Source organism: Tasmannia lanceolata, unplaced genomic scaffold (assembly GCF_043159265.1).
Source record: "Tasmannia lanceolata isolate RefF3 unplaced genomic scaffold, GAP_Taslan_0.1 ptg000006l, whole genome shotgun sequence".
Classification (NCBI taxonomy): domain Eukaryota; kingdom Viridiplantae; phylum Streptophyta; class Magnoliopsida; order Canellales; family Winteraceae; genus Tasmannia; species Tasmannia lanceolata.
The window spans coordinates 46225898-46295264 of record NW_027518683.1 but is presented as its reverse complement, the minus strand read 5'-3'; the positions used below and the strand labels follow the sequence as shown (position 1 = coordinate 46295264).

Genomic DNA, 69367 nt, shown 5'->3' with positions numbered 1-69367 from the left:
TACATTATATAGAAATTAGGGGAAGCAACATAAGGAAACATAAATCAGCAAAATGTGAAAAGAAAAATAAGGAAACCCTAAATATGGCAATAACCTAAATAGAAGACAATCTAAACTAACAGAATAGGAAAAAAGAAAACTGATTCTAACACTCCCCCAGCCTTAATTTCAACCTTGTCCCCAAGGTTGGAGATTGATCTTGTGCAAGACTTTCCAAATTTCTTTTATCTTCTCCTTTTCTTTTTTCTTTCTCCCTCTTCCTTGTCTTTTCTTTGTCTTGTAATTTGTCATGATTTTGCCTGTTATCATCAAGAGTTGAGGCCACTCCAATTGCAAACTGATCCCACCATGCTGTTCATCGGCATGTCCTGTGTTCAAAACCCAGCAACTCTTTGATATTAAAAAAACCACACGTACCAACTCTTTAATATTAAAAAACCACACATATGCGGGCTAAGTCTAGATGAAAGCTGCTTTGAAGGCAGGAGACGGCGTCCATAAGAGTTCCACTCCTTGGATGCCCTAAATGTGGGTCATACTATACAGACTGTCTGGCACACATGTAGGGCATGTAGGAAATGGCATTCCTAGGAACTCCTCTACTATCACTCTACTCTAGTCACTATATGAATTAGGAGCGTATATCCAATCCGTCCAGATAGTACCAAGGAACTCACTTGCTGCTGCTACTCTTTTTTTTTTGCCAGGGGGTGTGGGGGGTTAACTGACCATGTAACTTGGCAATGGAGTGAATTTCAAAAGTTACATGGTTTGGTGTCACTTTTTAGGCATTCAAAATTGTAATACCTCTGACTCGAATATAACTCCAAAAAAATGAAAAAGAAAAAGAGACTAGAATCCTGAAATAAAGAATTGCACCGAGAAACTTGTTTGATCCTATTAATCAAAGGGATACGCTTTTACGATATAGTTAGCTTAGAACCAATCCATAATCACCAAATCAACAATCCCCATAGGATTCCAATCATTCTTTGATTTGTTCGTTCCAAGCTTCTCTAAATGGAATGTAGATTAACTGCCTCTTAAAGAAAAGATGCATTTTAAGAAATAATAGGCAAATGATATTCACATCCCTTACTGTTTGTCTTTTCTTACAAGTGACTTCATTTTTAATAGAAGACTAACAAAAGTGGGTGGGCATGTAGTCTTTTTTAGGGAAGAACAACAAAAGTGGGGTAAATATATTGTAAAAACTAGGGTTGCAACCGCATTGACCCGACCCAAAAAATAACATGGGTCGGATTTAGAAATCATGGGTCTTGGGTAGGGTCGGGTTCTAAATTGGAAAACCCGACTCAATCTTGGGTAGGGCCAGGTTTAAAGATAAAAAGCCTGAAACCCGACCCGACCCGACTCATATGGGTACACTGTGACTTTCTTAAATATCTCTTGAATAACATAGAAAATTAGTTTCCAATATATTGATACAATTGTTTTGATTGAGGTGATAATGTCTATTATGTGAAAATATAGTGTCCTTCTTAAAGTTATACACTTGATGACATAAATTTAGAAATTTTTGGTATGAAGATTTGTTTTTTATACAATCTTTAAAATTAGCCACTATCCTACACTAAAAAATGAAAACCCGACCGACCCAGCCTGAGAAACTACCTTGTAGGGTCGGGTTTAGGAATCTCGGGTTTTCCTGTAAAAAATTAGACCCGACCCGACCCGAGATAATTCTCGGGAAGCGTAGGGTTTTGGAAAACCCGACCCGCCCGACCCGAGTTGCACCCCTAGTATAAACCGGGTGGAAATATCATTTCCTTTCACAGCACTAGTAGTTTGTATCTAAACACAAACACATCATCAGCTTTTATGCGCAACAAAATTTTCCTAGTGTTTTAACGTTGACGATGAGTTGAAAATATCTAGTGATGTATCATTCAAAAAAAAAAAAAAAATCTAATGATGTGTTTGCTGTTTAGGGTGCTGTCTTGTTCCAATTCTGCAAGGGGTATATTTGAGGATTAAGTGGCATAAATCTAAGTTACAAACTTACAAGTGAGCTACTACGATTGAAAGTCAGTACTTTTACAATCAACGGTAAAAAAGTGGCTTTTGGGTCCTACATTAGAACACAAGTGTACGTATATGTGAAATCATGCAAATGTAATTATATGAACCTACAAATGCCCTTGAAGGAAAATCCCATTGCTAGAAGAAATTAAAGACAATCTTCGGAACTTCAACTTGTGGAAAATCATTCCTATTTGAAGAGAAGCAAACTCAACAGTGGACTACTTGTCAAAAGTGAACTCCCTTTGTAAAGGGGACAACATTCCTATCCCAATCATCCCTCCTTGCCTCTTAACATTGTAGCTACTTATAGATCGGGAGAACATTATTCCGAATGGTAATATATATACTCTTCTTTTCATTAATATACTAGTAGGGTCCGCCAAACCCCAACTTGTCTACAAAAAAGTATGTGAAATCATGGCCATTGACCTTGCATAACATCATAAGGTCAGCCACATGGTCTTGGCCTTAGCCTGAACGAACCATGCAAAGATAAAGGACTACACAAACCAATGATTTAGCTTTTCTTGGTGAAGCTTTAAAGCGAGGCTTGATAAAGGCCTAAGATCTTCCCGACAAGGTTTCTCAGAAACACCTGGTAGACTAATGATTGTAATTTAAATCAATGAACGAGATTGAATCAAATGCTTCGTTTCATTAAAAAAAGGTGTTTCATTAGATAGGAACAGAGTCGACGAGTAATGATAACTCTAGAATGTAGCATTAGAAGGAAAAGATGGATTAGATTCGAGCAAGATGGTGATATGCATCCAATGGGGGCGCCCTTCTATCCAATGTGAGCTCAAATTCGTGAGATATGACCTTCAAGTGCGTTGTTTCACTCACCCGGCAATGAGCCTTTTGCCTTTCCGTGAGGGTCGAGATTAAAAAAATTGGTTTTTTTAGTGATATCCATATTAGCCGTTCACAAAAACAACAAGTTGCAAACTTGATTTTCGACGACACACTACAGTCGCACCGGAGTTGAAACAAAACCTTCTTCTCACCCTTGTACATCTCATTTAAAAATATGTTTGTTTTCTCAATGTTAAAACCCTAATCTCGGATTCTAAAACATTGTTTATATCCATGGATCTTTAATATATTCTAACTTATTTTTCCTTCTGAAAACACAAAAATTCAAAAATTTTATATATTTTTTTGTGTAAGCATGAATATAGTTGATTAATATATGAAATATAAAATCACAAATAAAAGAAATAAAAGAGAAATAAGTTTTCGATGGACTTTAAACAAATGTTAACCATGAGTTATCGAATGAAATAACTAACTATTAGCAAGGAAGAGATAATGATAACATAAATGGATAAAAGACATTTAATACTTCCCGATCCGAGTGTTAATCATTGACACAATGAAAGCGGAGGAGATGTGAGGGCGGGCCGCGGGAGCCCTGTGTGAAGATTGATATGGATGTGCGCGTGCTGCCCCGGAGAAGATGGAAAATTGTAAAAAGTGAATGAAATGAACAATTGGAGATGAAATAGAAATGAGGAGCTTTTGTCTCTTTTATCTCTTCTTTTGAGAAAATGAGAAGAAGTCTTGGAGAGAGAGATAGAGAGTGGGTCTCTTGGGAGAAGAGATTTTTTTTGTCTCTTGTGAAAGAGAGGAAGAGTAGCCTTGTAGAAGGTGAAAGAGAATGTGAAATCTTTTAGTCTCTTGATCTCTTTTTTTAAGAGAAAAATAATTGCAAAGTATGTGTGTAAGTGAGAGATTTTTTTGTGTTTTTATAAAGAGAAAGGGGAGAAAGAGACGTTGGAGAGGGAGTTCCCTTTTTGGTTTGTGTTTGAAAAGAGAAATTTTGGAGAAGATTTCTCTTGTCTTTGGATTTTGTTTGGTGTTTTTTTGGAAAGAGAGGGATGGAAAGGCTTGAGTTGGTAAAAAAAAGAGATGTTTTGAATAAAATAGAGAAAGACATGGTTGGCTAATAAAGAATTAAGGAATTTTTTTAACTTTGACTTAAATAGGTATTTTACTAAATGGAAGAAAATAACTTATTTTAGTAATATTATAATAATTTAAATTTTTCGAAGATTTTCTAAGTTTTGATTTAAAGCAACTTTTGTTTTTAAAATTTTAGGTGTTTACATTTGCACCTCTTTGTCGCTTGTTGTATGCAACAAGTGGCAAAGAAGTAAACACAGAGATAATTATAATCTTTGTTTTGAATAAAATAAGGTTAGAGCAAAGTGACGCCCTTAAGATGCCCCTCTTGGATGCCCCATGTGCAAACATGGGCTAACAAAGGGCGCGGAAATAATAAAAAGTAAAATGAATAATTGGTAGGCAATGTGAATTAATCGAGTGAAAAGGAAATGGGAAGGAAATGGGCAACAACACATGGACATCCAGTAAATTGTAATCTTCAATTGATGTGACAAGCGTTAAAGGTGAGAACAACTATTCGAATTGTCTCGATCTTTTATGCTTGCATTGTAAATGCCATTATTATAATGAGAAACTGAATAAGAAAAGTCGACATAAATGGAGCTAAAAAAATTTTAATCAATGCAAAGCAAAATTATGAAACCATATGATGAAAGTTTACAGATGTATAAGAAAAATAAGATATCAAATTAAGTAGAATGTAAGTAAATAGTGAGAAAAGTGAAGGAAAAAGTGTAAAATGAAATAAATTGGACAAAAGATTGTAATAAGATTGCCCCTAATTATATGAGAGGTGACTATTATGACTCGCAAAAAGAAAAAAAATTGAGGGTGTAATTTGCAGTATTTGAATGAAAGAGAAAGGTGTACGACGCAAAGACAATGAATGAAATGCAAGAGCAAGAGAGTTCATGAGAAAAGAAACAAATAAGTAAGAATTGATAATTATAACAGGAACTCATGCAAAATCAAGACTCATTCATATGAGCGTACATGAAAATAAATAATATTATAGTGGTATATTGATGCAAGCCTTTCCTAGGCTTCTTGGACTAAGGATCGGGAGAGTGACAGATACACACTCAAATGTTCAACAACTCGGATACAAGAAAAACTGATTTATGCAAGCTCAGTAAAATGAGCGTATCCCCCTTGATAGAGATCAGAATAACTTGATACAAAAGCGAAAATTTCAAGAACTGAAAGATCTACAACTTTGCTTTCAAATATTTTCTCAGATTATCATCATAGGGTGCTCAAAAAATTACTTGAAGTGGACAAAAGCGAATGGACAGAATTCTGGAAAACAAAGTGGGATATGATAGGAAAGATAACAACCTCAATGGCTACTCTTCAAGGTTGCCAAGGAAGGTGGGTAACATCAATTCTTCTAGACTGATGGTTGCAACTCTTCAAGGATGCAAATGATAGAGAAAGCTCCTACTCTTCAAGGAAGGAGTGAAACTCTTCTAGGTTTCAAGGATGAACTCTTCAAGGTTCAAGGGAAAATGCACTTATCAAATTTTCATTTAATATTCAACTAATACTCTATTACATATGTTTGATATTCTTCAAATAGAGAAATACATGTGAAAATTCGTTCAAAGTAGTCCACTAACTAGTTTAGGGACTCACATACATCATTAATAGCTTAGGAACTCTAAACACATTAGTCAAAGCTAGCAAACACAATCTACCAAAATAGCCATAACTCTTCAATCATTGAGCCAAATTAAGATCATGAATATCCGTTGGAAAGATAATTCAAAGACCTACAACTTCCTAGTTAAGCATTGTCTCTGATTCGTCCATCTAGAGGTCAAAACATAAGCTCCCAAAAGTGGTCAGACTCATTAATGCGGGAATCCAGCTCGATCGGCGTGTCCATGGTGGTCTTTATGCTCAATGGATTCAAGTTGGACATGGGCCTTGTGTTGGGCTTGGATGCGGGCTGACCTTCCCACTTGCTTAGGATGGTTCATCTGGGCTTCAAACTTGTCAACCTCATGGGTGTGGGCTGCATCATTCCCCCCTTGTTTGAAAGAATTCATCTCTGAATTCGAGGTATCATCATCAGTGGAATCTCCCATGTAAGGTATCAAATGGCGGACGTTAAACACATCATGTATCTTCATATAGGAAGGAAGCTTGAGACGATATGCTTTGGGATTGATGCGTTCAAGTACTTCAAGTAGACCAAGCTTTCTATCACTAAGCTTGTTGTAGCTTCCAACGGGGTGACATTCCGGTGGCAAGTAAGCCCAAACAAAATCTCCGAGTTCAAACATGACTTCACGACGCCTCTTATCAACAACCTTCTTATAGGTCTCAGATTTACTTTCCAGCTTACGATGAACATCTTCATGTATAAGCTTCATTTGAGATACAAAATCTTCAACTTGGGCAATGGGCTTTTCAGCAAATGGAATAGGTGCAAGATCTAGTGCTGACTTGGGTTGTCGCCCATAGATAACCAAGAAAGGACTGCAACCTGTAGAACGGTTCACCGAACTGTTGTAAGAAAATTCTCCAAGTGATAGGCGGTCTTCCCAAGAACGGGGATTGTCATCAATCAAGGTTATCAACAAATTTTCCAATGATAGGTTTACAACTTCGGTTTGCCCATCAGTTTGAGGGTGGAACACAATACTATACTGCAGTGTGGTCTCAATACTCTTCCATAATTGACGCCAAAAGTGACTAAGGAACTTCGTGTCTCGGTCTGAAGTGATGGTATTTGGTACTCCATGCATTCTGAAGATTTCTTTGAAAAATAAGCTAGCAATGCGCGAGACATCTATAGTCTTTCGGCAAGGTATGAAATGTGCCATTTTGGAAACTCTATCAACGACCACAAATAAGGAATCCATTCCTTGGTGTGTCAGCAAGCTTCTTATCTTGAGCATCTGATATGAGTTTGGAAAAATATTCATCATCCATGTACAGTTGTTGGAAGGAGTCAAAGCCGAGCACGGTAGTGCGCATGGTATTGAGCAAGCTTTTCTTTCGGCTAAGAGCATATCTGCCCATTTTGCACGCCGAGAATTGAGCTTTTGTTGACCTGAAATGTACTTCAATGCTTCATGGTCAGTGTACAAAATAAATCCTCTTTGAATTAGATATTGTCTCCAATGTTCAAGTGTGCGACACAAGGCATAAAACTCCAAATCATAGGTACTATATTTGATCTTGGCACCATTCAATTTCTCACTGAAGAATGCAATGGGACGTCCTCCTTGACTTAGAACTCTTCCTATGCCGGTCCCGGATGCATCACAATGAACCTAAAAAATGAGATTGAAGTTGGGAAGCGCCAGGACCGAGGCTGTACATAACTTTTCCTTGAATTGTTCAAAGCTTCTTTGGGCTTCAATGGTCCACTCAAAAATACCTTTCTTCATACAAGAAGTGAGTGGGGCAGCAACAGAACTGAAGTGTGCAATGAATCGTGGGTAGAAGGAAGCTAGGCCATGGAAACTTCGAACTTCATGCACGTTTGTTGGGGTTGGCCATTCTTGGATCACCTTGATCTTGGCATCATCAACTGAAATCCATTCTCTTAAAATGTTAAATCCAAGGAATAAGATTTGTGGCACCATGAAGTAACACTTTTCAGGGGCTGCATATAAGCGTTCTTGCCTTAGCAAGCGTAACACATCTTGAAGGTGCTGCAAGTGCTCATTAGTAGTCTTGCTATAAATCAAAATATTATCAAAATAAACAACAACAAAACATCCAAGATACAACTTTAGAACCCGTGTCATGAACCTCATGAAGGTGGAAGGTGCATTGGACAATCCAAATGGCATGACTAGCCACTCAAATAGTCCATCTTTGGTCTTGAATGCCGTCTTCCATTTATCTCTGGACTTGATTCGGATTTGATGATATCCACTCTTTAAATCTAACTTTGAGAAGATGGTGGCACCAGAAAGTTGGTCTAAGAGATCATTAAGGCAAGGGATCGAAAAGCGGTATTTGATGGTGATTTTGTTGATGGCTCTACTATCAAAACACATTCTCCAAGTTTCATTTTTCTTAGGCACCAAAAGGGCTGGAACGACACATGGGCTGAGACTCTCCCTTATAAAACCTTTGTTCAATAGTTCCATGATTTGCCTTTGTAGTTCTTCATGCTCCACCGGACTCATCTGATAGTGAGCTAGGTTGGGTAAAGATGCACCGGGCAGCAAGTCAATTTGGTGCTGAATGTATCTCAAGGGGGGAAGGCCAGAGGGAAGGTCTAATGAAAATACATCTTTAAATTCTTCCAAAAGAGGCTTGACTTAGTTCAGAATGATTGGTGCAACCACATCTCCAATATCGGACTTATTAAGTAAGATGTATATAACACTAACCCATTCCATAGAACTCTTTACATCTTTCATCACAAGAAAATTAGATGATGTGGAGTTTTCAACCAAAGGAGTTTGAATTGGCTCTTTACTAGGTGCTAAAGTAATCTTCTTTCCTCCATAGTCAAAAGAGTAAGTGTTGCGATACCCGTCATGGATTGTTTTCTTATCAAATTGCCATGGACGACCAATGATGATATGACTACAATCCATAGGTATAACATCACACCATATCTTGTCAAAGTAGATGGAAGCAATAGAAAGATTGACAAGACAACGTTTGGAAACGGTTACCTCCATACCTCGCTTTAACCAAGACATCTTGTAAGGGGTTGGATGTTCTTTCAACTCCAATTTCAACTTGTTTGCTGCCTCCTCAGAAATTATATTTTCACAACATCCGGAATCAATGATTAATCGACATACCTTTTCAGAAACAGTGCATGCCGAGTGAAAAATGTTGTTACGAAGCCAACGATTTCCAACTTCTTGTTTTTGAGTTAGAAAATTTTTTCCATCATAAGGAGCTCACCGGTATCGGCATTAAGCACTTGCTCATCCTCTGAGTTACTTTCATCATCCTTTGGGTCAATATCAGCGTCTTCCTCACCCGGATCATCATATTCATTTTCCACAAGTAATGCCTTACCCGCTTGTCATTTCCGACAATTGCTAGCACGATGTCCTAGCTCACCACATGAATAGCAATGTATACCGGTTGTAGAGCTTTGACCGGTAAGAGGGGGCTGATTAACAACCTTAGGCTGAGTAGGGGCTTTGTTGATGCTAGTGGGGGTGTGCACTTGTGTTGCTAGCTTTGGTGGTGCCAACCGAACCTTGAATTGTTCGGTTTGTGAAAGTTGTGGATTGTGGCTTCCGAGAGCGCGAACGCTCCACCTTGAGAGCTCTTTGGTGTGCATCTCCCAAATCCCAGATGTCAAGAACATAGGGTGTCTTGGATATGAACCTGAAGGCCTCCCAAATACTTGTTCACAAGCAGCTCCTCCGAGTCTTGAATATTGTTGCGAATTACCAACTCATTGAATTCATTGGTGTATTGGTCTACAGTTCGCGTTCCTTGCCTCAAATTTTGGTACCGTTGGTACAGATCTCTCTTATAACCTTTGGGAAGGAAGTACTTGCGGATCTTGTCCTCCATCTTTCTCCATCGAGTAATAGGATCTTTGCCGGCGGAGTGGCGGGTTTACTTCTCACCTCTCCACCAAGCTATGACCTTGCCTCGGAATCGCATGGCAATGATGCTAACACGACGCTTTTCCGGGACATTACTGTGCTCAAAAACTTCATTCACAAGTGTTAACCAATTAATGATTTCATCAGGGAAATCAGTTCCTAGAAATCCTGGAATGTCTCTCTTGATTTCATTTTCCCAATCCGGTTCTCGAACACCTTGTGTATGGAGTGGGGGGCGGCTTCCTTGTCGCAAAGATTGAACACTTTCTGAAGAAGAAGAATCCCCATTGGTTCTTCCGGATCTGGAATGGGTGGATGATTGTTTGCTTCAGCACGAAGACGTTCAACTTCTCGAGTCAAATCATTGATTTGTTGTTGCATATGCTGCCGCAAGTTTTCAGCAAGTGTGTGTACTTCATCCAAGGGGATTGTTCTACCACCTCGACGTCGGGCTTGTCTTGGAGGCATTGTCCTCTCCTCCAAAGCTCTGATACCAAAATGATGCAAGCCTCTCCTAGGCTTCTTGGACTAAGGATCGGGAGAGTGACAGACACACACTCAAATGTTCAACAACTCGGATACAAGAAAAATAGATTTATGCAAGCTCAGTAAAATGAGTGTATCTCCCTTGATATAGATCGGAATAACTTGATTCAAAAGCCAAAATTTCAAGAACAGAAAGATCTAACACTTTGCTGACAAATATTTTCTCAGATTAGCATCATAGGGTGCTCGAAAAATTACTTGAAGTGGACAAAATCGAATGGACAGAATTCTGGAAAACAGAGTGGGATATGATAGGAAAGATAACAACTTCAATGGCTACTCTTCAAGGTTGCTAAGGAAGGTGGGTAACATCAATTCTTCTAGATTGATGGTTACAACTCTTCAAGGATGCAAATGATAGGGAAAACTCCTACTCTTCAAGGAAGGAGTGAAACTCTTCTAGGTTTCAAGGATGAACTCTTCTAGGTTCAAGGGAAAATGCACTAAGCAAATTTTCATTCAACATTCAACTAATACTCTATTACATATATTTGATACTCTTCAAATAGAGAAATATATGTGAAAATTCGTTCAAACTAGTCCACTAACTAGTTTAGGGACTCACATACATCATTAATAGCTTAGGAACTCTAAACACATTAATTAGTCAAAGCTCGCAAACACAGTCTACCAAAATAGCCATAACTCTTCAACCACTGAGCCAAATTAAGACCATGAATATCCGTTGGAAAGATAATTCAAAGAACTATAACTTCCAAGTTAAACATTTTCTCTGATGCGTCCATATAGAGGTCCAAAAATGAGCTCCAAAAAGTGGTCAGACTCATTAATGCGGGAATCCAGTGCGATCGGCGTGTCCATGGTGGTCTTTATGCTCAATGGATTCAAGTTGGACATGGGCCTTGTGTTGGGCTTGGATGCGGGCTGACCTTCTCACTTGCTTAGGATGGTTCATCTGGGCTTCAAACTTGTCAACCTCATGGGTCTGGGCTGCATCATTCCCCCCTTGTTTGAAAGAATTCGTCTCTGAATTCAAGGTATCATCATCAGTGGAATCTCCCATATAAGGTGTCAAATGGAGGACGTTAAACGCATCATGTATCTTCATATGGGAAGAAAATTCTGAGAAAAATGCCAGGCGACAATATATCATAGTTTATTTGCCGAAAAACGTAAGGGTAGAAAACACGATTCCCTTCCATGAATTCAACCTAAGCATGGAATTAATCAACCTTTAGAGCCTTAGATTTTTCCTGAATTTTAGGTGTTGGGAACCCTTAAAAAATAAAAAAAATCGTTAACTTAATAAATTTGGGTTGGGCAAACCCAAGTTCAAATTGTTCTTGGAACCGTTGGATTGCGGTCCCACCTCGTAGGAACCCTTAGAGCCCCTTTAGGAACACTTACGTCACGTTGTGTTCTAGGTTTTAGGGTGTCCTAGAGTTAGGAGTCCAACCTCATCACGGCCGGTTGCTATTATTAGCAATTGACCCTTAGATTAGTTTCACTAGTTAATCATATTTTCCCTATAGGACAACCCTAGTTAACCTAGGATGCAGGACTCACCTGCATTAGTCTAAGAAATGCTTTGCACTTAGATAGGACCATATAACATCTTAGATGGAGTCTTAGGATAATAAAATCTACTCAACTTGAATTAAATAATTTCTCCTAAACTGTTGAAATAGTCTATCAAGTCTAGATCGATGTCCTAGATGTCTTAGGCATGTAGCGTAGTTTAGGCCACCGAACTACGTCGACTCTGATCCCAGTGAGGCTTGGGTATGTCGGCAGCTTGGATGTTTGGATGGCATTCCTTGCACGAGTCGGCCCTACACACTTTAGTAGGGTTTTTAGGGTTTTATTTTGTTTGTTTCTTTATCATTTTTCAAACCTTAAATTAACTTAATTAAATCACTTAGGATTTTTCATGAAATTAGATTCTAGGAGAACTTTCACATAAATTAAATCAAACCAATTTAAGAGAATCAAAAGATGCATCTAGGGACCACATTAAAATTAGATTTTTAAGGATGCATATCACATAGATCACATTAAGAGAGTTTAAATGAGCATTTTAAAAGAAATTTAAATGAGTTAATCTTTGGAATCGAAGACCGAATTATCGGGCAAGAATGGTGCATGTATTGGTAATTAGCCATACTTTCCATTCTCGTAATCAGGTAACGAATCTTGACTTTTGGGATCGCAAATCATTGCAGTGTCACTTATGGGTCCTAGGTCTCTTACCTAGGTGGCGACTCTGATCATCCTCTTTTGCGTGAAATTCAGATTTCTTTTGTGATCCCAAGTTCACGGAAATGATGATTTATATCGATAATAAAAAGCACACGCCAGTCGCGTGGGTACGAGAGACCAAGAGAGAGGCGGTTTGCGCCCCCCTCGCGGGATCAGGTCCCACAATTGGATACCGTGCACCACCTAGCGTAAAATTTAGTGAATGTTTCATCATCTTTTTATTTAGTGTTTAAGAGATCGTCAAGCGTAATTTTAATATCTATGTTATATGTGAAGTGGTAGATAAAAAGACATGATAATTGGGCGAATGAAGTGATAGAATGATTAGGGAGGTTTATAAACCAGGTGAAAGCAAGGTCGATTAAACTTTGAGGAAAGAGTTGAAGTAGAAGTGCATCATTATGTTGAATAGGCATGCATTTGATTAAAAATGATTTTAAGTGGGGGTGTGGGTTGCTAGTTCCATTATATTGAGTGAATTGAGGTATGGTAAAATTATTGGGAAAGGAAATCGATGCTATAGAAGGAGGATATGGCAGTGACCAAAGTTCATGAATTAAAGATGATTGAGCATCTTGATTATGGCTAGCAAGTTGTTCTTTTATAATATCTTTAATAGTTTGTTTAAGATGCCCAACAGATAAATGTGTTGTGGGTAAGGGTATTTCAAGTATTCTTTTAGAGGCGATTTGTGAGGTGGTGGGAGTTTGAGGTGGAGATACTATGTTTGTCTCTATAACAATGCTTGGAATAACGTTTTGTGGTTGTGTTAGAAGAGTTCACAATTTTTTTATTTTCGGCTTCAAGTGCAATGAGTCAATCTTTAAGAGATGCAAAAGTATTATCATGAGATGTGGATGTTATAAATTGAGTTGGAAGAGCTATTGTGGTCATATATAATTAATTGAGAGTTGTGCACTTGTGAGAGATCAAAATGTTTGTGTGAGAAAAATATGTTATAAGTGACTACCGATAACTATGCAATGCCTAGCGTAATGAGAAAGCAAATAAATACACGCTTATTAGAATAAATAGTGTAATAATTAAACGAAAAAAATCAAGATTGTGGAGAGCTCGGGTGTGCCTAATTGAAAACACAAAAAATCAAAAATTGTATATTTTTTTGTGTGTAAGCATTAATATAGTTGATTAATATATGAAATATAAAATCACAAATAAAAGAAATAAAAGAGAAATAAGATTTAGATGGACTTTAAACAAATGTTAACTATGATTAATCGAATGAAATAACTAATTATTAGCAAGCAAGAGATAATGATAACATAAATGGATAAAAGACATTTAATACTTCCCGATCCGAGTGTTGATCATGGACTCGATGAAAGTGGATGAGATGTGAGGGTGGGCCGCGGGAGCCCTATGTGAAGATTGATATGGATGTGCGCGTGTTGCCCCGGAGAAGATGGAAAATTGTAAAAAGTGAATTAAATGAACAATTGGAGATGAAATAGAGAGGAGCTGTTGTCTCTTTTATCTTTTCTTTCGAGAAAATGAGATGAAGTCTTAGAGAGGGAGAGATAGAGAGTGGGTCTCTTGGAAGAAGAGATCTTTTTTTGTCTCTTGTGAAAGAGAGGAAGAGTAGCCTTTTAGAAGGTGAAAGAGAATGTGAAATCTTTTAGGGTGCATTTGGATCACTGGAATCGGGGTATCGGTATTTGATAACGATCGAGGCAATTCAAGTGTTTGGCTGAATTTTCCAAATGAATTGGGTATTGAGTTTTGACTCCCGGTGGAATAAATGGTGGAATTTTAGGTGTCTTTTGATACCCACCCAAGGGGGTGGTATTCTGATTCCGGGAAACAGCGAAAAAAGTTGCGTCAAATCTCAAATCGATTTTAATCTATTATTATGTATTTCCTAATTATAAAAATACCTCTTTCTCTCACTGACTTACCTCTCTCATCTCCTCTGTCTCGTCTTCTCACCTCTTCTTCTCTATGCAAATTGACACAAATCTCTCTCTCTCTCTCTCTCTCTCTCTCTCTCTCTCTCTCTCTCTCTCTCTCTCTCTCTCTCTCTCCCCTCTATTTTTTAGTTGAAACCCAGAGATGTCTCGCTCTCGCTCTATTTTTTATTCGAATCATAGATATGTCTCTCTCTCATCCTCTGTACTTTGGTCAAATCACAAATGAGTTTCTTTCTCTCTCTAATAAAAAATGGGCTTCTTTCTCTCTCTCTCTCTCTCTCTCTATGGATTTTTCATTGTTCTTTCCGTCAAATCACAGACGAGTCTGACTGTATCCTTAGAAATTTGGTTTAGAATTTTTTTGGTTCTTGATTTGAATTCGTTTTTCTTAGAAATTTTGTTGATAGATAAAGTGGCTTTTGAAAATTTATTTCGTTTTATTGTATTCTTGATTGCATGTAAACATAATTTAGGGAAGAAATTCATGTTTTTCAATTAGTTGTCAAATGGGAAACTTATGTTTTTCAATTATATTCTTGAAATTTATGTTTTTTCATTCAGTTTTTGAAGTGTCTCTCTAATTCTTTGTTGAAACCCAGATATGGGTCTCTCCCTATCTACTACACAGAGAGCAAGTGGATTCATAACATTGGTCAACATTTGCAGTATGAGCAACATGCACTTGTAGTTTGTTTTTCGGAATCGAGACAATCTTACTTTGAGTGCATACGCTAATAAGGGTTAGTGGGTTTGGTAGTCAGCTGGTTTCATGTTGAACTGCAAGCTTACATATATAATTTGGCAACGTTTGTGGTTTGTAGGCCTGTGCAAGTCATTAAAAAAATTTGTTGAACTGATCCCCATTAGTGGCATGTTTGGTTAATATTTATTATTTTTAACCGATTCTTTTTCCGGAGTTTTAATAAGGTGCCCAACCGCCAAGTATCTTCAAATCGGTATCACTATTGATATTTGATCCAACAGCAGCTGTAGACACCCCATTTTGACCGAACCCTAATTAGGTGTGTTTGAATGAAACCTTTCCAAATTAATGATCTAATGTCGCAAATTTCTTCTTATAATAGGTTAGGGTCCCAATTAGGTCCCTTTATATTTTCGTTGGAATCCGTTTATGTTTGCCTAGTGAAATGAGCGAGATAGGTAGTGTGGTTTTGTATAGTGTAGGAGCCGGGCGTAGTTTATCCAGTTTGAGGGTTGTCTTGTCAGATTAATTAATTGTCCAAATAGTAGTAGGAGGGTGTCTCTGAACAATTAAAAGGGCGCGGATTAACTTTTTATTTTCATTAAACACTTTTCTAGTGGACCACCCTATCATTTTAGAACCAAGTGTAAATATCACATATGGGGGTATCCTAAAACAACTTAAAGGGGTTAAAAATTTTCTGAAAAAATCTATAAATAGATGAGAGGGGTTTCATTTGTGATAATTTTTAGGGCTCAAATTGAAACCCTAGCAGAGCTCTTTCTCAAGAGAAAAGAGGGGAAAAATATAAACCCTAACTTCGATCAAGCTTTCTTCTCCGGGCATTCCTCCGGCCATTTTGCCCGTACTCCGGTTGTATTCCGATCGTACTCCGGTCAAGCCTTCTACCTTGTGCTATCTTCTTCTTCTTCTTCTTCTTCTTCTTCTTCTTCTTCTTCTTCTTCTTCAGCCATACCTCTTGGAAACCTAGATCTGTGATTTTTTTTACTAAAACCCTATTTCTTCACTCATAAACCTTAGATCCAAACATTTTAGCTCTAGATCTTTTACTTTCTTAGCTAGAAACTCCAAAATTTAGTTTGAATTTTAGATCCGAAGCTTTGTGTTCTTTAAACCTAAAATCTGAACCCTAAGCTCCTTAATTAGTTCTTGATTGAGCACAAATCTGATTGTTTTCATCAAATCAGTTCAATCTCCCTTTGTTATGGTGTAGATCTGTTTCGATTGTTGTCTTTAATACTGGAGGTTTATACTCAAGAAGGAAGTAGAAGCGAAAGGGATTAATTCGACGAGAGGTAAGTGATTTGTTGTTTATTAAGATATTTGCTTATACATGAATCGATATAAGTTCTTATGGATCTCTATTGTAAATTCTTATGGATCTCTATTGTATATTGCTATATTTTCTTTAGACATTTTCATTAATTGACTCTAAAAAATGGTGAGATCCGTGTTTGTCATATTGAGTTCATGATTTTTTTTTTTAGAAAATTGTCTGTATACCATAAGATCTGTAAAAAATACCTATGATTTGCTTAAACAAGTTAAGTTTATGAGATTTATTTTTTAGAAAAATGCTTGCACTATCATATTTTGGTAATAATATGCTATTGGTCGTTACTTATAGATTGTTTGCTCAAATGATTTTTTTATTATATTCAGTGATCGTTTGTCATATACCATAAATGTTTTCATTAAAGTCAAAGGTTCAGCTTATAGCCATCTACATAATTTAGATACCTATTTCCTTTTACTTTGGGTCCAGGTAGACTTTTTGTATTTGGTTTGACCATTTTTAATTATGTCATCCTTTTATGTGGTTCACATTATTTATGACTGGAAAAGGTTTCGAATGATTGTTTTGGTTAGAAAGTATTAATCATGTGTAAATATCAAATGTTGTCTGTCATTTTCTTGAGCTCTGTTAATGTCATGAAATCTTTTTATGCACTTGCACTAATTTGTCACTCATTTTCTATTGAATGATTTATAAAAGCTTTTATAGGGCTACTAGAGCTTCAGACATGAAGAGCAAAATGCAATTTTTTTTTTAGTATATGCCGTCAGTAACATCATTCTGTCATAGCAGCCCTAATCCCTTTTAATAATGGCAGCCCCCTCTTCATTCTGATAATGGCAGCCCCCATACTCTTTTGATAATGGTAGCCCCCACACACTTTGATTATGGCAGCCACCTCTTCATTTTGATAATAACAGCCCTAGCACTTTTTTATACTAACAGACCGTAGTACCCTCTTGTATATCATTTATCCCTTGTTGATCTAGATAGATGCTGCCACAACTATAAAAATGAAGTGAATGAATGAAATTATTGAGCAGGGTAGCATTAATGTCGTTCTATTATTCAACTCATATAATTTGGACCATGTTTGAATCATGTAAGTTTCAGGAAAGTTATAATTGGATCAAGGGAAATATAAAATGAGTTTGAGGTGATTGTTAAAATAGAGTAGTGTGTGTGTGTGTGTGTGTGACTGTTTCTCTACACTCTGATGTAGGCACTATTATGTTTTAAGAATCACATCAACTCAGTTTGCCCTTTTGCTTCCCATTGATTGGATGGTGACAACCCCAAGAACTGTTAGAATATCTAATTTTCTTTCAAATAATAAAGAAAAAGACCTGTAAGTACAATTATAGAAACATGGCTGTAGTGATATCATTGGTTTAAATGAGATTTCTCTTCTTCTATTTGATACAAGAAACAGCGCCAACACTTTAGTTTAGATAGTTACTCATCCATAGTTTGTTTTCCCTTTTCAATTGGCTTATAATATTTTGGAGCTGTAATGATATTTTGACAGCCCTTTAGCCATTAAAAGATGAGGTGTTTGGGTGGAAGTATCAAAACATAATAGTGTTGATACCATTTCATTGATTAACTTCACCAACCCTCTGTTCTTTTGGTGACTAAAGAGTTGTCAAGGCCATTTAACTACCTTTCAAAAGATGAAATATCAAGCTCTGTTGTTGGCTGAATAACAAGTGGCTAGGTTAATTAGGTTATTAGGTTTGTAGAAAGTTAATATAAGATAAATTTGTATGGCATATAAAGCTCTGCTGGTGGATGAAGCTTGTGAGGGGATGGACAAATAGCAGATTATTGTCTCTGTAGTGTAGATAATCTGTAACAAGTAAATTTTATATGTTGAAGTACTGGTTTAAGATGTGAAGCATAGACAATTTAAGGTGTAAGTTAAGGGTAGGGTTCAGACTAGTCATTAGGTTTGGAGGTTTAAGGAATCAAAAGAAATGCTACAGGTAGGTTACTATTATTCAAAGATGTTTTGTAATAAAAGTTATTTGACTGAGAAATTGTTATGCTTTACTTGAAAGTTCTGTTTGAAATGAAGGGAATAATACTCTTGTGTCTATTAAATGAGTATAATATTTTTTAAAGAGTTTAATATTACTACTAAAGTTATTTTGATTGTGGTCATAATGTGTATCTTAATAGCTAGGTCTTTTACTTTATGCAGCTAATAGGATTTTCTGAGCATAACAATGAGTACACACACTGATTTCTGAATGGTTTCAATACATTTTGAATGAATACCAAAAGCTGAATTTTCACTTTACTTGAAGAGCTTACAATGTTTCCTTTTGTTGTTAGGGAGAATGAGTTTACCGTTATTTGGTAATCTAGTTATATTTGTATTGGCATTCTATGTTTTGTCTTGTGTTGTGTGGTGATTTCTAAGAAAACTGATTCCATTTGAACCACAAGAAAAATGAAATTCAAGTTGTTTGGGTTGTTAATTGGCATGATTGTATCTGATGAGAAATTATACTATCCAAAAATTATATTTAATTTTGAATTTGATGAACGACTTGAATATTATGGTCGGCTGTGATGATCTTGACTAATTTTCATTATTAGATAGTGTAATAAGAAGGTTCTTGGAGTTTATATAAAGAAGAAGAAAGAGAACTCAGTTTTTACTAGTCCATTTTCATTCTTGATATCTCATTCTTTGGTTTTCTTCATTTTTATCTATTGTTTTATTTTAACCAATACTAAGCAGATTTTTCTTCATCATGGTAGTCATTTTCTTTAATTTGTTTCAATTTTATCATTATTACTATTTTGGCTTTCTTCTATTTTTAGATTTAACATCACTTCCATTTCTTATTGTTTCCATCGTTGATTTTCATAGATTTCATCCACCATGGAACTTGACAACCCATCTTTTCCATTTTGTTGCACTTCCATTCACTCTCTTTTCTATTAGAATCATCATTAATATGTTAAGAAAGCAGTAACGAGTAGTAAGGAGGCCTGAAAATACAGAGTAGTAGCGTAGGCCTTGAATCCAATAGTATTGTGATGTTTTCTTCTTCAAAGCAAATCTCTGTTGAATTGACTTCATATCATTTGAAATTCACCAAGAGAACACTTATTGATTGTAATTGGCAAAGGACGTTCAAGAGCACCTAATTTAGATATCCCAGGTAGTTCTAAAATGGCCCAAGGTGATAAGAAAGTTTATAATTTTTTTTTACATTCATATTCTGTTTCTGCCGTGAATTCCCTGGTTGAAGCAGGGGTGTTTCTGTTGTGCATTCATATTCATTTGTCTATGTGCTAAAGTTCATAAGAACTGAATGTAGGTTGACATGATTCAGGTTGCATAAGAATTGTGAAAATTCTTCCATTCATTGGATTAGAAACCAAGTTTATATCTGTCCTTGGCCCCATATTCATGTGAAATTACTAAATATCATAGTTATGTACATGTCCTTTCCTTAAGGATGTGTTCTTCTGTTTGTTTAGTGTGGGTGTGTAAGTTTTTTTTTATTTGTGTCAAGTTTCATTTTGATTTAGACGGTATTATCTGAAAGATTTTGCAAGTGCATGGAATTTATAGATGGGTTTACACAATTATGGGTTCTTCATCTTTATCATTGACGAATTGACTTGTAAGAGAATTACATGTTAACATAGTAATAATTGATATAAAATGAGTCTGTTTGTTGGTGTCTAAGCTTTAAATTGCCATGTATTCATTTCCAGGTTTGATAGAATAATATTTGTATTAGAAATTATTAGCTACCTGTATACTGTTTATTAAATGTTTTCATAAAGAATGGCCATTAATTTTGAGAAGAAATTATCATAGAGTATCCGATATGATGAGTAGTCTATGTTTAACCTAAAGTTTATTATATTATCTTGTCCTCTTTCTTTGGATTGGGTTAGAAGCATGATGCTGTATCAAGTGGAAATTCTTATGTGATTTGAAGTAGGGGCCGAGAAGAAGAGATTGGGTAATTTTGGATGTTGTGAAACGGTCCAGTTACTTTTTGATGCTATAAGCTCCATTCATTCAATTATTTCATCCTCTCCGACTTGATTGCTACTCGCACCATCACTTCTTTTATTTTATTTTGAGATTTACCTAATCTCGTGGTAGTTTCTTTCTTCCTTTCATTTCAATTTTATTTTCATTGCAAGGGAGATGAAGGCGTTAGCCCAAGCCCATCATTTTAGGGAACTTTCCATGTCCCAGTAGCATTTCCTCTTCCCTTTTAGAGACTTTCCTAGTCTTTTAGACAACCTCAAGTCATTAGATCCCTTCTTATTGCAAGGGCGATGAAGGCGTTAGTCCAAGCCCGTCCTTAGGGGACTAGCTCGGTCCTAGTAGCACTCCTCTCTTTTATTTAGTAGACTTGTTTAGTCTTTTAGACCTTCTTAGAATTTGTCCTCTCATTGCAAGGGCAATGAAGGAGTCATCTAGAGCCCCACTAGGAGACAAACTTTGTCTCGTGAGGTGATTCTCCTTTGGAGACAAGCCTCATTTAGAACCTACCCTTAGGGAGTTTACTTTGGTCACATTAGAAAGCTAATCATAGGAGGCATGCTTGGCCTCATTTATAGAACCCTCTCTAAGTTGTACCCCAACTTGTACCCCCTACTAGTTGAAGACTAATTTAGTCTATTGAAACCTTATCCCTCTTTATCATTGCAGAGGCAATGATAAGGTTACTTGGAGCCCCTATAGGAGACATATACTGTCTCATTAGAGTTAGTTGTACCTTCATAGGAGACATGCTTTGTCTCTTTTTCCTTGTTTATCTCCTTTGTGTTTAGTAGACACTTTTTGATTTATTTACATCCCTTATAGAGTGTTGGTCATTCTTTGACTTATTTGCATCCCCTTATAGAGTGTTGTCATCTTTCGACTTATTTGCCCTACATTTTGGTAGCATTATTAGAGAGTCTGTGACTTACTTGCACCTCCTTTTTAGTGTCATTAGTTTAATAGTTTATCCTTTGCCATAAATATGTCTTTCCCTTAGAGACTAGCTTAGTCTTATTAGAGCCTTACCTACTTGGGATCTTTTCACGTTTTTCATAGTTGGGTCACCAGTTTACTTTTTCAGTTTTTTACCTTTTAGCTCTGGGAGTTTTACCTTATGGTGTTTGTACTCTGCCGCGATTTGGATTACAGAGTGTGTTTTCTTATTTTGTTCCTTTTGGCTAAAAGGGTTAAAATATTTAAAATTCAAAATATCAGAAATTTGAAATCCAAAAATATTAGAAATTTGAAGCTCAAAAACATTTGAAAATCAGAAAAATCTCAAAAACATTGAAACATTTTAAAACCTCCAAAACATTTAAAATCAGAAAAGTCAAAAAGTTTTTTTAGAGGTAATTTAGGAAAGTTTGTTTCCGAACTACGTTGGCTTGATCCTCTTCCACGAGGTACGTAGGTAGCTCGGGATTTTTATCTCAAGTCCAGTCAAATTTTATAAATAAACCATTTAAAATTTTCAAAAACACAAAACTATTTCAAAATTCATTTTCAAAAAGATCTTCCTTTAGAGTTAGAAGTTTGTCCTAGATAGAGTGTTTTGATTGTTGTGTGTTTGTGTTAGAGTTAGGAGTTTGTCCTAGCTAGGAACGCTTCCGTTCGGTCAGTTGGCGATCCATATCGCTGACTGATGACTAGATTTAGGATGCGTTAGATAGCCCATTGTTTTCCTTAAGACACACAACCTAGTGTACATAGGATATATGAACCACCTGCATTAGCTTAAGGATAAAAATTTGCATTTAGTTAGGGCATATAAGGAGTCCTAAAATTTATAATTCAGTTGAACTTAAATAATCGCGAAAGAAGCTTTAATAATCAGTTTGGTCTTTTAGTTCGAGTCTAATTTAGTGGTCTAGATGTCTTAGGAATCATAATTTAGAATAGGCGCGAAGAACTACGTTGCCTTGATTCTCGTGGAGGCGAGGATACGTAGGCGGCTTTGGATGAAAACCAGACCATCAAAGAATCGGGCGAAAAGTTTAGAGTTTTAGGGCTTGTTATTAGTGTTTTAGGATTTGTGTTTATTGTTATCATTGTTTCTATCTTATAACTATGATTATGTGTTTTACTTTAGATTGTGATCATCTCTTCATTAGTTTTACTTACATGCTTAGCTGTAGCTCTCACATGTTTAGCTGTAGCTCTTTACTGCTTATATACTGTTTACTGCTCATATGTTTAGCTATAGTTTTTATTACTATTGATTATCATTTTTACTATCATTTACTGACGTTTGTTTCTTGTGCAGGTATATCGTGTTTAGTTTATATAGCTATGCATGTGTATGTTTACTGTTTTCTTAGATGTGTTGAGTTAGGATTAGATATATGTTTAGAGATTGGTAACAGGGTTATCTGTAATCGGTTTGACATTAGACTTTTTTCCCTCTTTGAGAGACGGTGGATTCTAGTGATCATTCTAATGACAGATAATACTGATACTAGTTCTCTTTATGTATGGATGTTAGATATGATGTATGGAGATAGATAGCAGGGTTATCTGATATTAGATGGGTTCTAGTCTTCTCTGCCTTTTTGACACTGATATCATTTCTCTTTATGACTTATTTGTTTTCTTTTACCTATCCTCGGGTCATGCATGTTTAGGTAGACGTTTTCTAGGGGATGCCCATTCCCATTTCACATGATTTTCGCCCAAAATTCATCAAAGTTAATTGAAAAATGGCATAAGAGACCAAGTGCTTGCACTTGGGCGGATTGAGATGCTCTTTGGACCTTCCTCATCTGTAATCAGGCACGAGCCCATATATATTTCTTGTTATCCATTGCACAGAGGATTTGTTTTCCGGTTCTACGGCCGACTTCCCTGGATGGCGACTCTGAGTTATTTTAGGTACGTCTTGATTTCGAGCCTTGGCTCTGGAGTAAGACGTATCTCATTTTTATCGTCACTCATGCTATGGTGGCACTGTTTTGAGAGTTCCTTGGTAGAGCTCTCCTTCATGTGGAGATCCAAAGGACCGACGGGGACTCATTCCCCGCCGCCTCCTCAGGATTGGGGTCCACAGCAGTGCACTTTTTAAGAGGCTGCCGTTGGATCAAATATCAAGGATGGTACTTCCATCGTACCACCTTCACGTGACTTGTCGGTCGACCACCATATAATTTCTCCTTTTTCGGAATGGTTTCCCAAATTGTGTATAACTTTATTTACCTTTCATTAGAATGATGAAATAATTATTGACAATTTGATTCCATTCTGGCGTTGGTATGGAGTCTTGACGGTACTAAACGCTAGAATGGAAATCACGATTGATTCCTTAGATAAATTTCGGCCCTTACACAAACACTAGAATTGGAATCATTATCCGTTTACAGAGGGAATTGGAATTGGTCTGGAATTTGATACTGATACCGATTGCCAATTCTGGAGATCCAAACGATTGATCCCTTTTTTTAAGAAAGAAATGATTGCAAAATATGTGTGTGTGTGTGTGTGTGTGTGTGTGTGAGAGAGAGAGAGAGAGAGAGAGAGAGAGAGTTTGTCTTTTTATGAAGAGAAGGGGGAGAAAGAGACGTTGGAGTGGGAGTTCCCTTTTTGGTTTGCATTTGAAAAGAGAAATTTTGGAGAAGATTTCTCGTCTTTGGATTTTGTTTGGTGTTTCTTTGGAAAGAGAGGGATGGAAAGGCTTGAGTTTCTAAAAAAGGAGAGACATTTTGAATAAAATAGAGAAAGACATGGTTGGCTAATAAAGAGTTAAGGAAAATTTTCAACTTTGACTTAATTAGGTATTTTACTAAATGGAAGAAAATAACTTATTTTAGTAATATTATAATAATTTTAAATTTCCCAAGATTTTCTAATTTTTGATTTAAAGCAACTTTTGTTTTTAAAATTTTAGCTGTTTACACCTTCTTCAAATCTTAATCATGTTCCTCCGCCGAAGACCTTTTTTTCATCTCATCCCTTCACAACTTTAACCTATTGTCTCAATTGAAAAAATGCTAAGTCATATTTTGATGCATGTGCATCTCAACGGATTGCGGAGATCAACGGCCCACGTTGACGCTTTAAGAGTTTTAATTTAAGTTAGACATTTTGAGAGTATTTTTAGTAGTTTGAGCTAATCTAGGAGAGAAGTTTTAGGAAGTAGTAGAGATACTTTAGGATTGAGTTTTATTGTGGACGAAATTCCCATCTTGGTTGGACATCCATGTGTAGGAGGATTTTAGGATATTTGAGACTTTTTTTAAGGAAAAGTAGGATTTGCTTGCCTTTTCATGTTTTTTAGTTTTAGTAGAATTAGGAAGTCTAGTTTGATTAGAAATAGTTTTTCAAAAGCCTATAAATCGGCATTCATGTAATCTTTTGCATTATCTTTTTGTGAATAAAAGTTCAGTTGCCTTTCTCGAGTTGCCGTTGTCGCGAAGTCTGCCGGAGTTGTCGTTGCCGTAACCAACAAGTCATCTACTGCTTGTTTGAGAGCCCATCTTACCCGAGCACCTTTCTCCCTTCTTCTTCTTAATACTAGGTTCTTGTTCCATCTTCAAAACTCACCAAAAGCCTTCAGCTGAAACCCAGCTTATTGGTTGTTTCCACCTTACCAAATCAGCCCCATAGCATCCCTCTCTTCCCTAAAGTTTGATCATAAAGCCTGCAAAACATAACCCAAAAGCTATTAATTTATCACAACCCATTCTCCCACCATATTCCATGATTTTTAACCTCATGCCTTATTATCCTCTGTCCCATGAGACCCATCCGATTAGCACTTTAATTAGGTCACTAAAATCGACACAGAATAGTCATCTAATCTCACATGTTTCGTCTCTCTCTCTCTCTCTCTCTCTCTCTCTCTCTCTCTCTCTCTCTCTCTCTCCCAACTAGTCACCCATCTTTCCTATATTCCCAAACCTCTTGAGTTTTGATAGCACAAACCAATTTCTTTATTTTCTTTTCCTTTTCCGAGCTTCCGCTATATCCGCCCGTCATTTGGTATCAGAGCTAAGAAAACAAGGGATTCTATCTCTCTTGTAATCTTGGACAAGAAAAGAAGCCCAGGAAAGCCCGATATTATCACACCTCCGGATCTCACATACCCTTCTTCTACGGCGAAGATGAAGATGAGTGTCTTGATTGGATCGACACCATCGATGAGTATATTGAAGAAGAAGATCTGAGTCAGGTAGAGATAATCGAGTGCATCGAAGATATTTCAGAGGACGTGGCAAACGTTGGTGGAAACATATGAATTGGTCTCGAGAATTCTTTAGTGAATCACCATGGAAAAAAATTTCGTGATCAATTTTTGAAAGTGTTTACACCAAAAGCTTTCCAAAGGCTCCAGGCTAAACAACTATATAAAGAGAATGCTTGCCAAGCACATTCTCTTGTTTCACTACGACAAGCTCCAAAGATGGATCAAAGCGACAAACTAAAAAATCTGACGGAGTTATTGAAACTCAAAAGCCAACAAGAGACACTTAAAGTACAAGCTCAACTTGACATCATCGAAGATCCGTAGAGGCTAGAAAATTTCATTGAGAATTCACTTGAAGAAGAAGAGAAAATTGATGAAGTTGTTGATAATGAATCAATTAGAAGCGTGCTGGCACCAAAAGATCATACCACAGAGATGAAAGAAGATCCGCCCCTCCTTGCCGATTGTAAATTACTTGATCCAGATCTAAGTGAAAGCTACTTTATGCCTTCGCCACCAAAATTCAAAGACTACACTGAGGGCATATTTTTTGATCAAATCAAATCCCACAGCCAGTAGAAGAATGCTAGAATAATTGCCCGGTGGAAGTATCTAATTCGTTGGGAAGGCCTACAATTTGAAGTTGGAGCAAGAACCACATCCGACATACCAATTTTTACTTCCTATGTTTCTATAAACCTTGATGAACTCGTGGATAAGTTCTTTTCGAGAAAGGGGCCGGGTATGATGCAGGTGCATCTCAACAGATTGCGGAGATCAACGGCCCAGGTTGACGAGTCAAGAGTTTTAATTTAAGTTAGTCATTTTGAGAGTATTTTTAGTAGTTTGAGTTAATATAGGAGAGAAGTTTTAGGAAGTAGTAGAGATACTTTAGGATTGAGTTTTATTGTGGACGAAATCCCCATCTTGGTTGGACATCCATGTGTAGGAGGATTTTAGCATATTTGAGATTTTTTTAGGAAAAGTAGGATTTGCTTGCCTTTTCATGTTTTTTAGTTTTAGTAGAATTAGGAAGTCTAGTTTGATTAGGAATAGTCTCTTCAAAAGCCTATAAATTGGCATTCATGTAATCTTTTTCATTATCTTTTTGTGAATAAAAATTTCAATTGCCTTTCTCAAGTTGCTGTTGCCGTTGCTGCGAAGTCCGCCGGAGCTATCGTTGCCGTAACAAACAAGCCATCTGCTGCTTGTTTGAGAGCCCATCTTACCCGAGCACCTTTCTCCCTTCTTGTTCTTAATACTAGGTTCTTGTTCCATGTTCAAAACTCACCAAAACCTATCAGCCAAAACCTAGCTTATTGGTTGTTTTCACCTTACAAAATCAGCCCCATAGCATCCCTCTCTTCCCTAAAGTTTGATCATAAAGCCTGCAAAATATAACCCAAAAGCTATTAATTTATCCCAACCCATTCTCCCACCCTATTCCATGATTCTTTTGAGCTAAAACTTTCAAATCCAAGGTTGTATCTTCTTCTATGCTTTGAACTTGTGATTCTACATTTATCAAGAGGAACTCCATTAGGGCTTTTACATTTTATCTATTCTTTGGAGTGATTGTTAGCTTAAGAGTTTGTAATCCGCCTATCAAGAGGCAAAGATAGAGTTTTATTTTTGTTTCTTCATTTGTATTGAGGGTCTACGATTCGGCCTGGTAAGAAAGGAGAATCGGTTGTAAGAGGGAGTGTCCCCTCGCAAGGCTTCGTGCAGAAAGGGTTTGTCCCCTTCGGAATTGGAGTTGGAGTTTGTACGGCTTGGAGATTCGCCATTGAAGAATCTCAACTATAGTGGAGCACCCAAGGAGGTAAATTTGGAAGAGTGGAGTAGGTCTTGTGATAGACCGAACCACTATAAAATTGTGTGTTCCTTGTGGCATGGCTTCTCTCTTCTCCCTTCTTTGCACTTGGTGATTGGTAAACTCTAACCCTAACTTGTATTTGTGATTTATTGAACTAGGATTAGTAAATACACATGATAGGAATATCTAAACCCTAAAATTGATTATCTTGCTTGTTTGAACAAGGGTTAGATTAATTTGTGCTTAATTAGTAAAGTAATTTTAATAATCCATCTAATTGAGCCAAGAATTTTTAATTGACCAATTCACCCCCATCTTGGGTTGTCACACTTGTATTTCAATTGCTCGTTAACTAGGAGGGTTGAGGCATGACATTAAAGAAAATGTGCAACTCTAACCTTATTGGTCCTTCAATGATGTTCGCTTGGCAAGCAAAGTGGAAAAATAATACCGACTACGGCGAGATCAAGGGCCAACGGTTCTTTTAGAACTCAGAATCTAGGTCATGAGTCTACTCCTAACTGGGGGAGTACATCTCAATTACGTCCCTCTAATGACTTCTCACGACTGTCCAATCATGATTTGACTCCATCTTTTAAACGGCCTAATCCTTCATCTCCTCAATGTTTCAAATGCCAAGAATTTGGTCACATTGCATCGGAGTGCCCCAATCGCAAAGTTATCACTCTTGTGGATGGTGAATTACATGAGAGCGATGGTGTACAACCAACGACTGAGCATCAAGAAGATGAAGAGGAGGTCACCTATAGCGATTAAGGGGAGGCCCTTGTGGTTCGAAGGTCTATGAATATGGACCGTTCAAAGAAAGATGTTTGCTTTCGCCACAATATTTTTCACACCCGTTGTACTTCTCATGGCAAGGTTTGCAATGTTATCATCGACCCGGGTAGTTGCGAAAATATTATTGGAAAGGTGATGGTGGAGAAATTGAACCTCAAGACCGAACCTCATCTACATCCTTACAATCTATCTTGGATTAGTCATGAAAACGAGGTAAAGGTCTCAAAGTGTTGCCTTGTTCCTTTCTCCACTGATTCTTAGTCTACAGATGAAATTTGGTGTGAAATACTACCTATGGATGCATGTCATTTGCTTTGGGATGCCCTTGGGAGTTTGATCGCAAAGTCATCCATGATGGTTTCAAGAACACCTACTCTTTTGTTAAGGATGGAGTTAAGGTGACTTTGGCTCTCTCTAGAATGGAAAAGAGACTCAAACCTGACAAGGGGGGAGTAACTTTTTTCTTTCCAAGACCGAATTTGATCAAGAGTCCAAGGAAAATGGCATGTCCTGTGCTCTACTCGTTGTTGAAGTTAATGAGGAGCACATGGAACTTCAACAACAATTTAATGAATTCATCACCAAAGGGATTAGATTGGACAACATATTAGGTGAACCGATGGATATTGAAGAGATGGGTGAATGAAAAATAATTACATCAATTTTTTCATCCAATTACGTTGATCCTTTTTTATTCGATCCGACATCGAAGGCTATAGTGTTTATTCATGAATTCAAGCATATTCAAAATGGAGACATATTCTATTTTTGCCTTTGGAATTAAGTAGTAGGATTTGCTCCTCAAGAGTTTAAGATGATTAACATTCTTCGACACTTCAAAACTCAAGGACGAGTCTTCTTGAACAATGGAAGTTTGGCGAACTTCAAGATCGTGCGGATGGTCCGTTTCGAGTTCAATCACCCGAAGATTATGGCGTTTCAACTACTTTCAATGTTTTTTTTATCTTATTCCATACCATGAAAGTGACCAGGTCAACTCAGGGACGAGTTGACGTTCAACCGGGGGAGAATGATGCAGGTGCAATTCCCACTACAAGCCTCTGGACCATTTTCAACCACGATTTTTTGCTATTAAATGACAGAATTATGAAAAACGGTAAACTACAAAGTTTTAGGTCTTTTTGAGATCTTCCAACATGTACTCATGGTCAAAATTTGGAGCAGTGGTTAGAAAGTAATGTCAGTTTTAGTAAAATGTGTTTTGCTAGCCTTGACTAGTCAATGTTTTGAGTTCCTAGGCTATTTATTATGTTTGTAAGTCCCTAAACTAGTTAGTGAGCAAGCTTGAACTTCCTCTCTCATGTATTTCTCTATTTAAAGAGTAGCAAAAATCTGTAATGGGAGTTTTAGTTGAAGAAGAAAAGGTTTTAAGCATTTTGCAAGAACTCTATTGCTTGTTTCCCTCCACAACCATGAGGATTGTGTTTCGCCGATCCGAACAGTATCAAATTCTGTGGAGCGGAGTTGGTTCCATAGATTCTCATTAATCTCCCCCCCCCCCCATTTTATGGGAGAGAATGAGAAGCCTTGCTGAACGCACCCTAAACTGTTCATTTTGTAGTCCTTCTCATAGTTACCAGGGTGGTAAATAGAATTTGGGAAACGAAATGTGAAACGGAAACAGGAAACGCATGCAAAAATATACAGGGGGAACGAGAAATGAGAAATAATAGAAAATCGTACGAGAAACATCTTAGGAAATGATGTGTCTTTTCCAAAATGATTTTCATAAGTTCCACACATGTTTCCTACACATTTCATATGTGTTTTCTACGAGTGTTGCATACGTTTATCACGAGTGTATGCATTATTTACAGAAGTTTTCCATATGCTTCCCATGTGTTTCAGAAACATTTCTCCAATTTTGTATCATATTTTGGAAACGTTTCCTAAACGTGTTTCCCTCATTTTAGGGGAAACGAGTTTCGCAACCGCGAGAAACACGTTTTAGGGGAAACGGTTCCCATCCGCCCAAGGAGTTTCCGGCAACTGTGGTCTTTTTATCATAGCCACAGGGCGAGCATTTGGGATGAGACTAGGACCATGTGGATCGCCTCGTGATGTTTAACATAATCAATAGTCTAGATTTCACATCATCTCTCACATATATGTCCGTTTCTACACCACGTTGAAAACACCCACTTTTCAATTAACTTTTTACTTATAAAGACTATTTTCATAAGCACTGGTTTTGTTGCCATTAAAAAAAAGCACTTACTCTTATTTTGAAAAGTGGAATGATACGTTCACCCCTTTCTTTTACACTAGAGGGGGCTGTCCCAAGTAAAATGGCGGGAGGGATGTGGGTGGGGGAATCCTATATATATATATATATATATATATGAGGAAACTGTTGGTGTGCTCAAGCTCACCAAACTTATAGTGAGCTTAAGCGCCCAATCACATGGGGGCCCACTTTGTTAGGATGATCCAAAGCATTCATTTGAAAGTCCTTACATAGATGGGGGGTGTACCAAAAATCAGCTCCATAGGATCATCCTAACCCCTCCATTTGTGGAGGACAAAAATGGACAGACACAAATCTGCCCATTTTTGTCCTCCACAAATGGAGGGGTTAGGATGATCCTATGGAGCTGATTTTTGGTACACCCCCTATCTATGATAAGGCCTTGCAAATGAATAGTTTGGATCACCACAGAAAATGTGGGACCCATGTGATTGGGGAGCTTAAGCGCACCATAAGTTTGGTGCGCTTAAGCTCACCAACAGTTTCCTCTCTCTCTCTCTCTCTCTCTCTCTCTCTCTCTCTCTATATATATATATATATATATATATATATATATATATATATATATATATATAATGACAACTGGAATCCCATATTATAATGACAACTTGGGTCGGGCTCAATCCGAACCCGACGGGTTGATTTTGGCTCGAGTTGGGTTGGGTTAGGGTTATGAAAAGCCAACCCAATTTAACTTTGGGTTGGGTCAGGGTTGAGGCCTTAGCAAACCAACCCGACCTCCGTCCTCTAATTTTATCTAGATTTCCTTTGGGTTATTGTATTTTTTGTTTGACCCAAGGTGAATCTGAACCAACCCGACTGGATTTCGGGTTAGATGGGTTTGGTTAGGAGTGAGAGATTTAGAAGCGGAATGGTTTAGGATTGACCATCCCCAACCCAAGACCCGGGCTGGGTTCCAACCCGGCCAAGTTGGACCCTGAGTTACTTTCATGGCAGTGAGTCCACCGATAAAGTCATGCTTATACTTTGTTCCAGGAAGTAAGAACATGGTAAGAGGTTAAAACCCATCTTATCTTCCCACGATATACATTGGCCGACAAATTGGACTAGTCTGCGTATCGTGTGAATGGAATCTCTATCGTAAAATAGGGATAAGGAAAATCTATCCTTATTTTTCAACTACCTGTCCATTTCACACTTAATATATATATTGGAGGGTTAAGATCATCCAGCCAGAAGATTTTTCGGATATAGTCTAATCAACTGCACGGATCTCAACAGATGAATGAATCAGATCATACAAATAGGTGGGCCCCACTATACTTTTTTTTTTTTCTCGTAGAAGAAAATACAGCACCATTAAGATGTGATCCACATGATAGGTTGTCCCATCCCATATTCCCATCCCTCCCAAACATGGCATGCGTAAAGTAAAGACTTTTCTATGGGGAAGGTTAAGTGCTACGAGACATATAGATGAAGGGCCGAGATCATCCCATTGATTTGGCTAGACTTATGGTCGTTGTCCAGGCTCAACTTTCCACCGACATATCTGACTAACCCGCGTGGGCTTCATTACTTTTGATTAAACTTAATACTTCTTCTTTCTCTCTCTCTCTCTTCATTATTTTCTCCATCTATGGTAAGTGAGAGCTACGAGACATAATAGATGAAGGGCCGAGATCATCCCATTGACTTATGGTCGTTGTCCAGACTCAACCTTCCACCGACAAATCTGACTAACCCGCGTGGGTTCATTACTTTTGATTAAACTTTATACTTCTTCTCCTCTCTCTCTCTTCATTATTTTCTCCATCTCTACTGAGTCTGAGACGTCTGGTTCGGATTTTCTTCTTTGGTAGAGTATGGCAGAAATCGCAAAAGTATTTGTATCCACTGTTCTTGATGAACTGATTGTCAATCTGAAGGAATCGGCATTACAAGAAATTAAATCAGTATGGGGTTTTGAGGAGGAGCTTGAAAAGTTAGAGAGCACAGTGACACTTATTCAAGGCGTGGTTGAAGATGCTGAGGAGAAGCAAGTTAGTTCTAAGGCTGTTCGAAAATGGCTTGGAAAGCTCAAGAATATCGCTTATGATGCTGATGACTTATTGGATGATGTTGCGACCGAAGCACGACGATCTGCTTTGATGTGCGAAATTCACACAAGCAAGAGGCAGAAGATAGTCCACTCCATCTCCTCTTTTTTCAGTTCTAATAACCCACTTTTATACAAATGTGGCATAGCACGTAAGATGAGGGAGATTAGAGAGAGGTTCGATGTGATGGCAAATGAACGAAAACACCTCAATCTCCATAAGACAGATGGAGGGAGGCCTCTCCAAAGAGAAACTAGCTCTTTCATAAACGAATCTCATGTTATTGGTAGACAAGTCGACAAAGACAAAATCATACAATCGTTGGTATCATCATCAGATGATGATGATAAATTGTACTCTGTTATTCCAATAGTTGGCATGGGTGGGGTTGGGAAGACTACTCTTGCTCAATTCGTCTACAACGATCACAGGGTCAAGACGCATTTTGGGCTAAGAGCGTGGGCTTGTGTGTCTGACGATTTTAATCTATTGCAAATAACAAAGGCACTTATTGAATCTGCAACTGGAAGCAAGTGTGATCTCTCATACCTGGATCCCGCTCAACTTCACCTCGAAGAGAAACTCAACGCTGAGAGATTTTTAGTTGTTCTCGATGACGTTTGGGGTGAAAATCAAATTCATAATTGGGACCGTCTACGAGCTCCCTTTGGAGTTGGAGCGAAAGGAAGTAAAATTATCATAACTTCAAGAGATGAAAGGGTTGCAAGGACGATGGCCACGATTTCTTCCCACTATTTGGAGGTTTTACCAGATGATGATTGTTGGGAATTGTTTACTCAGAGTGCATTTGCCCGGGAGGAATTTCAAATGCCCATCCGGAACTGGAGGAAATTGGTAGGCAAATCGTGAAAAAGTGCAATGGTCTTCCTTTAGCAGTAAAGACATTGGGGGGAATCTTGTCTTATAAAAGGAATGTGAGCGAGTGGGAAAGGATTTTGAAAAGCGAAATATGGAAGGATGATGATAATAAAATTTTGCCAGCTTTGAGATTGAGCTATCGTCACCTGCCAACAAATCAAAAGCAATGTTTTGCCTATTGTGCCATATTTCCTAAAGACGATGAGTCAAGAAGGACGTGTTGGTCCGACGATGGATGGCTGCGGGCTTGATTCAACCCAGAGGAAGCACACTCTTAGAAGATATTGGTGGGGGGGGTATTTGATGATTTATTTCTAAAGTCTTTCTTTCAATATTCTGGTCAAAACTTTTTGGGGACTTCAGAATACGTGATGCATGATCTCATGCATGATCTAGCAGAATCTATCTCAGGTGATGAATGTTTTAGATTGGAAGATGGTACATCACAAACCATCCCTGAAATGACGCATCATTTATCATGGATTGACGTCAGAGAGGGTTCGATGTCTTTGGAGGCCTTGAAGAAATTTAAGAGATTGCGCACTTTACGACTGAAGGCTCCATCTTCCATTGACAACCAGATTCTCAGTGATGCATTGATGGAGTTGAGATGCTTGCGTGTATTGGATTTGAATGGATCTGCAATAAAAAAGGTACCGGATTCAATTGGCCATTTGAAACATCTACGCTACCTTGACCTCTCTGGCACGGAGATAGATGGGCTGCCTGAATCAGTAACTAGTCTCTGTAATTTGCAAACGCTAGGTCTGGAATCTTGCGAGAGTCTTGAAGGGCTACCCAAAGGTATCACGAATCTAGTTAATCTACGACATATTGCTCTAGATTGGGACTGCTGGGACTCGATTTCTGTGCCAGGAATTGGAAAATTAACTTCGCTCCAAACATTGGAGAAATTCAAGGTGTGTAGAGAGAGTGGTTGTCAGATAGGAGCGTTGAAGAACATGAGGAACATTAAAGGAAGCCTTGACATTTCGGGTCTCGGGGACGTGCAAAACATAGAGGCGGCTAAAGAAGCCAACTTGAAAGATAAGAAATACCTTAATGAGTTGAGTCTGAAATGGCAGCACCGATATGACAGGTCACAAGATGGAAGAGTAAATGATGATGGGGTATTGGAAGGCCTCCAACCCCACGTCAACCTCAAAAAATTACATATATTATCCTATGGCGGTGTCAGTTTTCCAAGTTGGATGTCACATCTGACTTGCATTACCGTTGAGAATTGTAGAAATTGCGAACATCCCTTTCCTCTTGATTGCCAGCTACCTTCTCTTTGTAAGCTTACCTTAGAGAACTGCCCCAAGCTGCAGGTGTTGCCCGCTGACCTTCCTGCCGTCACAGAGTTATATATAACTGTTTGCGGAGAATTGAGTGCCCTTCCGAGGCTCCCATCTATTTGTGAGTTAAAACTCCATAGTTGTGGCGTGAAGATGCTATTAAGCTTGACAACGCCTTGCCCTATCTCTCTTCAAAGGTTAACCATACGAAGGTGTCATCAGTTGGAGTGCTGTCTCGAGAAGGTCTCTTTGCAAGATCTAACCTCTCTCCAACATTTGCAAATCTCTGACTGCCCAGGACTAAAGTCCTTGGGATATGGAGAGGGGGGGCTTCCCACCACGCTCAAATCTCTAAATATTGACAGATGCCCTAATCTCAAGTCCATGCCTACTCGGCTGGAAAACCTCACCTCCCTTGTAGAGTTATCAATTGTTACTCAACTCCCACTTTTCTCGCAAGAGTTAGCACTGCCCACGACAATTGAATTCCTCAAAATATTTTCATGTGACAATCTCAAGTCCTTGCCCAAGGGAATGCAAAGGCTAACCTCTCTCAAAAAATTGGTAATCCGTGAATGTCCTCAACTCCATTCCTTGTTTCCAGATGATGAAAATAATGAGTATGGGCTGCCCACCACCCTCGTCCGTATTTTCGTCTTCAATTGCAAAAATCTCAAGTCCTTACCCAATCGGATGCAAAACCTCACATCCCTCATCTTTTTAGCTATTATGTACTGTCCTGAAATATCATCCTTGCCGGAAGGTGGCCTCCCTACCACACTTACACATTTGTATATTCGGGAATGTCCTAAATTGAAGGAATCATGTCAAAAGAACAGCGGCCAAGATTGGCCCAAGATACAACACATCCCCCTAATTTCCTGGAGATAATCGTCATCTAGACAAAGGTGCGACCTCTTTCCCTGTTTAAACATTTTCTACCATTGCATTATTATTAATTAAATCTTCATGATTTTAAGAAAAATTAAAGAAAGTAAGGCAAGGACTATCCTTCTGTACAAAACACGGCAGATGTAGAAACATGAACGGAGGAATCTAAGAAAAAGGATGGGGTTTCGATTTTTGGATTAAAGGATGGATTGTTGGATTACTCTCAGTTCCTCTACCTCACCATCCACAACCACGACCGGTAAACAAAATTAATAATTTGTTTTTTTTTCATTAACACAAAATTGGACCATGTCTGTCTGCTTTTGTTTGTTCTTCTGTTCTTCATGTTTTCTTTTTTTTTCTTGTAATATTCTGAAGATTTTCTATTTAACTCTGGAATCATTAAAATTAATAATCAACGTTACTGTTGCGCCAATGGACGAACACAACAAAATTAATTTTAATTTTGTGTTCTCCCAACGCTTGCCATAGGACTTCACATGGGTATGAAAACTTGTGTCTAAATAATGAGAAGGTAACAAGACCCAAAATTTACAGCCTTTTCCTCCTGTACATTTCTCTTTCCCAGCATTGTGGGACTAGAAGTTTCAATGCTTTTCATACCAAATCTTTCTTTACTTAATATTGTTATCCTTTGAAAGTAAAATAACACTAATAATTGAGTCATTCGTCTTAGATGTTGAAAGTCAAACCTAAGCAGTTCAAAAACCTGGATTTGAATTCATATAAATAGGTGTTTAGCTTTATTTTGGGACAATTTTGCATCTACATTTTTAACCAAGAACATTACACAAATTAAATATCTAAAAATGAAATGAGGGAATTTTTCACAAAATAGATATTTTTGTCCTTTTTTTTTACTCAACAGCTCCCATTGGTAGAAACAATGGGAACCAACTACTAACTACATAGGCCATTGACCACGGTTGTAAAATATCTTAATATCGGATTTTAAACTATCTTGATATATCAGAGCTTTAAATATCACAATCTATTGTCCTAGATACTATATATGTATCATGATATTTTAAATATCACCCGTATATGTAGGTAAATCTGACAGTTGCCCCCTTTTATTCCTAGACCACCTCTTTTGGGATAAAAAGAGTAGTTATAAACATGGTTTTAAATTTCAGTTTCGGTAGCAAAATCAAAATTTCGACTGAAATTTTGAAATTTTGCTCGAAATCCGATGGACTAATAAAAAGAATATTTTATTCATTATCGAAATCCGTGAAATTTCGGTCGAAATTTCGGGATAATTATAAAATAATTAAAAAATAAAAAAATGGTCGAAATCCCTAAAATTTAACACGAAATTTCGACCGAAATCTCGAAATCTCGTACGAAATAATGACATGTTTCGGGTATGTGCATTTTGGATTTCGGTCGAAATTTAAAACCATGGTTATAAATACTTGAGGGTGGCTTGGAGAGGAAAGGGGGAGAATATGTAGGGCTTCGTATTATTAGAGCCTCCATGAAATGATGTGGGGTTCAATTGTTGGACACGTGTAGGTCCCAATGCTTCCACCAATTATGGTTGCAAATTCTTCCCCTTGGGTTTGGTCAGGCACAACAGGCCCAATTTCTCAATGGGTCAAAAATGTGGCGCTACAACAATCAGGCCTACACTTAAAGCCCACACTCGACCTAGACAGTCGGCCTCTCTTTCAGACCTACCACCAACATCTTTTCATCCCCTCTCGATATAAAATGTAAGACACTCATGATTCTCGAATTTTTTTAGAAGCAGAAGAGTTCAAATTTTCATGAAAAGGAAAGGTTCATCAGGCCCAGTCAATTACTTAAAGAGGTCATTATACCTAGATCGTTAATTAATATCATCACTGTTGTCTCCAAATCATTCTCATAAACAGAATTATGCAACAATGTGTTTCCTAAAACAAATAGCTATTAAAGACGAGGATGTTTATGCTACACAAATGGCAAAGATAATCCCATAGCTGGTCACATGTGTGTGTGTGTGTGTGTGTGTGTGTGTGTGAGAGAGAGAGAGAGAGAGAGAGAGAGAGAGAGAGAGAGAGAGCACCCTTCTCTGTTTTTCCCCCACCTAATCAAGCAGGCCAAATGGGGTTAGAAAGTAGTGAAGATGTTGGCATGCCACCTTTTCTAACCCCCCAATATAATAGAGACCACCACCCTCTATACATGACTTTTACTTTACTCGTACTCAATGGTGAAAATTACCCCACAAAATTTCTTTAATTTCTCATCATTCTGTTGCACCCCCACATGTTTTTTTTTTTTTTCAAAAATACCACCCACATGTTATTAATCACTCAATCTCTTTATATTTTAAAATAGAAGGTCTACCCTCACACCTTGCCTGAATTTTCTACTCACAGCGATATGCTTTTCACACAAGCTATTAATGAAACCATCGAAAGTGAAACTTCCCCTCTCTATCATGGCTGTCATAGTTTGCACCTTCGCCTTTGCCGGTCTTCTCTACGCAGAAGATATTTGCGCACTCACTCGTACCTCCATTCTCAAGCTTACACCATGTTCTAAACAAGATCTGATAAGTGAGGTTACAACAGGTAATTATCCTTGGCCACTTTTGCTACTCGACTAATATTTTGCGATTTTGACATGAACTATTTGAATGCTGTGTAGAGGAGAAAGTGGATTCCTCTGAAGAAGAGGACTTTGTTGCAGAAAAGATGGAGTTCGATGCAGATAAGTGCAATGTTGGAAAGGGGAAGTGGGTGTTCAACAGTTCAACAAGCCTTTGTATTCAGAGCAGACTTGTCTGTATTTGGATTGACAAGTATCAAGTGTAAAGAATGGAAGGCTGGACAATGATTATCAGCTTTGGGAATGGCAGCCGAACGAATGCAACTTTCCGAGATTAGCTAACTCTTGTATAAAATTCTTTCATTCTATCAGTAGTAATATCTGTTTAAGTTTAAATGATTAAATAACACCAACTCTAACACCTTAAGCTTTTGGAGTGATTGGTTGTTTCACTTGGTAGCAGAGCTATTGCCTCGCGCCAAGTACTGGATTCAAAACCCAACAACTCCGTGATGTTAAAATCCACAGAACCCAAAAAAAGAGGAGTCACATGTGAGGGGGAGTGTTAAAGTATAAATGATCAAACAACACCAGCTCTAATAGCTTTAACCTACTGGAGTAATTGGTAGCTTCACGGCTCCCAAGTTTGGAATTAGTACCAAACTATAGATTAATGTCAATTTATCTAAGAACCCGACATTTTAAATTGCATGATAGTTCAACATTCATATTTACATCATGTACATATCACTTAGTGCCAGACAAAGCATATACCAACTTGTAAACAAATCTCATTCCCCATTAAAGCGTGGTTTTTATGTTATAATTGAAAACCCATAAGTATTGACTTCATCTTCCAGGTTTGATGCGAAAGTCGCCCCAGAAAGACTGAGAGGAAAGAGGCTAATGTTTGTAAGTGATTCACTACAAAGAGGGCAATGGCAATCATTTGTCTGTATGGTACAAGCTCATATACCAGTAGACCAAAATCCTTCAAAGAGGGCAATGACAATCATTTGTCTGTATGGTACAAGCTCATATACCAGCAGACCAGAATTCCATAAGACGCGGTCGATCTTTATCTGTATTCAAAGCTAAGGTACTAACACCCCAATCCTCCACAGATTGACGGCCTCTTTGGATAAAGTTTATTTGCATATAATCTTATATGCAAATGGTTTTGAAGTTAAATATGATTATTTGCAAATAATGGTTATCATAGTTTTAGAAATGATATGGTTAATGGCTGCAAAAGAGGCCTTACTATGCAAATTCTATTAAATTCAAAGTCTTATTCACAAAGAATCAATCTTAGTTGAATCCAAAGAGGCCCAAAATCTTGGATTTCTCTGAATATTAAGCTAATAATGGTTTTATCCAATGCACCCACAGGAGTACAATGCTTCAATTAAATTATACCGGGCACCTTGTCGAATCCAATTATGATCTTTATATAATAGGAACCCAAACATGAGAATACTGAAAGTAGATTCTATCTCCAAGCATGCAAAGAACTGGATAGGGATGGATATCCTTGTGCTTAATACTTATGCATGGTGGATGAGTGGCCTAAAGATAAAGTCGCTGTAAGTTCTTCTAACTCCTATAATTGAGTATAGTTTTTTAAGTTTTTTGATGATGCAGCCAAATAGTGTAAGCTATTTAGATGATGCTAATCAATTGCAGCACAGCATGACTTTTTTCCATAACTGATTAGTTCGTCAGACTTCTGAGATCATAATGCTTAAACTTTCTGAACTAAGTGATCTGTTTTATGTTATAATTATCATTTTAGGTTTTTCGAATGGAGAAGAAGGGTTTGAGGAGCTTGAAGCACCGACTGCTTATAGGAGGATGGGTTTGAAGACATGGGCCAATTGGGTTGATTCTACAGTGACTCCTAATGAGACCAGAGTGTTCTTCTCTAGGACCAAGGTATTTGGAATTGGATATTAAACTTTGATGGAAGTGGTAGATTAAATCTGGATATTTCTCATCCTTGAACAAGAACTTTCCTAAAGTAAACCCGATTTTTTATTGACTCCAGTGAGCCGAGGGAGTTTATAATTAACGCAGTTGGGTCAAAAACCGAATCAACCTGGGCGAGTCAATGATTGATTCAAAGTTTTTAAATAGTGGTTCCAGTGTTTTGAACCCTCATGAAGTTCTTTGTTGTTCGTGATGGGGAAACCGTTGCCACTGTAACTTAGTCATTATGTATTTGCACATCTTGGCTTTACTTTCCATTTTGGACCGAGGGGTATATCTGACTCCCAAAATGCTATCAAGTGTTACATGCATGCTTCCCTAATCCTCGATGTCTATCAAATGGCTATATGGGTCCTATCTTTTTTATGTCCATTTAAGTTGAAGAGTGTTTCTACTTTCTACATTGATCGTATGGTGTTCTCATTGTTGATATTTTTGGCTATCACTATTGAAAAAAATGTAGGAAATCAACTATGTAAAATATCCACAGTGAACAAGGTCTGATGTTTCTTTTTTATCTAAATCCCCTAGTCTGACTTGTCATATTGCTCATTATACAATTTGAGATTGTTTCATGTATATTTTGACATTGGAATATCATTTGTTCTTACCAGTTACCAGCATCACAGCTTGAAAATGCATTGAACCAACCAAACGGTGATCATCATTACCAAGGTTCTTGCGGACCCTGTTTTTCTTTCTTGTCCAATTTAACTCCCCCCTCAATACTGATATATTGGAGTTTGGAAATGTGAATATTATATTAGGTCAACATTGGTGGTGTTGGGGCTTGCCCAAGAGTCTCATACTGGAAGTCATGCACAGACATCTCAAACTCAGACTGTGAAGACAAGTAACTCTGGTGAAATATCATTTTGGGTTGGGTAGTAAGTGTTGGAGTTATTTATTTATTTTTTAGCATTTAGCGTCTTAAAAGTTTTTTGTCTGTATGTGAATGAAAATTCAAAGGTTATAATTTTATAATGTTACCGTTTTACTTCTTTATAATATTTTATTCAACTTAAAAGCTTTATGCGTTTTCACATTGTAATATTATAATGCGTTTACAAAATTTTAGTCGTTTGCAATGCCTATTGTAACCGTTGTACAACGGTAGACATATGGATTGTAATGAACAGTGTATTATAAAGGTGTATATTTGAGACACCTTTTCGCACACAAAGACGATCATCTCCATTCCTCACCTTGGTTTCTCTTGTTTCTTAAGTTGTGTTTACAAGCTTTAAGCTTTTCAAGACTTTGCATGTTTACAAGCTTTAAGCTTTTCAAGATTTTGCAAGTTTCTTTTCAAGTGGGCAAATTATTTGGCATCAACCATTGTTCGCAAGGTCCGAGCCTGTGCGTGCACACCGTCAAAGACAAAAGATAGTGGTGTTGTATCCTGGAGATAGGTCGCAAGAGAACCCGATTGCATACCGTTCGTGGTGGGGCGATAATCTATCTTAAGGGTAGCGTTAATCCGTAACGTGCAACTTCAATTTCATTTCCATTATATTTGGCTTTGAATCTTGCTAACGGTTTTGAGGATCGCAATTAAGATCACCACCGGTAATTTCATTTTCTTATGTGATTCCAATTAGTTACTTGATTTACTTCATTTAAATTGTTGAACTAATCTACTTGACCCCAAGATTATTATCCAACAGTAAGATGGCATCCAACACCATATTCATGTTGATCGTATTAACAAATTACCTTCAAGACAAAATCCTGCCTACATTTGATGGAATTAGATCCCATACCTGGACCCACTTAGCATGGTAAAGGCGGTGAGTTTAACCAAAAAAAATGCCACTCTTTCAATGGCAAGACATTGAAGGGAAGAAATTGGCTTCATGAAGCCATCAGTTATTGATTTATGCTCTCTACATTGCTGGGGCTATAGAAGTATTCTCACAAGATCCAGTGTATTTTCCAATTTGAACACACTTCCTAAAGGTTGTGAACAATGTAACAAATTTGGTTCCCAAGTCAAATACAAGTTTTGATGAACTTTACATTTGTTTTAGTGAACCAGAAAGCATCACAACATACTCAAGTTTCTATGTAAAAATACAGTAGTATATTATAGAGGGTTAAGAGTATGAAGGTTCAATGAGAGATCTTTATGCCTCCTAATTTATTATGTAATAGTTAACGATTTTGTGAGGTTTAAAAAAGGCAAAGTATAGGCTCATGAAAGTGGATTTGAACTTTATTTTGTTTCTAAGAAGATGAAATTTCTATCCTTTAGCTTCAACATTCAAAACGTAGGTTTTGTGGTGAAGTTTTTTGTTGGACTGTTTACTTCCCTCCAAGTGGTATTTTGTACGCTCTCTTTATCTTTTCTGTAATTTATGATTACCTCATGTTTTGTATTGGGTTATTTTTTATTTACATGTCCTATCCTATTATATAAAATGTGTGATTGTTTGGATTAGCTCCATCACTCAACCTGGATTGATTGATTTACTGTGGGAACCTTTTCCAAGGCTCCACTTTGTATGAGGGCCCAAGTTAGGCTCAGATTCTGTTGAAGTTAATCCCATATGCTGGAAGAAGGGTTCAATGTAGAGGGGGATGTGAAATGAAGAAATTGAAATACTTTCTATAGGTAATTTTGGGCAAGTTTCCTTTGCAGTTGATGAACTAGGCAATTTTTGATGAGTTTCCTTAGCATCCCTTTTCCAGCAGTTGATGAATTACGCGGAAACAACCCACCAAGAAAACTATAACTACTACCACAGTTGGTACTAAAATAACGCAGCGAATCAAACGTGGAATCGCATCCGAAGCATACAATCCGATAATTGCCCTAGAATCCACTATAGGAAGAGGAAGAAGAACCCTAGAATCCACTAGGAAAGGGAAGAAGAAGAAGAGAGAGATAGAGAGAGACAAACATCTTTGATATTATTCCATGATTCATTTAAAACTACAGCGTACAATGTCTTATATAAAAGAAATTCAATTTCCAACTTAGTAAACTTTTCTTAAAAGAAAGCCCTAAAATTAGAACACCTATAATTAGAAGTGTAATCCTACTACACTTAGGAAACAAATCCTAATAAACTAACTCATTACTAGCTTTCCAAAGAGTAAAAAACCAAATAAATAGTAATCTATTGTCCTACGTCATAAAAAGACTAACATTCCTCATGGTAGAGTAGAAGAGATACAAGGATGAGCTCCACCTCATTTTTCCATCACCAAGAAGAAGAATAAAAAAACCATGAATGCCATATTTTTCACGAAAAATGACTAGGTAGAAGTCATTTTCGCGGTGAATGGTAACAAGCAATTTTTGGGTCTCACACATGGACATGTATGTGAAATCAAAGATCATTGGGCATCATGAGGTGACCCACATGGTCGTGGTCCCATCCCAAATGACATCCCATGCCCAAGATAAAGAACTACAAAAATCAATGGATTATCATTTCTTGGTCGTAACATAAATGAGGCTTATGCATCAAGGGTGTTGGATCATCCAATGAAGGTGTTCTCAATGACATTTGGCGGAACATGGTTTGTAGCATTTTCCATTCAGAAGCAGGTCCAAACTGTTTATCTACTAACTTCAATTTTGTGTTCTGCCAAAGCTTGTCACAGGACTTCACATAATATGAAAACTTGTCTCTGAATAATGAGAAGGAAGCAAGACCCATAATTTGTAGTCTCTTCTTCCTGTACATTTTTCTTTCCCAAGCATTGTGGTACTAGAAGTTTCAATGGTTGTCATACCAAATCTTTCTTTACTTATTATTGTTATCCTTTGAAAGTAAAATAACGCTAATAACTAAGACATTCGTCTTAGATGTTGAAAATCAAACCTACGAAGTTTAAAAGTGGGGCCTTCAATTCATATAGGCTACGTTTGGATACCTCATGCTTTTGTATTTGGATTTGGATTTCAGTTTTGGATACAAAAATTCATCAATCATCCTCATGCTCATGTTGTGTGTGTGTGTGTGTGTGTGTGTGTGTGTGTGTGTGTGTGTGTGTGTGAGAGAGAGAGAGAGAGAGAGAGAGAGAGAGAGTAATCTCACTCTGCTGCTGCAGCAAGGTGAAGGAACAGTGAGGGTGAAGGTAATTGCCACAAATATTGATTTCCAAATAATGTCTTACAGAACAGATTCGAAAATCGGATTTGTTTCACTGTTGTAGCTGATTTGGAAATCTAAGGATCTGATCGAGTTCCAAATCTCAACTGCAAAAGTGAGAAATCCAAATCTAAATCTTGTGGGTATTCAAACGTGGCCACGAGGGACTTGATAGGGACCATCGCATAAGACATTTCACGCAACGGCTGTTGCATGAGTGAGCAGCCACATAGGCTCAGATTTTGTCTTATTCATTTAAATCATCTGAGGTGGCTGCACTCTAGTGCAACAGCCATTCCACGAAATGCCTTATGCGATGGGCTTCGATCGACAGATGAATGTGGTGATGAGTATAGTTGATAAAATGAAGGTTCTTGTCTCCTCCATCAACATAACACAACTCTCAGAGAACCGGATAGACGGACATGCATCGTTTTACATAGAATCACAAGGGAAGTAATTGACAGAGGAGCCAAAATCAGACCCACAACACTACACCGACTGCATACATTGGTGTTTGCCTGGAGTGCCCGATACATGGAATCAACTATTTTATTAATATTCGTAAGCAATATGAAAATAGGAAACCATTCATGCATTAGATAATTAATTTCAAATATACATAAAGAGTACATACTGGTATACAAACAACTATACTTTCTTCATACATGACAAGTTTGATTAACAACTTAAAACATAATTTTATAGAAGATACTAGGTTGTAATTGTGAGGGATGGGGGATTCAGTTCAACCATCATTGGCTTCTTGTTAACAATCTTAGAAGAGACCTTCCCAAGTGGAATTGACGAAGGTATCAGATCATATGCGGAGACATGGACTCCCAAGGCAGCTCTACCTGAAGGGTCAGGGTTGTTGGACCACTCTGCATCCCATTCAAGAGCCTTGGCTGTGCTGCAAGCAACACTAACAGCCCCTGGGACTGTTAAGCTTGCCGAGTTCTGTATTGAAAGAAAAGTGAATTCAATTTTTTATAATTCCACCATAGCATATTTCTATATAATCAAACCTAGTTTCAGCTAATTACCTGTGGGAAGAACCTTTCAAAGATCATTCTGTAGTAGTATGCTTCCTTGGTGATAGGTGTATTGTGTGGGAAGAGATGTGTTTTGCATTGAGCATCATTTTATCTGTCACCTGGAAAAGATAAAAGAGAGTTAAAAGAAAGAGTTAACAGAGTATTGAGAGAGAGAGAGAGAGAGAGAGAGAGAGAGAGAGAGAGAGAGAGACTTTACATGTTGAGCTGCATGGGCTTTGAGTCCATCAATCCAGCTGTAGCCCACACCATCACTAAACTGCTCTTTCTGCCTATAAAGAATATGCTGCAGAACAAAAAAAAAAGGTATCGTTGTTAGCTATGTTCATAAAGTTACACATACATCAATAAATAATGCAGGGATCACATCTTAAGTGTCAATGCTTGTGGAATAGACCTTTTTTCTTTAGATTATCATACATAATTAGCGTTTACATGTGTATGTGCAAAATGATTTTGACCTTTGGCAGATAAGGATTTTCTTCATCATCGAAAGCTTTCCTCAACACCCACTTCTCAATCCGTCCAAGATCTGGTTTTATCTGACACAAATCACATACACAGAAATGCATTTAAAAGCTTTTAAAAGGTATGATTACATATATAAAAATAGTAAATTTGTATTTAAGAAACATTTAGAAGTAATGACTAGATATAAAAAGAAACAGTAAATTTGCTAGTTTTATAGGAAATTTACTAGTTATATAAACCAACGATCTATACCCAGATAAAAAGTTTTCACTGTCCAACAATTGTTTCTCTTAAGGATGTGTAATGGTATATAATAATGCAAGTTCCATACGTACCATCTTCCATTCAGGATCAATATCCATTGCAACATTTATGAATTGTTTATCCAAAAATGGTACACGAGCTTCCAAACCCCATGCAGAAGTTGCTTTGTTAGCTCTCAAGCAGTCATACTGATGAAGGGCCTTTATCTGTGAGACAGCAGTATTAACAGTCTATTAACCACAGTTATAAAAATTATATGATTGCAATCTCTGACATAATTGCAAAATCCATGTAACATCAAAGACTGCATCAAAGGACCTTTCTCATGTAAGGAATTCCACAACAAATTTCTAGAGAATGTAGCAACAAACAATTGAAAATTGGATTAAAATGTAAAGGTTTCAATAAAAAAATCAAGGAGGCCAAAATAAGAGTAATCTCAATAAAAAATCAACCAGGAGGCCAAAATTAGAGTAATCTTTGCAAAATTTGGTACTTAATTTGACCGTGAGACTGCTAACCAATATTTACACTACCATTAGCTAAGATATAGAATTGTAAACATAAGCCCAAGCTCAGAATTTACTTCAGATGAAAACGGGGATGCTAAGTTGCGCCATTTATAACAAAAATCTATTGCTAATGTAACAGTCACGTGAAAGCACAGAGTTGAACCAGATATGCACCTTGCGACATGTCTCACGATGGAACTCTTCCTTGTTAGGAGCCTTGTGAAAATACAAGTACCCTCCAAATATCTCATCGGAACCTTCACCAGAGAGAACCATCTTTACTCCTAAGGCCTTGATCTTGCGAGACATAAGAAACATGGGTGCGCTTGCCCTGATTGTGGTTACATCATATGTTTCAATATGGTAGATAACATCTTCAATGACATCAATACCATCCTGCCATTTTACCGAAACCACAAAACCTTATTTCTTAACTTCAAGGAAAAAGAAATGTACATGAAATCCATTTTATACAACTTGAAGACAAATCTAGTTCAGGTACCTGAACAGTAAAGTGAAATTCATGGTAAACGGTCCCAAGATAATCTGCAACTTCCTTCCCAGCCTTCAAATCGGGTGAACCCTGAGTAATAAACAGAGGAAATTGGATTTGTAGTAAATCCCTAGTTGAAATTGGATTTGTAGTAAATCCCTAGTTGAAATTCTACTTAGGGGAAAGGTATAACAAGGCATGTTATGCTAACCTCAAGTCCAACACAAAAGGAATGAAGTTGTGCTCCCATTGCTTGGCAGCCGTGGTCCCAGCTAAATGACGTGCTGTAACAGCGGCAACTAATGATGAATCAAGCCCCCCAGAGAGCAACACACCAAAGGGTACATCAGTCATCAGCCTCTTAATCACAGCCTGTGAAATGTACAAGAAGAATTCATTTCTTTAGTAACAAGAGTCATGAAAACTAAGGAATGCACTGAGCAAACCCCATCGCACAAAGATGGAAGAAAAAAGAAAGGAAGCATATAAGAGATATATGTATAAAGGACACCATGCATTTCTATTATGTAGGCTTCTATTATCATAACAAGATTAATATATGCAATTTTTTTTACTATGGCACTTTAGGAATCTCTAAATATGTGAAGCTAACTACTTTTTTTGTGCAATAATGGAATTTGATTTCAAGGTTTCTCAGTGGAAAATCTTTCAAAAAATATTGGAATTTGAGTTGCTCACATCTTCAAACGCCTTTCTCAAAACCAGTGGATCGTATGGAGTTGAAGGAATGGCCTCTGAATACCAAGGGTGGTTATACCATCTCTGAAAGCCACCTGCATTCATTTCAAAGAATCAGTTACCAAAAAACAGAGCTCAATAAACAATCAAACATCTCGAAAGGCTCCTCAGGGATAACTCTGCCACCTTCTTTACTTGAATATAAGTGACCAGGAGGAAAGCTCTCAAAATGTTCACAATCATCGTTCAGTCCCTTCATTTCAGATGAAATCCAAACAGAACCTGTAAAGAAATGAAGAATCGAAAGAGGAAACGAAATTATGTTCCAAGCTCTTTTGTTAACAGTCACAAGTCACAACTCATAGTAGGTTAGGAGAGAAATAACTTTGTCAAAATTGGAATTTTGATTCGGAAACAGAAAACACTCAACATAGATCAGAGACAAAGCAATGAAATAACATATGCTTAATTACCATCAAGTCCCCAGCCAATGTAGAGGGATGTGATCCCGATCGCATCTCGGGCGACGATGAAGCTGTTGTCACGTGTGTCCAACAGCACGAATGAGAACATCCCATCCAACATGTCCACAAAATCTTCTCCATATTCCTCATACTATCAGTAAGAACATTATTCTAAGTTACTTACAATAAAAGACCAAGAAATCAAATAAGAAAGTGAAAATTCCACACCCCAAATCAAAACCGAAAGGTCTACTGTTGTGTTTGAAACTTTGAATCCATTCTTCTAATCATTCATCATTTGGGCTTGTACATTTGAATTCAAAAATTCAAACTTTGTAGTAGTGGGGTGGAGATAAGGCAAGATAACTGAAGTCCTAGAAATTCATCAACTTTGGAATCAGAAACACTCACCAGATGGGCAATAACATCGCAGTCACTACCGGTTCGGAATTCATGATTAGACAATCGTTTCCTAAGGTCTTCATGGTTGTAAATCTCTCCATTCACCTATTTTAAACATCATCGTCCTTTAGTCAATTATCGAGCACTTGAAAATACAAAAAAGAAGAAGAAAATTGTGATTATATTGAGAAAAGAACTCTAAAAAGCAAAAAACAAAAAAGAACAAATTGAAGCATTTTTTCCATGAGGAAACAATAACATCTCCCAATCGTCAACATTAACAAGCAAAAATAATTAACTTCCAAATACCGTCACAACGATGACTTTATCCTCATTAAACAGCGGTTGATCTCCGGAAGCAGGATCGATGATCGCTAGCCGTTGATGGGCTAAAAAGAAGCCCCCATGTTGGTAGATCCCACTCCAATCTGGTCCTCTGTGCTTCAATCTGCCACAACAAACCATCTGCATCAACTCATGTGATTTCCATACAAAAACATAAGATCAAATTCATAGTCTTATGTTATTATATTATTTACTCCATGCCCACATCATAGATTACAGTTTCTTTAGCATAAACACAATTCACTTGCCAAATAATTTGTTAGAGATTTTCAAAATAAAGTGTATTCTATTTCCCAAACCGTCAGCTTTTTCATCAACATAATTATTACTAAAACAGAAAGAAAGAAAAAGTAGATAAAAATTAAATAAATAATATAGTTAGGCTTGTGGGCTGTTGTTTATTGAAGAATTTTGTATCGCATCATCAGAAAGTCAGGCTTATTTTTTTTCGGAGATAACTATCCTAGGTAGGGTCTTGCATGATGGGACAGTGCAGATATGTAACATGACTAGAAAAAGCAAATTATATGTATAAAATGGTATTTCCAACCCCTTTACACAGGATTTTCACCCTATTTCTGGTTTAACTTTTCTTGAAATAAGATTATTTTCAAGAATATTTGGAAAGCACAAACAAAAGGGAAGAAAACACAGCCATTTTTTGTGGGAATAAACAAGTGGGTGTGAAAATGCTGGAAAAGGGGGTGAACATATCATTTCAATATATGCAAGCCATGCCCCAAAATCTTACTCATCCTGAACTATCGTGAAGTTAATATTTGTAGAGGCTGAATCCTTAGCATTATAGGAAGGCCTAACAGATAAATGGCTTGGATCATTTAGAAACTGCCCCAAAATTTTTTGCATGCATCATATAACAATATATTCAATTACTCAACAATTTGCCTACTGAATGTTGATAGCATTTCTGAAATTGTAAGAATCTTCAACAAATTAGAGAAGTATAGAAGAAATCGAAATGATATCAGCCTAAACATGTTTTGATATTGTCACTAACTCATCTTGTCTTTTTTGCATTTAAAGGGCAGTCAAAGGTAATAGCAGTGCCCAAAAAGCTCTCACAAGCCAATTAAAATAGAAAAGCCAAGCTGGCTTTGTGCCAGTATTAAAACATGTTGTGCTGATAACAATTCCCTCTATTTAGTTGCTGGGTTTTTTTTTTTTTTTTTCTTGGGATTTATGTGGGAGAAAAAAAATCCAAGGAGATTGGTGGGAAAAAAGAGTCCAAGAAGTATCCCAGTAAAATAAAAATCCATGTTTGGTTGACCAGACTATGGTGGGCAAAAAAAATGCTTTTCTTGGTTGCTTGAACTGTAGGGAAGAACAAAATTCTTCTCAAGCTTATTTTTGGTTCCTGCGAGTATTATTTTTCCTTCCTCGGATTTCATGCGGGGTTATTTTGGTTCTGGGATTATTTTGGGCCCACCAACCAAACGTGGATTTTGTAAGGAAATCCCACAAAAGTCGCAAGAGTAAAAAAAAAAAAAAACCGGCAACCTAGTGTCACTATACAAAGAGGGAAATGATCACAACACGAGTTGCGCGACCATGTTTTGATATTTGCGCTAACCTGGCCACTTGTCTCTTAGTATTTAAAGAGCTAACAAAAGGTTATTACAGTTACCAAAAAAACTCTCACACGCCAATTAAAAAAAGAAAACACAAGCGCATATAACAAAAGGTGGTCGTGCTCATATCATTTCCCTAAAAAAATTCCAACTAATCAAAAGAAAAGAAGAACACCCAACATAGGAAATGAAAAGTCACAGGTTCAACCCTGACCCACCAAACAACCTGAGTGTGGTGAAAAGAGGAGGAAAACACAATGAAACAAAAGTCAAAGCTCAAGATTTTACAAAAGAACATTCATTACTAAATAACAGAAACAAGCATTTCTCAAGCTTTTAGAGAAGATAATTCATTACTGGTAGATTAAAAAAACAAGCAGAAGAAGAGAGATTGCCTGCGAGAAAGCTCGAGAACTCGCACGCGTTTCGACCGAGAATCGTCCGAGCAACCTAGAACTGCTAGTATTCCACACATGACTCCTCTAAATCTCTCTCAAAAAACACAGAATAACAAAAGAACGAGTATAAGGTGATGATGAAGAAAATGGTGGAAAAAGATCAGAGTTTTTGTAGTAAAAAGAGCAAAAACACTTGGGTTGGTGAAACACTAGACACATATCAGAGGCTCTACCACAAATCCACTATTTATAGAGAGAAATGTAGAGAGAGAAAATTGTAGAGAGAGCAGAGAATTGTCGAGAGAGAGAGAGAGAGAGATTTCAAGCGGCCCCGTTGCATCGCGTGCAGACGACCGACTCTTTCCATGTCACATGCCGAATGGAGATCATACGTTCAGGATTGAAGCATGCAAATTAAGAATCAATGGCATGGATAAATCTTAAGTGGATATAATTTCCATCACCATTGATCAAGTGGCTAAAAGCTAACCTGTGATGGATGATAAATTGATAGATCAAAGGCTGTAATGTGGCAGTGGGTCCATTGTTGGAAAGAATAATCATCCTCTGTAATTTGTTTTTCTTACTATGTCAAATTTACAGTGGATAAACAAACTCTCTTTTCAAGGGTATTTTGGACACTTTCCATCAGGTAGGGGTATTTTAGTCAATTTTCTATGAGATAAGGCATTTTGGTCATTTTCTAAGAGATAAGAGACTTTTGACTATTTTTTATAAAATAGGGGTGTTTTGGTTATTTTAATGTTTTGGTCATTTCTAATGAGGACGTAGTATTTTGTATATGATTGTATTTTGGTCATAATTTATAAAATATGGTACATTTTTTTGGGAAGTGATATTTTGGTCATAATTTATAAAATATGGAACAACTAGGGGTCAGTTCCTCTACCTCACCATCCACACTCAACTTCCACCGACAAATCTGACTAACCCGCGTCGGCTTCATTACTTTTGATTAAACTTGATACTTCTTCTTCTCTCTCACTGTAGACAAACATCTGGTTCGTTCTTGGGATTTTCTTGTTTTCTAGAGGAGAAAGTATGGCAGTAAGTTGGCTAGCTGAAAAAGTTGTATCCCATCTTCTTGATGCAGTGCTTGGCAATTTGACGCAAGAAATGAAATCTATATGGGGTGTTGGTGTTGAGGAGGAGCTGAAAAAGTTAGAGAGGAAAGTGAAAGTAATTCAAGAAGTGATTGAAGATGCTGAGGAAAAGCAATTTCACTCTAAGGCTGTTGGAAGTTGGCTTCGTGAACTCAAGAATATTGCTTACGACGCTGATGACGTATTGGACGATGTTGCTACTGAAGCTCTACAATTATCTACGTTGAGGGACCAAGGTCAAACAAGCAAGAGACAGAAGGTAAGGGGTTTTCCAGTACATCTCCCCTATTTTCCAGAACAAACGTGACATAGCACGTGAGATAAGGGAGATTAGTGGAAGGTTAGATGTGATTGCAAAGGAAAGACATGACCTCAATCTCGAAATAAGAAGAGACGGAGGGAGGCATCTCCAAATCGAATCGAGCAGAGCGACGGGAAACTAGCTCTTTGGTAGACGAATCTGATGTGATTGGTAGACAAGTCGACAAAGACAAAATCATACAATTGTTGGTATCATCATCATCTCATAAATTGTACTCTGTTATTCCCATAGTTGGCATGGGTGGGCTTGGGAAGACTACTCTTGCTCAATTCGTCAACAACAATCACAGGGTAGAGACGCATTTTGTGTGTGTCTGACAATTTTGATGTATTGAGAATAACAAATGCAATTATTGAATCTGCAAGCGGAAGCAACTGTGGTCTCTCAAACCTGGATGCCGCTCAACGTTGTCTCCGAGAGAAGCTCAACGCCGAGAAATTTTTAATTGTTCTCGATGACGTTTGGGGTGAAAATCAAATTCATAATTGGGACCGTCTACGAGCTCCTTTTAGAGTTGGAGCGAAAGGAAGTAAAATTATCATGACTACACGAGATGAAAGGGTTGCAAGGATGATGGCCACAATTCCTTCCCACGATTTGCAGGGTTTACCAGATGATGATTGTTGGGAATTGTTTACTCGGCGTGCATTTGCAGGACGGATTTCAAATGCCCATCCGGAGCTGGAGGAAATTGGTAGGCAAATCGTGAAAAAGTGCAATGGTCTTCCTTTAGCAGTAAAGACATTGGGGGGCATCTTGTCTTCTAAAAGGAATGTGAGTGAGTGGGAAAGCATCTTGACAAGCGAAATATGGAAGGATGATAAAAGTGATATATTACCCGCTTTAAGATTGAGCTATCGTTACCTGCCAACCAATCAAAAGCAGTGTTTTGCCTACTCTGCCGCATTTCCTAAAGATCATCGGTTTCAGAAGGATCTCCTGGTCCGGCGATGGATGGCTGCGGGCTTCATTCAACCCAAAGGAAGGACACTCCTAGAAGATATAGGTGGGGAGATATTTGATGATTTATTGCTGAAGTCTTTCTTTCAATATTCTAGTGAATTGTGTGGGACTCCATTTTACGTGATGCATGATCTCATGCATGATCCAGCAGAATCTATCTCAGGTGATGAATGTTTTAGATTGGAAGATGGTACGTCACAAACCATCCCTGAAATGGCCCATCATTTATCATGGATTGACATCAACGGTTCAATGTCTGTGGAGGCCTTGAACAAATGTAAGAGAATATTGGAACATGGTACGTCACAAACCATCCCTGAAATGGCGCGTCATTTATCATGGACTGACGTCAAAGAGGGTTCAATGTCTTTGGAGACCTTGAAGAAATTTAAGAGACTGCGCACTTTACGACTGTCCATTGACAACCAGATTCTCAGTGATGCATTGATGGAGTTGAGATGCTTGCGTGTATTGGATATGAGAAGCTCTAAAATCGACAAGTTGCTGGATTCAATTGGCCATTTGAAACATCTACGCTACCTTGACCTCTCTTACACGGAGATAGATGGGCTGCCTGAATCAGTAACTAGTCTCTGTAATTTGCAAACGCTAGGTCTGGAATCTTGCGAGAATCTTGAAGGGCTACCCAAAGGTATCACGAATCTAGTTAATCTACGACATATTGCTCTAAGTTGGGACCGGTGGGGCTCGATTTCTGTGCCAGGAATTGGAAAATTAACTTCGCTCCAAACATTGCTGAAATTCAAGGTGTGCAAAGAGAGTGGTTGTCAGATAGGAGAGTTGAAGAACATGAGGAACATTAAAGGAAGACTTGAGATTTCGGGCCTCGAGGACGTGCAAAACATAGAGGAGGCTAAAGAAGGCAATTTGAAAGATAAGAAATACCTTAATGAGTTGAGTTTGAAATGGCACCGATCTGACAGTTCACAAGATGGAAGAGTCAATGATGATGGGGTATTGGAAGGCCTCCAACCCCATGCCAACCTCAAAAAATTACGTATAATATCCTACAGCGGTGTCAGTTTTCCAAGTTGGATGTCACATCTCTCCAATCTGACTTGCATTACCGTTGAGGATTGTAGAAATTGTGAACATCCCTTTCCTCTTGATTGCCAGCTACCTTCTCTTTGTAAGCTTACCTTACAGAACTGCCCCAAGCTGCAGACGACGTTGCCCGCTGACCTTCCTGCCGTCACAGAGTTATATATAAATGATTGCGGAGAATTGAGTGCCCTTCCGAGGCTCTCATCTATTCCAGACTTAAAACTCTATAGATGTGGCGTGAAGATGCTATTAAGCTTGACAACGCCTTGCCTTGTCTCTCTTCAAAGGTTAAGCATAGGAGGGTGTGATCAGTTGGAGTGTTTTCTCGAGGAGGTCTCTTTGCAAGATCTAACCTCTCTCCAACATTTGCAAATCTTTGGCTGTCTACGACTAAAGTCCTTGTGATACGGAGAGGGGGGGCTTCCCACCACGCTCAAATCTCTAGAAGTTGACTATTGTCCTAAACTCAAGTCCATGCCTGCCCGACTGGAAAACCTCACCTCCCTTGTAGAGTTATCCATTGTCACTCAACTCCCGCTTTTCTCGCAAGAGTTAGCACTGCCCACGACAATTGAAATCCTCAAAATATTTTCATGTGACAATCTCATGTCCTTGCCCAAGGGGATGCAAAGCCTCACCTCTCTCAAAGAATTGGTAATCCGTGAATGTCCTCAACCCCATTCCTTGTTTCCAGATGAGGAAAATAATGACTATGGGCTGCCCACCGAGCTCAATACTCTAGAAATTCACACTTGTCCTAATCTCAAGTCCTTGCCCAAGGGGATGCAAAGCCTCACCTCTCTCACAAAGTTGGAAATCAGTGGCTGTCCTCAACTCTTTTCGTTATTCCCTGATGATAACAACAATGAGTATGGGCTGCCCACCACTCTCATCCGTCTTTACATCGGCGGTTGCAAAAATCTCAAGTCCTTACCCAATGGGATGCAAAACCTCACATCCCTCAATCATTTAACTATTGGTTGCTGTCCTGAAATATCATCCTTGCCAGAAGGTGGCCTCCCCACCACACTTGGATATTTGTATATTTTTGGATGTCCTAAATTGAAAGAACGATGTCAAAAGAACAACGGCCAAGATTGGCCCAAGATACAACACATCCCCGGAATTAACTGCTGGTAATCGTCATCTAGACAAAGGTGCGACCACTTTCCCTGTTTAAACATTTTCTACCATTAAAGAAAGTAAGCCAAGGACTAAGAAAAAGGATGGGGTTTCGATTTTTGGATTAAAGGAGCGTATGAAGATTAAAGGATGGATTGTTGGATTACTCTCAGTTCCTCTACCTCACCATCCACAAAATTAATAATTTGTTTATTTTCATTATAACAAAATTGGAGCATGTTTGTCTGCTTTTTTAGAAGTAATGTTTTCCAAAATAAGAACTAGGATTCTAACCAGTACCGTGTTGGATTGTATATGCTCTCTGTTTTAGAACTAATGTTTTCCAAAAAAGAGGAATGTTAAAATGAAGAGCGTCCTTACAAAAATAAAGGAAAAGGGTGCTCCCATTGGATCCATTTTGCAAAACCGTATTTATTATGGCAGTGAAAAAGGCAAAGTTAAAGGAATCATAAATGCTTATAAATGAGGTTTGGCAACATGGATCCAATGGGAGCGCTCTTGTGCTTATTTTTGCAAGGGCACCCTTCTCTTTAGCATTCCTCATTTTGAGATGTGTGCTCTTATCAAAACTGAGCATGAGTTTTGGATGTCCCTGTCAAAACAAGGCTTAAAGATGTCTATCTATTAGTACGAGTGGCCTTACCGAAAAAGGGAGTGGGGATGATGAAAATACCCTATCTTTATATTAGAGTTTCAATTAGGATGAGATACTAATTGACGTAGCATCCCAACACATGGAAGGCAACAAAGTAGCGTTAATAGCAAGCCTTGACAGTCAATAGCAAGCTTTGATTTATTTCCTTATTTTATTGGACTAAGAGTAGGAGTATTTTTCCTTATTTTCTTAGTTACTATGTCTGTACGATTTGTTTTCCTATTTTAATGGTTTCTTACTTTATTAGTTTCTTAAAGTCAATAGGATGATTTTCCTTATCTGGTTAGTTGCTTTATGTCAATAGAGCTAATATGTAATGTGAGAACGTGAGAGGCATTCATTCCATTATTGCAATTACAAGATATTTTTCTCTATATCTCTTGATCTCTCTTGTTCTTCTTCTTCTCGGGTGGATTCTAGGGTTTGCAAATTGTGCGCTTCGTCTACAATTTTTCATTTGCTCCGCTACGCTAGTTGGTATCAGAGCCTTGATTATTTGGACTGATGGCAACTCGAGACCGAGAGAACAACCACAAACGATGCTAATCGTGGAGAAGTCTTTATGAAGGCTGTTAGAATCAGTTTTCCTTTTTCCTATTCTGTTAGTTTAGATTGTCTTCTATTTAGGTTATTGTCATATTTAGAGTTTCCTTATTTCCCTTTTCACATTTTGCTGATTTATGTTTCCTTATTTTGCTTCCCCTAATTTCTATATAATGTAGATGCCGTATGGCTATTGAGCAAGAAATAATCAAATTAAGTGCAGTTTGCATATTGGAGGTCGAGTTTCCTCGAATTAACTCATTGGATGCCTGAGTTTCCTCGAATTAACTCAATCTTTATCTTTTCTCTATCATCTTCTTCCTTAATTTCTTTTCTAATAGAACGGTGTTCTATCAACTTGGTATCAGAGCACTTTCCTAGTGCATGATGCTGACTCGCCATCAAAAAGAGTTTTCCGGCATCACTGACCTCCAAATCTATTCCACGGCGGATGCCTTGAAAGCTGAAATCAAAGAAGAACTTGATGCAATTTATCAAGCACGGTTCAACAACATTGAGACGGAGTTGCAAAAGATCATGGATCTTCTTCTGCAAACACGACTGTCACCTTGCGTGAAGTTAGGAGAGCCTCTAAGTGAAGAGTTCAGCGAGACCACCGTCGAGAAGGCTTACACAATAAAAAAGAAAAAATTAAACAAAAAAAGAGAAAGAAATCAGATTGAAGAAAAAAAAAGCCACAAAAAAGGGGTTAATCATTATCAGCGTTCTCAAGTCCAACAACGCCGACGCCAAAAAATTTGGCATGCCTCTCAACCTTTCCAATGCCACAGAAAAGATCCTCACCTGAAACCATCTGTGAATAAATCTAAAAAAATACATCAAAGAAGCTTTGCTAACTCCGATACAATATGAAACGGTGTTAATCCAAAAGTTTATGTTATTTGAGATGGTGTTATTTAATCAATCATCTGTACGTAAACAAACAACACCACCCTCTCCTTTCATCTCCTAATTATTTTCTATTCATTCGAGACTGATCATCAACCCACGGCCCAGATCGCACACGATTGGCCTTGGAACGTCGAGCATGAATGGATACAACACAATTAACAGTCTGGATCATACCCAATCTGGATCATACCCGATCGGACACTAGCCTTTTAGCACGATCCAACGCACCACTTTTAGCCCGATCCAGCACTAGCCGTTAGACTTATTCGAGCATGATCCTACGGCCCGGATGGCACCCGCTCGGGATCACCAGCGAATCGTGATGCATACGTGTACAGTGCAAAGTACACCCCACTGCCCACGCCGCGTGCTCGGGGTGTAAAACCAGTAGTGTGGCTAGTGCAAGGCTGCTGTGACAAACAAGGTCCAGGTTGTGGTGAGGGCAGGGCCATACGATTAACGTTTACAGAAACACCTTTAGATAATGGCTATTATTATAAATATTCTGAGGGTATTTTTGGAATCTGTGGAAAAAAAATTTGGATCGTGTCTCCTCGACTGTTTTTTCTTGCTCGTCTTGATTCGATCCAAAAATATGTCGGATATTACGGTGGAGATTGGAAATATGTCCATGGATCCCCTTTATGTGCCTAGATCCCTTCCATCAAGGTTTGAATTCTGATTTTTTAAAATCTTGTTTTTTGAGTCAAAATTATCATTTGGAAAATATTTTCTTAAAGCGTTTGGAAAAGAAAAACTTTTCTTTTGGAAAAAGTCACTTTTTACAAGAGCAAGTAGAAGTGAGTGCAAAAAGATAGTCCCACATTGAATGTTTAGAATGTTGGACAGGCTTCTTATAACCACTTTACCCGTAACTAATTATTTTTTTTAAAGATATGCGTGCTTTTCATTGGGATGAAGATTTTAGAGTCTGACTCTGGTCACCATAATTTTTGTGGAAGGAATTTCTTGAATTTTATATTATTTTTTTTCCATATCTGTCTAGATCCGCCATTAATTTTGGTGGTTCTCTTAGCACAAGAAACAATTGTCATGTATTAACGCTGTTAATAGAAAATGCAGAAGGTAAATGGTTTCCATTGTTAGTGTTCGATACAATATGAACACCGGCAACGGATCTTAGCGATTCAACATTGAGAAAATCACAGATAACAATATGGAATAAATTGAAATAAGAAAAAGACAGACCGGAGGCCATGAATCTTGTTTTTCTTTCTCTTAAGGTTTTTCTTTGCTACACAATAGTCGGTGATGGGGACCGGTTTCCTTTCTCTTCAAGCGTGGATTCTCAAAGTTTGGAAACAAATTCGTTGTGTGCAAATAGGACCCAAGAGTTCTTTTTATAAGCGTTTGTGGGAAGAGATGCGACTCCTCATCGCGCCGATCCCTCTCCCCCCCAAACGTCTCTTTTAAACGTTTATACATTTTCACATAAAGTCTTTTCATTAATGACTTTTCACAAAAATAATTAACTAACCAAATGATCTCGACCATCGATCTTGCAAAAGCCACATCCACCGTTAGGATTATTTCCTAACATTCTCCCACTTGGCTAGCAAGATCTTTGAGCTAAACATAAGGATCATAACTTTAACTTAGTTAGATAATAAACACAACATTCCGTTCAGCAAAAACTACCAACAATAAACCATGTAACCATTTGGTCACCAACTCTACCCAATAGCCTACCCCATGATTATATTATTAGTAATTCGTACTAATATGAATGTAAAAGCATACATGCATAAGATGTAAACATGGTCCAAAACTGTCATCAGACACATTCTACCTCTTATTAACAATCCATTTACATAATGTGCACAAAATGGAGCGGTAGAAAATAATCATAATATATATCAGAATCATAAAATATAATATGATCACAACAGTGTATCTCAATACCAAATGCAGACTCCCACTATCATAGGCTATCAAAAGTGTCAACAAATCCCATGCGCGCTACATGCTCTCTGAAGAGCTTTGGTGACAAACCTTTAGTCAAGGGATCCGCCAACAAAAGTGCGGTGCTTATGTATTCCACAGATACACGCTGATTCTGAACTCTTTCCCTCAGAACAAGATACTCTAGATCTATATGCTTCGAGCCGTCTCCAGACTTGTTGTTCTTGGAAAAGAAAATCGCAGCGGAATTATCACAGAGAAGTTTCAGCGACCTCTCAATTGAATCAATCAAATGAAGCCCTGAAATAAAATTCCTCAACCATAAGGCGTGAGCCGAAGCCTCCGAACATGAAATAAACTCCACCTCCATAGTGGATGAAGCCATCATTCTCTACTTTACGCTTCTCCAAGAAATAGGTCCTCCTGAAACATAAAAATGTAACCAGAAGTGGACCACATAAAAATGTAACCAGAAGTGGACCACATAAAAATGTAACCAGAAGTGGAACGATGGGTGTCCCGACAACCAGCAAAGTCAGAATCAGAATAGCTAATCACCTCAAGGTTATCTGATCTCCTAAATGTGAGCATGTAATCTGAAGTCCCTCGCAGGTAACGCATAACATTTTTGGCTGCCTTCCAGTGATCCAAACCTGGGTCACTCTGGTACCTCCCAAGCATGCCAACTGCAAATGCAATATCTGGACAGGTACAAACTTGAGCATACATGAGACTACCAACTATAGGGGCAGGACTAGGGGAGCATTTATCCATGCTGAATCTCTTAAAGGATTTTCTCTATATAGGTCTTCTGAGATAATCTCAGCAATCATCGAGTCCTATCTCGATGAATCTCAATTCATATGACATAGGAAGCTTCACCAAGATCTTTCATATCAAAATTCCTTGAGAGGAATTGTTTTGTTTCTTTCAGCATGCCTAGGTTACTACTAGCAAGTAGTATATCATCAACATATAACACTAGGATGATGAATCGACTCCCACTAACCTTAAGATATATGCATTGATCTACAACATTTTCCTTGAACCCAAAACTAGACACTACCTCATGAAATTTCAGATACCACTGCCTAGAAGCCTGCTTAAGTCCGTAAATAGACTTTTTAAGCCTACATGCTAAGTGCTCTTCGCTCTCAACCTTAAAACCTTCAGACTGAATCATATAGACATCATCATGAAGATCACCATTTAAAAATGCAGTCTTCACATCCATCTGGTGTAACTCTAAGTCATAATGAGTCACCAAAGCCTTAACTATCCTCAAAGAGTCTTTCCTTGATACTGGAGAGAAAGTCTCTTTGTAGTCTATTCCCTCTTTCTGAGTGAACCCCTTAGCGACTAGTCTGGCCTTATATCTTTCAATACCGGCCTTAGAGTCTCTTTTGGTCTTGAAGACCCATTTATAGCCTACAGGCTTGACCCCTTTAGGTAACTCGGTGAATTCCCAGACACGGTTCTTTTCCATCAAGAGCAACTCATCCTTTATGGCTTCAAGCCACTGAGCTGATCGGTCACTATTTATGGCCTGACCAAATGAAAGTGGATCATTATCCATTTCACCGTCGTAGTCACACTCGTTTAGATAGACAACAGTCATCTGAGATAGCTGCCCTCCTCTCTCTCTGTGATCTACGCACAGGTTGCTCAGCGACAATCGTCGCTTGAGCATCAGGAATGTGGGGCGAAACCTCCAATGTGCCATTTGGTGCATCAATATCCTCAGGTGGAGGAATCGACACTACTCTTTCTTGGATTACTGGTATTGGAACAAATACTCGATTCTCCTCAAAAGTAAGTGACCTAGGCACAGAACTCCCACTGAGATCACCATCCTCTAAGAATACAGCGTATCTAGTCTCTACAATCTGGGTGCTATGAGTAGAACTATAGAAACTATAACCCTTAGACCGTTCAAGGTAACCTATGAAGTAACAAGATATGGTCCTAGCGTCTAACTTTCTCAACTGTGGGTTATATATTTTGGCTTCAGCCATACAGCCCCAAACATGCAAATATCCTAGCTTAGGCTTTTTACCGGCCCATAACTCATAAGGGGTCTTAGCCACAGCTTTACTCAGTACACGGTTTAGGATATGAACGGCTGTTTGCAACACCATTTAAGCGGACCTATTTTAACACATAAATGAAAAGCCTATAAAGCAAGACAGGAAGTGATAGTAAAAGAACAGGAAATAGAAAGTATTAGAAAAACAAACCTGTAAGGGAGTTTCTTCACCATTATCCTCAGAAATACTGGCCATCAATAATCCCCACTCGGTATTTATTCCAACACCAGTTACCTGGATAGAGTTTTCATCAGTTGTGGAAGACAAGAGCTAATAAGCATGATAGACAGAGACCTTCAGTACACCAGGAACAGCCAAGGTGTTTATATTTTCATGATAAAACCACAAGAGGAACGTAGTAGTTATTACCATTAAAATCATCGAAGATACAAAATTGAAAAAGATATATTCAAAGATAACCAAGTGAAAAATAGCAGCCATCATAAAGTATAGAGTGATTCCTGTTATTATCAAAATAGGGTGAGAAGACTTCTACCTAAGGTTCCCACCCTCTCTGCCAGGGTCATACTCCCTGATAACTATGAGAAAAATAAGAGTCCATCTATAAGATAAAAGTGACTCCAGTTATTATCAAAATGAGCAGAATCGGCAGGGAGGACATCTACTGAAGGTGCACACCTTATTAATGTCAAGGCAATTGCTCCCTTCAGAGCTATGTCACAAATATCTCCGATATTTTCAAAATATGATGTTTTTATCGCGACATTTTGGTAAAACAACAAAACCGAAAAAATCCCAAGATTTTAAAATATAGCGATATTTACATTTTTATCATAAAATATCGCGCTAATATCAAAATATTATCCCGATATTACGTTATTTTATTTTTTTTATTTTTTATTAAATTTTATATAATTATATATTTTTTAAATAATTGAATTTTTATCGTTTTTTCCAGATATAAACACAAAAAATAAAAAAAATTAATACATCCTGAGATTTTTCCTTGCCGGGAAATTCCCGAGAACAATATTTGTGACATAGCATCCAAGTGAAGGAACATCTTTACTGAATTATTCATAAATACTTTTCACAGCATGACACAGTGCTAACAAACTGCGCAAAACAAATACCAACCAACAGGATAGCGATACATCCTCCTCGCCAATAGGCTTGTAAATGAATTTGAAGAACACAGCTACAATGTGCACTTTCTTTTCTTAATCTACTTATGAATGTTTATTTCTACAAGAAATATTGAGAATAAAATATCTCCCTTCAGAGCTATGTCACAAATATCTCCGATATTTTCAAAATATGATGTTTTTATCATGACATTTTGGTAAAATGACAAACTCCAGAAATAATCCAAAGATTTTTAAAATATAGCGATATTTTCATTTTTATCATAAAATATCGCGATAATATCAAAATATTTTTATCGTTTTTTCCAGATATAAACACACAAAAATAAAAAAAAAATCAATATATCCTGAGATTTTCCCTTGCCGAGAAATTATCGAGAACAATATTTGTGACAAAGCGTCCGAGTGAAGGAACATCTTTTCTGAATTATTCATAAATACTTTTCACAGCATGACACAGTGCTAACATACTGCGCAAAACAAATACCAACCAACAGGATAGCAAGACATCCTCCTCACCCGCAGGCTTGTAAATGAATGTGAAGAACACAGCTACAATGTGCACTTTCTTTTCTCAATCTACCTATGAATGTTTATTTCTACAAGAAATATTGAGACTACCTTCTCCAAGTCAGACTTTACAGAATACAATGGACAGAAGAATTTGGAAATAAGTGCAACACGAGCCTGGTGGTCTTAAAGAAATATCTTTAAATGACTCAGCAAAAATCACTACAAAACAATACATGATCTGTAACCGCTATTTTGAATATAAGAACACTGAACTAAACCTCGACAAAACACTTCACTATTAAAATGGGGGACTGAAATTTGTCACCACAGAATTAGTCTCAATTGTCTACAATGTAAAAGGAGATGTTTTCATGCTGGGGTGATCTACCAGAAAAGAAATGGATAAGAAGCCCTCACATCCGATTTGAATTGAAGTACATGCCAACAATAATTTTCAGGTAGATAAATATATGGGAGTTGATATTCCTAGCCCCTTATTTGTGGCTCCCACCCTTCTCTTGAGTTTCAGTCTTTTAGTTAACATTTTCTTAAAGTGATGAATATGCCCCTCCATTAAATTCTAATTTTGGGCCTCACCGCCAATTTTCTCCCATCTCGTGCTTGCTAATTCGATGATGTTATTTTTTAAAGTGATGAATATAGAAGACATAAGACATGCGACTTTTGTAAGTGTAGAAAAGTAGGAGTAATTAACAACAACGGATATAACATCTTATAACATACAGCACTCACTCAAAACTTAAATTTCAAATAAGCAACACAACAAACAAGAAAATTGATAGTTAATTTGACAAGAATGACATCCTGAAGCAAAATATAGTTACTTCGATGAATAGAAATATTCATGAAGCATCAGGTACTGGTTAATGTTGGGCATAAATAGGTATGCAGGTATCATAGGTTCAAGATTAAGATGCGTCTAAAGACAACACAAGTCCACAAAAAAGCCCTCTTTTTCGTTTGTAGGTAACAAAATGCCCTCTTTATTGTAGGAACGGGAACTATATTCCATACAGTTGCGAGATGCGAGATCGTATAGCGATCAGTCAGCAATGTCATAAAGAGAAAACTATTGTAATAATGCTTACCAACATAGTACCATAGCCATCAGCCACCTTGCACCCGGACACAAGAAATGGTGCCTTCTGATCCTTGTGGACCTATAATATAATATTGTATTAAGAATCATTTCTCACATTCTTTATGAGATGATAGTAAAGAAAGTAATAAGAGCTTACGATCTTGCTTTCCCCAGTCATACTGGATTCATCAATCGCAAGTGAGTGGCCAGCAATTAAAATACCATCCGCAGGGACCTAGACAAAAATTTCCACATAGCCAGCAAAATCATAATATGAAAATGCAAATGTTTAATAGAAAAAATCCATACTACTTAATGTTCACTTACTTGATCACCAATTTTGAGAGGCACAACATCACCAACAACGATGTCGAATATTGAAATATCAATTCTTCTTCCACCTCTAATAACCTGCATATTGGACACAGCACATGTATTTATAAAATAAAAAAAGAAATTAGCAAACACATTAATAAGAAGAAGAAAAAACAAGTAAAACATCCTCACGTTGTTAGAGCACACACCTCCAACCGAATATTCCGCTTCTCCTCATTTAAGTTTTGAAACTGAAGTGACTGTCTGTAATCACTGGTAGCTACGAGGAAAAAAATAATAACAACAATTAGTATATTAAAGCCAACAATTTCTTTATCACAACAGCTTAGAGTGTTCAATATTCTTTTGACATGTATCAAAATCTATCATGAAGAAAAATCATCAGACAAGATGTAAGATAGTCTTCCCCACCATGGTTTCCTTAGCAACAATAGTTTGCTCAATGTTATTCTCTCAATTACATGATCTTCATACCATTAGATAACCAAAGCAGCCAAACAGCTTAGAATTTCTTCATCTTGGAAGATAGAGATGAATGCTTTAGTGAAAGGAAGTAAAAAATATAAGACAAGAACAAGCAAATAGAAACTAAGAAAGTGACAAGCAGCACAGAAGGAAAAAAAGTACAAGAAACTAAAAAGAGTTAGGTATTGATAAATGCGAAGAACACCCTTTCGAGCCAAAGAATTCTCCATATCCTACTGCTTGAAGAAATATGCATGAGGGTAGGAAATAATCCTTTGTAAAATCCCTGAAAAGGTCCATGGTATCATTCACTACACCGAGGACACTCATTGCACCGAGCCTGGAGTCGTGTTGACAGAGACATTGTTGTGGACACATGTGAACATGATTTTAGAGATCCACACTAGAAATAGCAAAATAACTACAAGTTTCCTTATTTCTTTATACTTGACTTCCTAATAAAGTGGGCCTAATATATTATTATCTAATATGATATTTAATAAGAGTATTTGACTTCACCTGCCCATTTGCTTTAGCTTTTAGCCTTTAGCACTTTGTCTGACTTCACCTGCCCATTTGCTTTAGCTTTAGCCTTTAGGGCTTTGTCTTACACGTGAATTGGTTTTGTTACTTTTACCATGTTACTGCTTGGAGGGAATGAACGTTTCTACTGGTTTTAGCTCTTGGGATGTTGGGAGCCTCGTACGAGACTGATGCTCGAAGCTCTTCTTGGCAGGACCTTGTTGTTGCTGCTTGAAGTTCTTAAGGGGATGTTTCTCTTCTTCTTCAATGGACTATTTTTCCCCTTTTCCATTTTCTTTTTATTCTATATTTTTCCCTTTTTCTCTAATCCTTCTTCAATGGAATATAATTTTCGTTCGTTTTTTCCTCTTTAATGCATTTTCCCCTTTCCCTGCTTCTAGCCGAGTCCATGTTCTAGTTTCTTTCTTTTTTTTTGTTTTGGTGTTTTGGTGGAGACGGGAAGTGGGGCGGGGTGCCGTGTCCGACACTTCGTGATCATATCAACACATGACACTCGTGTCCATGTCCATAGATCATAGATTGTTATTAATGCAAGACAACAGTTGCTTTTGTTTTTTGCTCCACAACCAATCAAAATGTATGGCTTGAATAGCAAATGAAAGATGCTAGGATGCATTTCTCTTCTCTCTTAGTCTTTAGATTACAATTATATTACCAATCAGACAAAAAAGTGCTATTAAGTGACTAGACCAGCACTCGTCGGTAGGCTGACAAAGTAATGCAATGAAAAACTTGTTTAGGTAGTATCCAATCGAACGAAGTTGCATAAACTTCAAAATCAATGAAAATAATGATGTATCGATGCGCCATACATATATATATATATATATATATATATATATATATATATATATATATATTAATTATGCAAGAATATTAATTATTGAACAGTAAAATCAAAAGGACGATATTGCATATCAAACTGGTCCAGCAAGTGTTATCCTTATCTTAAGTTCCATACCTGTAAAAACTATAACAATAATAACAGCAAGCGCAATGCTTCCGCCATCATACCATGCTTCTTTGATTCCCTAAAACAAAAATCATTAGAGATTCAACACTTCAGTTGTAACAAGAAACATACAAGATACAACACCAAGTAGCATCATGCAGAAGATTCATAACAAGAAACCCTCTGTAGCCATTAAAACCAATAGACAAAAAGGAGATGAGAAGACAACGTGTCATAGATAATTATCAAGAACATCTTTTGTTGGCAATTTCTAAGATATTTTAAAATTTTGAGGTTCTAATTAGAATAGTCTGAAAAAACTTTTAGAAAAAATATAAATAAACAAAGTGAAGAGGTAAAATAATAAATGAATAAAAGAAATAATATAAATAAATAAAGTGAAGAATCTTTCAAAAAAGTGAAGTAAAATAAGAAATGAATAAAATTAAAATCAATATTAATATAAAATATATCAGGACATCTTCTAGGGAGATCTTTCATAAACCTCTTTTGAAAATGTAATATAAAATCTCAGAGTCAGATATTTTGTCACCATGAAGTATGAAAAGAATTAAAATATACATAACCAAAGTGGGGATGAGATTTAAAATGCCAAACTAGGTAGAAATGGAACATAATAAAGTGCAGTTGGGAGAACACCTAGAGCTCCTCAACAAGATAACCCTTGTTGGTTGGGATTATAATTCTTTTTCACAATTTTTCAAATTTTTACATTTCTTAGTTATTTTATGTCCATTCGATACTTGTATGTATCAGCTTTCTCCCTATTCTATTTAATTATTTAATTGTAAAATTAACCATATAGAAATCACAAATCATCGTTTCATTCTTGATTAGACCACACCAAAGTCATTGGCCTAAACAAGTTGAGCCATGCTTCGCCATGGACAGAACTCGGACGGACATATAGGGGAAAATGTTTCTGGTCCGTCGGACCAGATTAAATATATGGTTCGTCGACCAAAAATAGGGTGGGCCCACGTTGTTTCGGTGATCCAAACCATTCATCTGATGAGCCCTGACATAGATAGGGTGTGCCCAAAAAATCATCTCCATAGGATCATCCTAACCCTTCGATTTGTGGAGGTTAAAATGGAAGTGGGCCCATCCTATTTCTAGTCAACGGACTAGATAACTTATCCGGTCCGACGGACCAGAAAAAAAAAAAAAATATATATATATATATATATATATATATATATATATATATAGAGAGAGAGAGAGAGAGAGAGAGAGAGAACATTTCCTACACACTTGTGTAGGTAAGTTACCTACACACTAGCTTAAAATACAGTGGGGGCCCACATTGTTTGGGTGATCCAAACAATTCATTTGAATGGTCCTCACATAGATAGGGTGTCAACAAAAAATCAGATCTATAGGATCATCCCAACCCTACGATTTGTGGAGGTAAAATGGACGTGTATAAACCTTCACAAATTAGTCCATTTTTTGCCTCCATAGTTTGAATAGTTAGGATGATCCTATGGATCTGATTTTTTGTGGACACCCTATCTATGTGAGGACCATTCAAATGAATTGTTTGGATCACCCAAACAATGTGGGCCCCCACTGTATTTTAAGCTAGTGTGTAGGTAACTTAACTACACAAGTGTGTAGGAAATGTTCTCTCATATATATATATCTGTGTGTGTGTGTGTGTGTGTGTGAGAGAGAGAGAGTAAATGAAGTATGTGCAGCTGCACAGATAAGCTATCTGTGCATGGCTCACAAACCATAGTGGGGGTCACATTTTTTGGGGGATCCAAAGCATTCATTTGGAAGGCCTTCCATGGATAGGCTGTGTACCAAAAATCAGCCCTATAGGATCATCCTAACCCAATCAAAGTTGGAGGGGAAAATGGACAGACATTGTTTCTGCCCATTACCTCCCCACTCCCCCCCCACACACACACACACAAATGGCAGGGTTAGGATGATCCTAAAGGGCTGATTTTTGGTATACACCCTATCCATGGAAGGGCCTTCCAAATGAATGCTTTGGATCCCCCCAAAAATGTGGCCCCCACTATGGTTTGTGCAACCATGCACAAATAGTTTATCTGTGCAGCTGCACATACTTCATTTCCTCTATATGCGTGCGTGTGTGCGTGCGTGCGTGCGCGTGTGTGTGTGCGTGTGTGTGTGCGTGCGTGTATTCAAATTAGGGGATCTAGGAGCAGTATTACTTACCAATCCAATTTATTTGACTTCTTATTGGGTTTGGTATATATAGGAGAAGAGGTGATCAAACCTGGGATAGGAAATAGGCTAGGAATTTCAATTGTAATGACTATAGCCAAGCTATGAGTGTTACTCCATGCAAATGTTATAAGATCCTATGGCCCCAAGATTCCCGGCATAAAGCTTTTCCGTGACAATAAAAAAACAGCTAGGAATTTCAATTGTGATGACTATAATCAAGCTATGAGTGCTACACTGCGCAAATGTTCTAAAGATCCAATACGCCCAAGATTTCCCAGCATAAAGTTTTTCCATGACCTAATTCCAAAACAATTTAAAAAATCAACATGAAAATATTGTGAAAATTACTTTAAGATTAGTAGATTACCATTCAAAATAAAATTACTTTATAATGAACACAATATTAAGTAGAATATTAAGAAGAGGAGGAAGATGAAGTCTAGAACAGTTCTCTGTTTCATAATTACAAGAATACTGACTTTTATACATATCATGGTCCAATGACCAACATACCCCTTCAGCCCTCCTTAAACAATTCATCTATTTTCAATACTCCCCCTCAAACTGGCGTGTTTTATTACCATAAGGCCGTTTGCGAATACCTGC

General features: G+C 37.6%; 4 protein-coding genes, 1 long non-coding RNA gene and 1 pseudogene across 10 annotated transcripts in view; 4 read left to right on the top strand and 2 right to left on the bottom strand.

Annotated features, from left to right (window-relative positions):
• Positions 1-32133: 32133 nt before the first annotated feature.
• Positions 32134-33237, top strand: LOC143879094 (putative disease resistance protein RGA3). Its single transcript, XM_077381283.1, has one exon. The coding sequence runs from the start codon at positions 32134-32136 to the stop codon at positions 33235-33237; it is 1104 nt and encodes a 367-aa protein (XP_077237398.1).
• A 301-nt stretch (positions 33238-33538) lies between these two features.
• On the top strand, positions 33539-38327 carry LOC143880377 (protein trichome birefringence-like 3). 5 transcript variants are annotated; one of them, XM_077383316.1, is made up of 4 exons: positions 33539-35452; positions 35577-35694; positions 37826-38020; positions 38097-38327. In XM_077383316.1, exon 1 carries the CDS (start codon positions 33618-33620, stop codon positions 35433-35435), a length of 1818 nt encoding a protein of 605 aa, XP_077239431.1. In that variant the 5' UTR covers positions 33539-33617; the 3' UTR covers positions 35436-35452; positions 35577-35694; positions 37826-38020; positions 38097-38327. The 5 variants fall into 5 exon arrangements, with proteins under 5 accessions (XP_077239431.1, XP_077239432.1, XP_077239433.1 ...); XM_077383317.1 differs by having other exon boundaries at positions 35536-35694; XM_077383318.1 differs by having other exon boundaries at positions 35525-35694.
• Positions 38328-38566: 239 nt separating this feature from the next.
• Positions 38567-41151, top strand: LOC143880379 (uncharacterized). Its single transcript, XR_013251672.1, has 5 exons — positions 38567-39096; positions 39390-39583; positions 39793-39932; positions 40601-40661; positions 40754-41151. It is a non-coding gene; the product is annotated as an uncharacterized LOC143880379 (long non-coding RNA).
• Positions 41152-44669: 3518 nt separating this feature from the next.
• Positions 44670-48892, bottom strand: LOC143880378 (asparagine synthetase [glutamine-hydrolyzing]-like; annotated as a pseudogene). Its single transcript, XR_013251670.1, has 13 exons — positions 48759-48892; positions 48459-48554; positions 48057-48198; positions 47770-47865; positions 47584-47678; positions 47096-47256; positions 46894-46974; positions 46566-46787; positions 45951-46085; positions 45606-45686; positions 45344-45430; positions 45136-45245; positions 44670-45049 (listed from the first exon to the last, which is right to left on the bottom strand). The product of XR_013251670.1 is annotated as an asparagine synthetase [glutamine-hydrolyzing]-like (transcript).
• A 2951-nt stretch (positions 48893-51843) lies between these two features.
• LOC143879093 (putative disease resistance protein RGA3) lies at positions 51844-54660 on the top strand. Its single transcript, XM_077381282.1, has 2 exons — positions 51844-52164; positions 52522-54660. The coding sequence occupies exons 1-2, from the start codon at positions 51844-51846 to the stop codon at positions 54658-54660; spliced, it is 2460 nt and encodes an 819-aa protein (XP_077237397.1).
• A 4721-nt stretch (positions 54661-59381) lies between these two features.
• The window catches only part of LOC143879092 (calcium-transporting ATPase 5, plasma membrane-type-like), an 18197-nt gene continuing 8211 nt past the window's right edge, over positions 59382-69367 (bottom strand). The window contains exons 4-11 of the mRNA XM_077381281.1: positions 66545-66614; positions 64764-64834; positions 64567-64650; positions 64397-64474; positions 64247-64318; positions 61669-61752; positions 59990-60117; positions 59382-59854 (exon numbers count right to left, since the gene is read on the bottom strand). Coding sequence (XP_077237396.1) covers positions 59716-59854; positions 59990-60117; positions 61669-61752; positions 64247-64318; positions 64397-64474; positions 64567-64650; positions 64764-64834; positions 66545-66614 — 726 coding nt within the window. The 3' untranslated portion in view covers positions 59382-59715. The remainder of the gene's footprint in view (positions 59855-59989; positions 60118-61668; positions 61753-64246; positions 64319-64396; positions 64475-64566; positions 64651-64763; positions 64835-66544; positions 66615-69367) is intronic.

What these genes read in the sequence shown, in the direction of transcription:
- LOC143880377 (XM_077383314.1), top strand. Translation starts at nt 33,618, where the DNA reads ATGCATGATCTCATGCATGATCTAGCAGAATCTATCTCAGGTGATGAA.
- LOC143879094 (XM_077381283.1), top strand. Translation starts at nt 32,134, where the DNA reads ATGGCAGAAATCGCAAAAGTATTTGTATCCACTGTTCTTGATGAACTG.
- LOC143879093 (XM_077381282.1), top strand. Translation starts at nt 51,844, where the DNA reads ATGGCAGTAAGTTGGCTAGCTGAAAAAGTTGTATCCCATCTTCTTGAT. An exon ending in AAACAAGCAAGAGACAGAAG is followed by an intron (nt 52,165 to 52,521) that starts GTAAGGGGTTTT and finishes ATCACAGGGTAG; the next exon opens with AGACGCATTTTGTGTGTGTC.